The sequence below is a fragment of the Schistocerca piceifrons genome, chromosome 5, assembly GCF_021461385.2.
Source record: "Schistocerca piceifrons isolate TAMUIC-IGC-003096 chromosome 5, iqSchPice1.1, whole genome shotgun sequence".
Classification (NCBI taxonomy): Eukaryota; Metazoa; Arthropoda; class Insecta; order Orthoptera; family Acrididae; genus Schistocerca; species Schistocerca piceifrons.
Window position 1 is genome coordinate 421,127,159 of NC_060142.1, and position 72,089 is coordinate 421,199,247.

General features: G+C 41.3%; 1 protein-coding gene across 1 annotated transcript; it reads left to right on the forward strand.

Moving 5' to 3' along the window:
• The first annotated feature begins 16,245 nt into the window (after positions 1–16,245).
• LOC124799047 (trypsin alpha-like) lies at positions 16,246–40,932 on the forward strand. The gene is made up of 2 exons (XM_047262585.1): positions 16,246–16,421; positions 40,329–40,932. Exons 1-2 carry the CDS (start codon positions 16,246–16,248, stop codon positions 40,930–40,932), a joined length of 780 nt encoding a protein of 259 aa, XP_047118541.1.
• The last annotated feature ends 31,157 nt before the right edge of the window (positions 40,933–72,089 follow it).

The following is a 72,089-nucleotide window of genomic DNA, read 5'->3' on the forward strand; positions in this document are numbered from 1 at the left end:
TGTAATTGGATGTGGTACGAGATAGTGGGCGGGGGGGGGGGGGGGGGTGGTGCAGCGCACTACTCTCTCGGTTGTTGTCGGCTTTTTGAACTCAGAGCCGCTACTCGTGCAAGTACCTCTTCAGATGATGTCACTTCACTGAGTGCACCCCACTACACTCCTTCAACCAAGGAAAAATACCTGGCAGTACCGGGATTCGAGCTCGGGTTCTCTGCACAGTAGCCAGACAAGCTCACTTCTGAGCTGCGGAGATGGACGTTAATCTACGAGATGAACACGAACTCCACAGAAAAAAATTTCGGAGGTTTTACACGGATACTTTCTGAGTATTTTGGTATCTGGAACCTGTTGTCTTCGGTGACCACATTGGCCGACTCGCGTGCTGGTGATGAGGATGAAATGATGACGAGGAAAACCCAGTCCTCGAGGGGAGAAAATCTCCAAGCCGGCCGGGAATCGAAACCAGGCCCGCTGCGTGGTAGGCAAGCACGTAACCATTCAGCTAGGCAGGCGGACAGTTATAATGTAATACTTATTTATTCGGTTTGTTACGCCAGTTACCTCTCATTCTACGAAAATACCTTCACAGTAGTGAAAAGGACTATAATATGTGATGAGCAAAATGTATAACAGAAAAACACAGAGTAATGCAACAAGCCTCAGATGCAAAAATACTGTGATGTGCTTGCTGTTGCTGCGGGAATGCATAGGGTCGTAGTGTGATTCTTCCGTTACAGTGAGTGAAGCCGTACACACAGTGCACATTGGCCAACTACTCTTCATGTAACCTGTCCACATAACTGTCCCAACATCTGTGTGTCACTGTTAACGTTCAGCTAACACTGTCGGAAAAACAAACCAGAAACAGAACCAGCTTTAGAGCTAAGAGTAAAGTCAGTATTAATGTTTTCAACAGCGAGTTACGTGAGTTAAGTGGAACAAGGTTGTTTCCAAACAAGACACGAGGCGCATACTATGGAGATTTGCGCGGTTGTGCGGATAATTTCAGTGCAATAGAGATACAAAGGTAACCAAGCGAATGGAATCAAACCGCAAGCGGTTACTATGTAACGAGTTACTGTAGGCCATGGGACCTGGTATCAGCTGCAGAGAAGCGCTCAAAACACGGAAAGTTTTTGTGGCCGTAATATGGAAAACTGCAAAGCAAACACATATTTTATCGTTGGTATCGACAGTCGCTTCAACGCCCTTAGCGTATAATTTGTTTTGGCAATCAAGCAGTTGCGGTTGACGCGTAAAGAGTAAGAGCTAGAGAATTTACTGTTGTGTGGAAAAGTAATTATGGATGGCGCATCTGCATGTGTGTCGCGTAACTGTGCATACAAAAGCTCGCCCGAATCGTGCGTGACATAAACTTATAATCCATGTAAATTAGTCCCGCCGCGTGGACGAAAATGAGTAAGATTGTAAATTTGGTCTGGAATACATTGTCTCATCAAAGGTATCCGGACACCGCTATGTAAAACTATATTGACCACTAGCTGTCACGAGAGTCCCACCAGCAAGTAACAAATCCATCAAGGGCATTTCAAACCGTCTGATGCAGCCGACGTCAACTTTTGTAGATGTGTGCGTGAAGTGGAAATCACAGCTAAACGAGGACCACACAGATCTCGTGTGGTAACGGACAGGAACCGTCGAGCAGGATGGTTGTAAAATATCTTATGAAATCAGCGGAAGGAATCACTGGTGAGTTCCAAAGTGTTACCAGCAGTACAGCTAACACAGTGGCTGTGAGTAGGGAGTTAAAAAGAAGGGGATACAGTCATGGAGCAGATCTTCATACGCCACACACTTCTCTAGTCAGTACTTGAGGCGATGTAAGCAGCGACGCCGTGCACAGTGGATGATTGCATTACAGCGAGGGATCGCGTCACAACCTGTGGAAAACTGATAGAAGGGTTGGGTTTTGGCGAATGCCTGGAAAGCATGTAGTGCCAACAGTGAAGTACCAATGAGGAGGTGTTACTGTGTGGCGGGTGCTTTCTAGGGTAGCGTATGATCCCAATACTGCGCTTAAGAAACGCTAAATATGGAAGGATATCAACACATATTGAAGTACTGTGTTCTGCACACAACAGAGGAACAATTCGGAGACGGTGATTGTTTATTTCGGCGGCATTGTTTATATATCGGTGGCATAATGCATGCTGCCATAAAGCAGTAGTACACTATGTGATCAAAAGTATTCGGACACCCCCAAAAACATACGTTTTTCATATTAGGTGTATTATGCTGCCACCTACTGCCAGGTACTCGATATCAGCGACCTCAGTAGTCATTAGACATCGTGAGAGAGCAGAAAGGGGCGCTCTGCGAAACTAACGGACTTCGAAATTGGTCAGGTGATTGCGTGTCACTTGTATCATACGTCTGTACGTGAGAGTCCCACAGTCCTAAACATCGCTGTTTCCGATGTGATAGTGAAGAGGAAAGGTGAAGGGACACGTACAGCGTACAGGCCGACCTCGTCTGTTGACTGACAGAGACCGCCGACAGTTGAAGAGCGCCGTACTGTGTAATAGGCAGACATCTATCCAGACCATCACACGGGAATTCCAAACGGCATCAGGATCGACTGCGAGTACTATGACAGTTAGGCGGGAGGTGAGTGACTGCTCACAAGCCACACATCACGTCGTTAAATGCGAAACGCCGCCCGGCTTGGCGTAAGGAACGTAAACATTGGACGATTGAACAGTGGAACAACGTTGTATGGAGTGGCGGATCGCGGTACACGATATGTCCGATGGCAGGGTGTGGGTATGGCGAATGCCCGGTGAACTTCATCTGCCAGCATGTGTAGTGCCAAAGGCGGTGGTGTGATGGTGCGGTCGTGTTTTTCATGGAGGGAGCTTGCACCCCTTTTTGTTTTGCGCTGCAGTATCACAGCACAGGCCTACATTGATTTTTAAGCATTTTAAGCACCTTCTTCCTTCCTACTGTTGAAGAGCAATTCGGGAACGGCGACTGCATCTTTCAACACGATCGAGCACCTGTTCATAATGCGCTGCCTGTGGCGGAGTGGTTACACGACAACAACATTCATGTAATGGATTGGCCTGCACGGAGTCCTGACCTGAATCCTATAGAACACCTTTGGAACACCGACTTCGTGCCAGGCCTCACCGACCGACATCGATACCCCTCCTCAGTGCAACACTCCGTGAAAAATGGGCTGACATTCCCCAAGAAACCTTTCAGCACCTGATTGAACGTATGCCTGAGAGAGGGGAAGCTGTCATCAGTGCTAAGGGTGGGCCAAAACCATATTGAATTCCAGCACTACCGATGGAGGGCGCCAGGTGTCAGGATACTTTTGATCGCAAAGTGTATTTATTAATTCAATGGTTTGTGGACAATAAAATTTCTGAAATGGACAGGCCCTCCGAGAGCGTCGCCATGAATTCAATGCAGTACGTCTGGGATGAGTCAGGACGTCTACTTCGTTCCAGACCCCAGTATCCAAGATCGAAACCCTCTCTGGATTCGTCTGCTGAGGAAGAACGAGCTGCCATTTCTGCACAAATAGTGAGATATCTCACTGAAGGTGTTCCCACAAGATCTGAAGCCGTCATAAAGGCGTAGAGGCCGTACACTCCATGTAAATGTGCACTAAAAGGTGTCCAGATATCTTTGATAATATAGCGTAGACTATCAGTAGACTTCACTTGTTGACTAGATTGAAATATATGTGGAAAAGCACAAGTGCAACCCTGAGAAGGAAATATTCGAGAATATATCGAAAATTTCAATAGAACTAAGTCGCCTTAATTGGCAGTACAAGACACACGCATTCCCTCTGATCTTGCATTGTATATTGAATGAAACACTTCAGCACAGTAGCAGTCACGGTGCTACGGAGCCAGTGATGGATCTGACAGGTAGGTGGGTATGGCACGTTGTCGTAAAGTATAAACTCTCTTACCCAAATAGTATCGTCGTATGTACAAGCCAGGCCGCTTACAAGTACCTGATGTTAAAGCGTTAGTCTGGGATGACTGGAAAAATTTCAACTAAATGTGGTATACGTGTGAACTGCTGTTGGGTAATGATTACTGCAAGGTTGTGACAGCTATAGCAGATCTAGGGATGAGGAAGAAAATTGCGGGACTTGTAAAGCAATTTCCACCAAAGCTGTACACATAAAGGGTAAATACATCTCAACAAAAATAAAAAAAAAATAAAATCTGAAGGTGACACATCGTAGTAACCCAAGGAGTGTGGGTGTGAATAACAGGAAGAGGGGGGGGGGGGGGGGGAGTCGGAGGATGTGTAAAAGTATCGCAAAACCGGTGATATTAATTTTGAATGTATAGTTCTTAGGGATCACAGGACAGAGTGGAGACAGTTATGATAACATTTCATCTCTTTGAACAGAGGTGGGAGTGGGAAAGGTATGACACTTAAAAATAATTCTAAGTCACCTAAACGATTATCAAGTTTCTACTTTCCGTATTCGGTTGTAGACTGGTGAGGATCGCACTGACCTTTAATTTGAAATTTAGTCGAATAGAAATGTTTAGAAGCATATTCTCATATCCTTATTTTAAGAGAAATCATTTACCCATCTGTACACAATCATCATACACACTCACTAATAAATAAAACTTGGAGGGAGCAAGAAGACTTGCAGGTTATAGTTGCTTGAGGTGTACAAGGCCTATGCTGAAACATACACCCACCAGTACATTAACTTGCATTCATCTAAGAATTTAATTAATATTGCTCCTTGTGGAGAAACTAAAACGTTTATAATGAGGGTGGTGTCAAATCAATATTAGTGAGTTCATACAAATTTGACTTGATGGAACGTCTGCTGTCCTTACAATTTTGAAAAACAAGCAGATTAAATAATTTTTAAATTTTACACCATATGTAAGTATGTTTCCTTTTCTTGTCGAATAAAGAGTGCAACAACTAGGAAATATTGGACTGTCAGATAGGAACTGAGAATAGTACTATTTTTAGACTATTAGACCAAAATATAAAACGTTTAGCATCTAGTAAATTCTGAGCGTAAGGCCAGTGTGAGACAATTTCAAATTATGCTTGTGGTGGAGTACTTGTAGAGGTCGTCTGCAGTTACCTCCGTCAGAAAACTGCATAATTTGCAAATGCATAACTGCATGTCAGGGATGGCTGTGTTGAGTGCATGACGATTATACGACCACATCTGAAGAATAATTACGATCTATACCGATATTTTCTCCTTTCAATCTGTATATTGAGCAAGCAGTAAAGGAAACAAAAGAAAAATTCGGAGTAGGTATTAAAATTCATGGAGAAGAAGTAAAAACTTTGAGGTTCGCCGATGACATTGTAATTCTGTCAGAGACAGCAAAGGACTTAGAAGAGCAGTTGAACGGAATGGACAGTGTCTTGAAAGGAGAATATAAGATGAACATCAACAAAAGCAAAACGAGGATAATGGAATGTAGTCAAATTAAATCGGGTGATGCTGAGGGGATTAGATTAGGAAATGAGACACTTAAAGTAGTAAAGGAGTTTTGCTATTTAGGGAGTAAAATAACTGATGATGGTCGAAGTAGAGAGGATATAAAATGTAGACTGGCAATGGCAAGGAAATCGTTTCTGAAGAAGAGAAATTTGTTAACATCGAGTATAGATTTAAGTGTCAGGAAGTCGTTTCTGAAAGTATTTGTATGGAGTGTAGCCATGTATGGAAGTGAAACATGGACGGTAACCAGTTTGGACAAGAAGAGAATAGAAGCTTTCGAAATGTGGTGCTACAGAAGAATGCTGAAGATAAGGTGGGTAGATCACGTAACTAATGAGGAGGTATTGAATAGGATTGGGGAGAAGAGAAGTTTGTGGCCCAACTTGACTAGAAGAAGGGATCGGTTGGTAGGACATGTTTTGAGGCATCAAGGGATCACAAATTTAGCATTGGAGGGCAGGGTGGAGGGTAAAAATCGTAGAGGGAGACCAAGAGATCAATACACTAAGCAGATTCAGAAGGATGTAGGTTGCAGTAGGTACTGGGAGATGAAGAAGCTTGCACAGGATAGAGTAGCATGGAGAGCTGCATCAAACCAGTCTCAGGACTGAAGACCACAACAACAACAACCGAGTTTAAATACCCATCCGATGAGAATATCAATAAGCTTTTGTACCATAAATTCATATAACTCTACATCTATACTCTGAAAGGTATCATAGCATGAGTAGCGGAGGTTGCTTCTGGTAACGTTTTCTCGTTTGCTATTAGTTTCTTCAATGTTAAATGGAAAGGACGACTGTCAGCAAGCCTCCATATGAGCTGGAAAACTGTCCTGTTTTCCCGCCGTAGTCGATAGTAATGGGCTACCACCGTTTCAGTGCAGACAGTGCGGTTTCGTCAACGTTATTGTCGTGGATATCGACGTGAAGGTCAAGCTCAAGATCACTTCTCCCCCTTCCATACCTCTCCCCGTCCCCTTTTCTTCCACGTCTCCTCCTCTCACCTTCTAATCCAAGATGGTGCGTCTAACCCACTTGTCCTAAGTTTAAATGCCAGTGTAAGAAAATCCGAGCGGGAGATTCTAGTCTATTTTATTAATAAATAACCGCATGAGGCATGGACCTTTCCGTCGGTGGGGTGGCTTGCGTGCCTCAGTGATACAGATAGCCGTACTGTAGGTGCAACCATAATGGAGACGTATGTATTCAGAGGACAGACAAACGTTTGGTTCTTGAAGAGAGCAGCAGTCTTTTCAGTAGTTACAGAGGATTACTGACTGAACTGAGCTTGTAACATCTACCAAAACAGTCTTCCTCTGATGGTACAGCGAATGGCTGAAAGTAACGGGAAATTACAGCTGCAAGTTTTCCCTAGGGCATGCAGCTGTACCGTATGGTTAAATGATGATGGTGTCCTCTTGGGTAAAATGTCCCGGAGGTAAAATATTTCCCCATTCGGATCTCAGGACGGGGAGTGCTTAGAGGGATGTCGCCATCAGCAGCAACGAAACTGGCGTTCTTCGGATCGAAGTGTGGAATGTTAGATCCCTTAATCGGGCAGGTAGGCTACAAAATTTGAAAGGGAAGTGAAGTAAGACATAGTGGGAAGTAATGAAGTTTGGGGGGAGAAGGAACAGGATTCCTAGTCAGGTAAATACAGCGTTGTAAATCCAAAATCAAATAGGGGTAATGAAGGAGTGGATTTAATAATGAATAAGAAGCTACTATGAACGACATAGTGAACACGTTACCGTAGCCGAGATAGACACGAAGCCCACGCCTTCCACCATAGTAAAAGTTTATATGCCAACTAGCTCTGCAGCTGAAGAGATTGAAGAATACAGTAGTACACATTTATATGCCAACTAGCTCCGCAAATGAAGAGATTGAAGGAATACATGATGAGATAAAACAATTTATTCACATAGTTAAATTGTCATGGGGGTGGAATCTGATAGCAGAAAAACGAGGAGAAGGTAAAATAGTAGGTGAATATGGACACGGTAAAAGGAATGGAAGAGGAAGTTCCTACTAAAATTTTTCACAGAGCTCATTTAATCGTCACTAGGACTTAGTTTAAAAATAGTAAAAGAAGATTTATACGAGTAAGAGACCTGGAGAAACCGGAAGGTTGAAGAGTGATTACATAATTGTAAGACAGAGATTTACGAACCATATTTTAAATTGTAAGACATTTCCAGTGGCAGATGTGGACTCGACCACAATTTATTGGTCGAGAATTGTACATTAAAACTGAAGAAATTGGGAAAAACAGGGAATTAAGGAGATGGAACCTCGATAAGTTGAAAGAACCAGAGTTTGCTGAGAATTTCAGAAGGAACATTAGGCAACGATTGACTAGATTAGAGGAAAAGCATACAGTAGAAGGCAAATGAGTAGGTTTAAGAGATGAAACAGTGGAGGCAGCAGAGGGTCAAATAGGTAAAAAGACAAGGTCTGTTAGAAACTCTAGGGTAACACAAGAGATATTGAATTTAACTGATGAAAGGAGAAAATTTAGAAATGGAGCAAATGAAGCAGGCGTAAGGGAATAGAAACGTTTCGAAAATGGGATTGACAGGAAATGCAAATTGGCTAAGCAGGAATGGCTAGAGGTCAAATGTAAGGGTTTAGAATCATACATCGCTAGGGGAAAGATAGTTACCTCCTACAAGAAAGTTAAAGAGGCCTTTAGGGAAACAGAAGCAGCTATATGAACATCAAGAACTCAGTTGGAAAACCAGTTCTAAGCAAAGAATGGAAAGTTGAAGGTGGAAGGAGTACATAGAGGATCTATACAAAGGCGATTAACTTGAAAGCAATATTATAGAAAGGGAAGTTGACGTAGATGATTATAAGATGGGAGAGATGATACTGCGAGAAGATCTAAGTTGAAACACGGCCCAGGCAGTAGATGATATTCCGTCAGAACTAGTGATAACCTTCGGAGAGACAATCATGACAAAACTGTTCCACCTGTTGGGCAAGATGTATAGGACAGGGGCCATACCCTCAGATATCAAGGAGAATGTAATAGTTCCAATTCCACAGAAAGCAGTTACTGACTGGTGTGAAAATTACCGAACTATCAGATTAATGAGTCACGAGTGCAAAATGCTAACATGAATTATTTACAGAAGAACGGAAAAACTGGTAGAAGCCGGTCTCGGGGATGATCAGTTTCGATTCCGAAGAAATATAGGAACACTAGAGGTAATCAGACCCTCTGACTTGTCTTAGAAAATAGATTAATGAAAAGCAATTCTACATTTATAGTATTTGTAGACTTAGAGACAGCTTTTGACAGTGCTGACTGGAATACTCTGTTCGAAATTCTGAAGGTAGCAAGGGTAAAATTCAGGGAGCAAAAGGCTATTTAGGACATTTACAGAAACCAGAAGGCAGCTGTAAGAGTCGAGGGGTATGAAAGGAAAGCAGTGGTTGGGAAGGGAGTGAGAGAGGGTTGCTGCGTATCCTCAATGTTATTCAGTGTGTGCGTTGAACAAGTAATAAAGGAAACCAAAGAAATATTTGGAGTAGAAGTTACAGTTCAGGGGGACAGAAATAAATTTCTTTTAGGGTTCCCGATTACTTTGTAATTCTGTCAGAGAAAGCAAGGACTTGGACGAACAGTTGAACGGAATGGACATTGTCCTGAAAGTAGCATATAAGATGCACATCAACAAAAGCGAGACAATGATAATGGAATGTAGTCGAATTAAATAAGGTGATGCTAATAGAATTAGATTAGGATACAAGACACTTAAAGTAGTAGATGAGTTTTGCTATTTGGGCAGCAAGTAATTGATGATCGCGGAAGTAGAGAGGAAATAAAATGTAGACTGGCAATGGCAAGAAAAGCATTTCTGAAGAAGAGAAATTTGTTAACATCGAATAGAGATATATCTATTAGGAAGTCTTTTCTGAAAATATTTGTCGGGAGTGTAGCCATGTATGGGATTGACACATGGACGATAAACAGTTTAGACAAAAAGAGAATAGAAGCTTTCGAAATGTGATGCTGCAGAAGAATATTAAAGATCAGATGGGTAGATCATGTAACTAATGAGGATGTGCGATATAGAATCGAGGAGTCAAGAAATTTGTGGCAAGCTCGACCAAAAGTAGGTATGGGTTGACAAGCCACATTCTGAGACGTCAAAGGATCAACTATTTAATAATGGAGGTAAATGTGTGGAGTAAAAATCATGGAGGGAGATCAAGAGATGAATACAGTAAGCAGATTCAGAAGGATGTAGGTTGCAGTAGTTATTCGGAGAATAAGAGGATCGCACAGGGTAGAATAGTATGAAAAGCTGCATCAAACCAGTCTCCAGATTGAAGACAACAAGAACAACAACAATCTATAGATTTCAACACCGATTTCCGACATTTTGAAGGAGAAGTAGGCCAGATCTGTCATCTTGTATTTTTTATTTTGGTGCAACTTCAACTTAGAATAAGCGGTCTTGATCCATCATCTTAGACTGAGGGCAGGAGACGGGGAGAGAGTTACAGGGGTGAGAGGGGTAAGGGAGGGAGAGTCGTGTCGTCGACCTTGACCTTGTTCTCGACCCTCATTGAACTGATATACACCGAATGTTTTCGTCTGCACCCAGAATAACGGCATCCCGACAATATCATTTTGTGAGGAGTACGTGGGAGAGAGTAACATGTTTCTTGACTCTTTTCTTATAGTTTTAATGCCCAACTTCTCACTTGCAGCGTCTGCCAGTGAAGTATGGTGAACAGCTCCTTCATGCTCACGTGCTTACTAAATGAAACAATGATGAAACACACAGCCTTTGATTAGATCATCTCTACCTCTTGTACAAATCCTACCTGGTGAAGATCTTATTCCAACGAGTAGCAGCCACTGACTAGTCGAATAAGTGTTTTTGTAAGCTATCATATGATATGAAACAGTGACCCCATTCAATGAAACAAATTTGATAGTCTGAAAGTAAGCCAAATTTGAAACTGACGAAAGACAATTTGCAGCTTCAGCCGAATGGCTGTCTGCCCAGTGCCGGTGAAACCAGTGTTCGTCCTCTCCACCAAGTTTTACACAGCCACGTTAAATTAAGTCCGATCACTCAACTTGCAACAAATGAAGTTCAATTATTAGTACCAAGATGTACTTCACGATGTCAGTCATATTTGTTTCTATAATGAACGTCTCTACTCGCATCAAATGATATTAAATATCTATCTAAATGCACGACACTCGAGTGTCGAGAACACTGTAAGATACAAAATATCTAGCCACCTTACACAGTAATCACGAAAGGTTGTCCAAAAAAAAAAAAAAGAAATCTAATACATAAACTAGTAGTTTTAAGTGACGGCAGTAAACTATCAGGTCTAGCAAATGGAAAGTACACTGAAGGATAAAAATTGTAGTGAATGTTAATCAATGAAGTGGTAGAGGGGTTTACAGAGTAAAGTGCTAGCAGAAGCTATGTGTCAATGATGATTCTGATATATGGTAGCAGGAGCAGAGTAACATAAACTGGTTAAAATACCGCTAAAAAGTAGAAAAAAAGAAGCAATTACGGATTCGACTAATGTGTGAAGTAGCGCTGGAGGGAACTGACACCAAGAATCCTGCAGGGCTGCCCATAAATCCGTGAGTACGAGGGGGCGGAGACCTCTTCTGAACAGCACGTTGCGAGGTATCCCAGATATGGTCAATAATGGTCATCTCTGGGGAGTTTTGTGGCCAGCGGAAGTGTTTAAACGCAGAAGAGTGTTCTTGGAGACACTCTGTAGGAATTCTGGACGTATGGGTTGTGGCATTGTCCTACTGGAATTGCCCAAGTCCGTCGGAATATACAGTGGGCATGAATGGATGCAGGTGATCAGACTGGATGCTTACGTACGTGCCACCTGTCAGAGTCGTATCTAGACGTATCAGGGGTTCAAATGGTTCAAATGGCTCTGAGCACTATGCGACTTAACTTCTGAGGTCATCAGTTGCCTAGAACTTAGAACTAATTAAACCTAACTAACCTAAGGACATCACCATGCCCGAGGCAGGATTCTAACCTGCGACCGTAGCGGTCCCTCGGTTCCAGACTGCAGCGCCTAGAACCGCACGGCCACTCCGGCCGGCCATCAGGGGTTCCTTATCACTCCAACTGCACACGCCCCACACCGTTACAGAGCGTCCACCAGCTTCAATAGTCTCTTGTTGACATGCAGGGTCTATGGATTCATGAGGTTGTCTCCACACCTATACACATCCATCCGCTCGATACAATTTGAAATGAGACTCGTCCGACCAGGTAATATGTCTCCAGTTATCAACACTCCAATGTCGGTGTCAACGGGCACAGGCGAGTGGTAAAGCTTTGTATCGTGCAGACATCAAGGGTACACGAGTGAGCCTTCCGCTCCGAAAGCCCATATCAATGATGTTCCGTTGAATGGTTCGCACGCTGACACTTGTTGATGGTAAAGCATTAAAATCTGCAAAAATTTGTGGAAGGGTTGCACTTCTGTCACGCTGAAGGAGTCTCTTCAGTCGTTCTTGCAGAATTTTTTCCAGCCGCAGCGACATCGGAGATTTGATGTTTTACCGGAATCCTGACATTCACGGTACACTCGTGAATTGGTCGTACGGGAAAATTCCCCTTCATCGCTACCTCGGAGATTCTGTGTCCCATCGATCGTGCGCCAACTATGACACTAAGTTAAAACCCACTTAAATCTTGAAAATCTGCCACTGTACCAGCATTAACCTATCTCACAACAGCGCCAGACAACTGTTGTCTTATGTAGACGTGGCCGGAAGCAGCGCCGTATTTTGCCTGTTTACATTTCTCTGTATTTGAATACGCATACCTATGCCGTACCAGTTTAGCCTGCCGGTGTGGCCGTGCGGTTCTAGGCGCTTCAGTCTGGAACCGCGTGACAGCTACGGTTGCAGGTTCGAGTCCTGCCTCGGGCATGGATGTGTGTGATGTCCTTAGGTTAGTTAGGTTTAAGTAGTTCTAAGTTCTAGGGGACTGATGACCACAGATGTTAAGTCCCATAGTGCTCAGAGCCATTTGAACCATTTTGAACCGTACCAGTTTCTTTGGCGCTTCAGTGGATATGCGACTGCAGTAAACTGTATCATCACTATCACACATGTTCATGGTTACTTCCCAATTTACACTACTACACGAAACAACCGAGGTATCTTCTACAAGTACTCTGCTGCTCTAATGGAACTCTCACTATAGTTTTCCCCATAACGTAATTTCCACATTTATACTGCTATTTGTTGAAAATGTTATCTTCAAACGTAATATTAAACCTCCACATTTCCTCACCATATTTCGACCGCAGTGAAAGTATTCCGCTAAACAATTGTTATTAGATACGGTGAGCGCAAGACAAGAACAATATATAGAATGAGATTTTCACTCTGCAGCGGAGTGTGCGCTGATATGAAACTTCCTGGCAGATTAAAACGGTGTGCTGGACCGAGACTCGAACTCGGGACCTACCATCTGAGCTACCAAAGCACGACTTAGGCTCCGTCCTCACAGCTTTACTTCCGCCAGTACCTCGTCTCCTACTTTCCAAACTTCACAGAAGCTCTCCTGCGAACCTTGCACAACTAGCACTCCTGGAAGAAAGGATATTGCAGAGACATGGCTTACCCACAGCCTGGGGGGTGTTTCCAGAATGAGATTTTCACTCTGAAGTTTGGAAAGTAGGAGACGAGGTACTGGCGGAAGTAAAGCTGTGAGGACGGAGCCTAAGTCGTGCTTGGATAGCTCAGATGGTAGAGCACTTGCCCGCGAAAGCCGAGATTCCGAGTTCGAGTCTCGGTCCAGCACACAGTTTTAATCTACCAGCAAGTTTCAACAACAATAGCGATTTCTTTATCCAAATTGGTAGAACAGTATCAGCAACTAAAACTGCTACGACTCAGACACATCTAAATATTTCAGCTTTATATATCAACTTACGTTAGGACGGATTTTCGAAGTCCGAAGTGATAAGAGTCAGCCCAGACGTAGCATCTAGTACGAACAGACTACGTAAATTTTAAAACAGCTGTAATGACTTGATGGCTGGACAAGCTAAAGCGAAAATAATGATGCTCTGTATACTCGTATGTAGCTCACACTTTGCATCGATAAATGGAAATACTAAAGGAAGTAAGCTGCTTCCAAGTGATGATGGAAATAAAATATATCTTGAGTTGCCGAAGTCCACATTTCGAACTTTTGAAGCTAAACGTAAGCTCTTATTTTTAATAATTGTTACACTCATGTCAGATCACCAAATTGAAGTACATAACATCTGGGCTATCTCATAAGCAGACTTGTTCTGTTTCAAGCCGAAGCACGAAAGATTGTTTTGATGATGTCACTGGGACATTTGAATTACGTATCTAACATTGACCGTAGCAAAGGGTAAAAAGGGTGTAGCTGAGTTATTTTGAACAAATAAACGAAATAACCATGAATAAATACTATGATTATCACACGTAGAAATGTAGTGGAAGTAATACTAATGGACAAAAGCAACAATGTGAAATTATCTCGAGACAAAATTTTGGCGTCACACGAGACTGATAGCGAAAATATTTTAGAGCAACACAACTACTCACACACTGCTATCAAATCATGTATCATGAGACGACAAGACGCGGTGTAAAAAATTTTTCTTTGATTCACAGCGTAACATCAAAGAATGTTTTCTGTCTTTCTTAGGTGTCGCACGTCAGTTTATTTCAGTCTAAGTCCAAGGTTTCGAGTTATGAATCGTTGCAGAGCATATTTATGTAATTGGAATATGGTCTTGTTCCTTATTTCGCAGTCAGACATGTTAATCCAAGAAGCAAGGCCAGTCGTATGACACGATCTCCACATCCTCTTCATGATACAACATAAAAGATTCTTCTTTGATTTACTGGGAATCAAATACGTCTTTGATTTGATTTCGTGTTAGCTTCTAGACAACGTTGCACAAATCTGAAACTTCTACGAACATTATCCATTTGCGAAAGAAAATCCAAACTCTAACGGCAGATTTATTATGGTCTTCCAACTTTTCTGTCAAGCAATATCGCAAGATTATGTTCGTACGAAATGTGATAGATACGAAATAAAATTTTTTTTAGCTACACTGAGATAGAAATAATTTTACAACGATAGTAGTATTCGGTTATAACGCAAAATCCGACAAAGTCACTTTAAGTAATGTTTACGGATATCCTTGGGTTCGGTCTATTGCGGGTAAAAACTAAAAATGAAAAATATAAATTCAACAAAACAATAGCCACAAAAGACGTGCGGTATTTGTTGATCTCAGTGGAATGGCTTGAGGATAACCTCAAAACTGAGCGTGGCTGAAAATGATGAACTGGAAGCTAACGTTTCCAGGTAAAGCGACCATAAATAATTTGCGCGTATTTGTTGACAAGCAACTACAATAAGAACTGTCCGGTAAGAACAGAGGATTCAGATCCCGATTAGTGTTCCTATGTGCCTGAGAAAGTCCCTACATTTTCTCTGTATAGGTCATATACAGGGTGTTACAAAAAGGTACGGCCAAACTTTCAGGAAACATTCCTCACACACAAAGAAAGACAATATGTTATGTGGACATGTGTCCGGAAACGCTTACTTTCCATGTTACAGCTCATTTTATTACTTCTCTTCAAATCACATTAATCATGGAATGGAAACACACAGCAACATAACGTACCAGCGTGACTTCAAACACTTTGTTACAGGAAATGTTCAAAATGCCCTCCGTTAGCGAGGATACATGCATCCACCCTCCGTCGCACGGAATCCCTGATGCGCTGATGCAGCCCTGGAGAATGGCGTATTGTATCACAGCCGTCCACAATACGAGCACGAAGAGTCTCCACATTTAGTACCGGGGTTGCGTAGACAAGAGCTTTCAAATGCCCCCATAAATGAAAGTCTAGAGGGTTGAGGTCAGGAGAGCGTGGAGGCCATGGAATTGGTCCGCCTCTACCAATCCATCGGTCACCGAATCTGTTGTTGAGAAGCGTACGAACACTTCGACTGAAATGTGCAGGAGTTCCATCGCGCGTGAACCACATGTTGTGTCGTACTTGTAAAGGCACATGTTCTAGCATCACAGCTAGAGTATCACGTATGAAATCATGACAATGTGTTCCATTGAGCGTAGGTGGACGAAACTAAAATGAGCTCTAACGTGGAAATTAAGCGTTTCCGGACACATGTCCACATAACATCTTTTCTTTATTTGTGTGTGAGGAATGTTTCCTGAAAGTTTGGCCGTACCTTTTTGTAACACCCTGTAGGTCATAAGTTTAGATGGTTTCAAGAATACGAAAATCGAGTACTCACCATAATAAAATATATTTTTAGCAAAATTATTCGTTCTACACGCAGAATAACCTAATAATGAAAATCAACAAACAATGAATATTTTTCTTGCCAGCTTCTGACTGACTTCCCCGCTGCTGAAACTACATTTCCAAATTTCACTAGGTACAAAACACAAAAGCGAGTCGCAAGCTTCTGGAAGTGGTGATAATTCAGTGACGCAGTTAGGCGAAACAAATACACCACTTGTTCTTATCTAAAGATCATGTTTTGTTAGTGGCACGGCAGCTGGAAGCAACCAATCAGACTGGACGGAACAAGATTATGGACCCCTTTCCAGTTTCATACGCTTTATTGTCGACAAAATGTAACACATGTTTGGTACGTATTTAAGAGGCGGTACTTGATGGTGTCATCACGCTCACCTGCAGACATGTTGCGGACTGTTGTGGTGGTACTCCTGGCGGTGGCGCTGTGTGGCACCACTGCTTCTCCACTGGGGAGTCCCATTCCAGGGAGCAAGCTCTGGAGGTCTCGTCTGGATGGCCGGATCGTCGGCGGTTCCGCAGTCAGAATCTCGCAGTATCCCTGGCAGCTCTACTTCACAATGTGAGTTCTAGTGTAACATGAGAGAGGTATCATAAAATGTCATAACATATTTTTTCGTAATCATGTATTTCATTTTTCAGATCTCTTGAAATTCCAATCCAGTATGTAAGACATCAGATAGTAAAATCGTCAAAGAGAGAAAATCTGACACTCATTCTTCTTCTCCTTCTTCTTCTTGGAGTTGGTTTATTTCTCAATCTATCTCCAGAAATTGCGTTCATAAATTTTTCCAAATAGTTGTCTTGAAGTTTCACCTGTCACTGCTCTTTCACCATCTCATCCAACTATCTCTTTAGTGTCCTTCTATGTAAATATTCTGGAACATCCACCACTAGTGCCGGCTCGTAGGCACTGAGGCATTATATTCTCCCCATCGAAGTCCTGATGTCTTCATTTTCTGGCCAGTGATACACAGGTCATTCCCGTTTTTAAGAAGGCCCGCAGGACAGATGCACACAATTATAGGCCTATATCATTGACGTCAATCTGTTATAGAATTATGGCACATGTTTTATGCTCATGAATTATGACGGTTTTGGAAAATGCAAATCTCCTCTATAAAAGTTAACGTATATTCCGCAGAGACCTTGCGAAACTCAGATCGCTCTGTTCCTCCGTGAGATCTTTAGCGCTGTAGTCAACAGACCTCAGGTTGATGCCGTATGCCTTGACTTCAGGAAGGCATTTGACACCGTCACGCACTGCCGTTTAGTGAAAGAAAATACGAACTTACTGAGTATCCGATCAGATCTGTGACTGGATTCAATACTTCCTTGCAGAAAGAACTAAGCACGTCGCTCTTGACGGAACAAAATATATACATATATATATATATATATAATCTAGTAGAAAGCGTCGGATGCTACTTAAGATTGTTCGTAGATGATGCGGTTTTCTGTAACAAAGTGGCAACGCCATAAGACCGTATCGATTTTCAGAATGACCACCAGAGAATTGATGAATGTTACAGGCTCTGACAGTTGACCCTGAACGTAAATAAATGTAACACACTGCGCGTACGTAGGAAAACAAAGCGTCTATTGTACAAGTACACTATAGATGAGAAACAGGTGGCTCCTAACTGGCGTAAAATGTTTAGGAGTAACTACCCAGAGCGACCTTAAGTGAAATGAGCACACGGAACACAGTGGCAAAGGTAGAAAAGTAGATGCTAGACTGAGGTTCGTAGGAAGAATCTTAAGGAAATGTAACTCATCCAAGAAGGAAGTGGCGTATAAGGTGCTTGTTCGAACGAGTCTTGAGTACTGCTCAACAATATGGGTACCTTACCAGGTAGGACTGATACAAGAGATAGAGAAGATCCGACGAAGAGCTGCGCATTTCGTCACGGGGTCGTTTAGTCGTTTAGAATGATACCGAGATGCTGCACAAACTACAGCGACAGTCGTTACAAGAGAGGCGTTGTGCATCACATAGAGGTTTGCTATTGAAATTTCGAGAGAGCACTTTCGAGGAAGAGTCGGAAAACATGTTTTTGCTCCCGCATACATCTCGCACCCTGACCAGGACGAGAGAATCCGAGAAATTAGAGGCAATACAGAGCCTTATCGACAGTTATTCTTCTCACATGCCAGTTGCGACTGGAACAGGGTAGGCAGGTTCAGTTAGTGGTACCAGGAGTCCGCTGCGCTACACACCATTAAGTGGCTTGCGGAGTGTGATGTAATGTAGATGTTGCACAACTCTTCGTTAGTCGTCGGTCTCATGCTGCGTCACGAAACAAAAATTGATATTCTCATGTTATCTGTCTTCACGATATTTGAGATACGTTTTAAAAAATGACTTAGATTTATTGCGTAATTTTTGTGGGTGACAGAGCCTTTAAAGCGATACTACATTGCCATTGCCTTGGAGAGAGTACAGCTCTGGTGGCTGCCTGCAGAGACAGTGCGTGTAGCGCCTGTGTGGAAACTTTGGACCTTAAACGTCAGATGCCACCCGATTTAAGTCAGACTATAGTGTCTTTGCTTGTTTTATTGGTTGGCCTGCTAATGTATCACTATCTATGAGTCGTGTAAAGAAAAACAATGATGTATCTGGTCACATTTGTCCTCAGCTAATCTGGCGAGTATTACGATAAGGGTTATCTATTACATTTCTTCCGCCGGCCGCTGTGCCCGAGCGGTTCTAGGCGCTTCAGTCCGGAACCGCGCTGCTGCTGTTCGAATCCTGCCTCGGGGATGGATGTATGTGGTGTCTTTAGGTTGGTTAGGTTTAAGTAGTTCTAAGTCCAGGGAACTGATGACCTCAGATGTTAAGTCCCATAGTGCTTAGAGCATATGAATCATTTGAACATTTCTTCCGGTAAATGACGCCCCAGCCTTCCAGCTCTCTTCTCTCATCCATACCAACGTCAGTAATATTCCTATTGTGAAATGTGAGGCTGTCTGCTACGTACAGATGAAGCACATGAACAGCAACTATGCTGGATTGAATGTGGTACTTCTGGGTAGTACTACTGTATAGCTACTGTATTACTCTTTCGAGACAGTTGCTTTAAGTGTCTCGTTTATTTCGATTTTTGTGTTTTGTATCATATTTATGAAAATATTGGGAAAGAATATACAATACTGAGTCTATGTTTCACAAATTTTTATTTTGAACAACACAGATTTGGGTTTCTCCGTTTTTCAGTGTTGCTTTCTTTTTTTTCAAAGACGTTATTGTGCCTTCTTGTGCACTTTGATGCAAGGAATCTAACAGTCTCCTAAGTGGTAATTAGAAATACATCAAGATCCTACAGTGTAACTTACTCCACGTTCCGACCCTGACTGAGGATTTGATAACACCAGCCGCTGTGGCATCTTCTGCCAGTGATGACATTCGGATGCGATACGGAGGTATCGAGTCATCAAACTGCTCTCTCGGTCGCTAATCAGTTTCCCAGACCTTGGAGCCGCTACTTTTCGCTCAAGTAGCTCATCAATTGGCGTAGTAAGGCTCAGGGCACAACATTACACTCCTCTGACCATGAATGGTTCAAATCAAATGTCTCCAAGCACTATGGGACTTAACATCGGAGGTCATCAGTCTCCTAGACTTAGAACTACTTAAACCTGACTAACCTAAGGACATCACACACATCCATGCCCGAGGCAGGTTCGAACCTGCGACCGTAGCAGCAGCACGGTTCCGGACTGAAGCGCCTAGAACCGCTCGGTCACAGCGGCCGGCTCTGACCATGGAAAAATCTGTGGGAGTACAGTGAATCGAACCAGGGTCCTCCGCATGACAAACAGACGCGCTGAGCTCTCAGGTACGGAAGGAAAGAAATAACATGATGAGTTTTACGTCCATCCGTCGATTAAGTGAGTGGAGACTGCGTAATAGCTCATACTAGAGAAGGAAGGGTAGGAAAATCACCCATCGCTTAAATGGTACCACCGGAGCATTACCCTAAAGCGATTTAGCGAAATTACGGAAGATCTACATTTGGAGGGCCCGAGGATTTGAACCGTCGTCCTCCTGAACACGAGTTCTGTGTCTCATCGATGTGTCTCCTCGCTCGGCCACTGGTACTGTGGTGGACTTTCTACAGTATAAAAGAAAGAAATTGATGTACGATATGACATTGATGGTGTGACTTGAAAATTACATTGCCCAGAGGAATAGTCGATAGTCAGGGATATGACAAGACCAATCATTCGAAGGAAAAACGTCTAGTGAACATGGGCTCTAAAATGCAAAGGATGTGTTTGACAGTAACCAAGAAGAAAAATTTCTCATAGCTCGTAAACTATGTACTTTGGAGACTGGACGTTTGTTCTTGTTTTGGTCCATACTACCATTCCTCAAAATATGGAAAGCAAAGAGCTTGCAGTAGAAGAGATTTGTTTCATACAATCGAAGATGAAGAATTGTTCTTAGGTCTTAAGGTGTGCCGTTTGGAGCCCATGTCTATTAGACCCATTCGGATCGACCGATGATTCCTATCACATTCCTGAATATGCACCATTCCTCCTGGGACGCCACATACGTTTAGTTTCTGGCTACACCACTTCGACAACGAGGCACTCAAGAAGCTGCGTTGGCTATTCCAGTAATTCTGACAGTATTTAAAAAATATTCAAAATTATACACTGAAGCGCCAAAGAAACTGGCATAGGCATGTGTATATAAATACAGAGATATGTAAACAGGCAGAATACGGCGCTGCGATCGGATACGCCTGTATAAGACAACAAGTCTCAGGCAATTGTTAGATCGGTTATGTTGCTACAGTGGCAGATTTTCAAGGTTTAAGTGAGTTTTAACTTGGTGTTATAGATGGCGCACGATCGATGGGACACAGAATCTCCGAGGTAACGATGAAGAAGGGATTTTCCCGTACGACCATTTCACGAGTATACTGTGGATATCAGGAATCCGGTAAAACATCAAAATCTCCGACATCACTGCATCCGACAAAGATCCTGCAAGAAAGGGACCAACGATGACTGAAGAGACAGAAGTGCAACCCTTCCGGAAATTGCTGCAGATTTCAATGCTGGACCATCAACAAATACGAACCATTCAACGAAAAACCATCGATACGGGCTTGAATCCGAAGGCCCACTCGTGTACCCTTGATGATTGCACGACAGAAAGCTTTACGACTCGCCTGGGCCTGCCAACACCGACATTGACTGTTGATGACTGGAAACATGTTGCCTGGTCGGACGAGTCTCGTTTTAAATTTTATCGAGCGTATGGACATGTACGGGTATGGAGACAACCTCGTGAATCCATGGACTCCGCATGTTAGCAGAGGACAGTTCAAGCTGGTGGAGGCTCTGTAATGGTGTGGGGCGTGTGCAGTTGGAGTGATATGGGACCCCTGATAGGTATAGATACGACTCTGACAGGTGAGACTTACGTAAGCATCCTGTCTGATCACCTGCATCCATTCATGTCCTTTCTGCATTCCGACGGACGTGGACAATTCCAGAAGGATAATGCGACACTCCATATGTCCAAACTTGCTACAGAATGGCTTGAGGAACACTCTTCTGAGTTTAAATTTTTCTGCTGGCCACCAAACTCCCCAGACATGAACATCATTGAGCATATCTGGGATGCCTTGCAACTTGCTGTTGAGAAGAGATCTCCACTCACTCGTACTCTTACTGATTTATGGACAGCTCTACAGGATTTATGGTGTCAATTCCCTCCAGCACTACTTCAGACATTAGTCGAGTCCATGCTACGTCGTATTGCGGCTCTTGCACGTGCTCTCCGGGCTCTACACGATATTAGGCAGGTACCAGTTTTTTTGCTCTTCAGTGTATAACTGAACAATGCAGGATTGGTAAGAGATGGGGTTAAGACAGTGTACGGTTGTGGTGAGAGCAAAATGTATTTGGTGATTCGATGGCAATTTTTTCTAAAACGACTGATACTTTTCAGTTTCGTTAATTTCAAACCTTGAAAGTATCTGTTCTCTCTTTCCTTAATGCAGCATCTAAGGAATAATTTTGATTAATCTCTCAATAACACTGCGCCAATGTGGAGTACGATTCTTGCTATTTTCAGAATATATTATTTTCCTTCATTCGTGTATTAAGTGTGCATTTGTCATCCATGTAGTACTAGTTGCACTCGTACAAAGTGACATTATCGCTCTACTTTTATTCACTGAAAGTTCTACGTCGTAGTCGTTCAACATATTTTTTCATGTCATCTCTTTGGTGTGGTAGGTCACTGAATAATTTCTTTCTCTCTATGCTACCTATTCAGGTTGACAATATGTCGACGAACCACAGAGAACACTGTTTCTCAGCCAGATTTCAAAGAATTAGTGAGGGGTGTGTTATGGTGCGACTTAAAGTAGTTGGCATTTGACAGCCCAGTTCATAGTGTCTGCCAGCACTCAAGCAGTAAGTGACGCGAAAATGTCGATGCAACACTTAAATTCCATAGAACATTTGCTCCTCCATGTTGTACCCTGGATCATTTTTCATATTTGGAAAAACCTTACTTTCGCGGAGAAAGTTTTGCAATGTTTGTAATTAAAAAAATGTGGACAGTGCACAAGAAGAGAACGATTTCATTTACGAATGGAATAAGAGTACTTATTAAACAGTTATAAGAGTCGAGGGGCATGAAAGGGAAGCAGTGGTTGGGAAGGGAATGAGACAGGGTTGTAGCCTATCCCCGATGTTATTCAATCTGTATATTGAGCAAGCAGTAAAGGAAACAAAAGAAAAATTCGGAGTAGGAATTAAAATCCATGGAGAAGAAATAAAAGTTTTGAGGTTCGCCGATGACATTGTAATTCTGTCAGAGACAGCAAAGGACCTGGAAGAGCAGCTGAATGGAATGGACAGTGTCTTGAAAGGAAGACAGAAGATGAACATCAACAAAAGCAAAACGAGGATAATGGAATGTAGTCGAATTAAATCAGGTGATTCTGCGGGAATTAGATTAGGAAATGAAACGCTTAAAGTAGTAAATGAGTTTTGCTATTTGGGGAGCAAAATAACTGATGATGGTCGAAGTAGAGAGGATATAAAATGTAGGCTGGCAATGGCAAGGAAAGTGTTTCTGAAGAAGAGAAATTTGTTAACATCGAGTTTAGATTTAAGTGTCAGGAAGTCGTTTCTGAAAGTATTTGTATGGAGTGTAGCCGTGTATGGAAGTGAAACGTAGACGATAAATAGTTTAGACAAGAAGAGAATAGAAGCTTTCGAAATGTGGTGCTACAGAAGAATACTAAATATTAGATGGGTAGATCACATAACTAATGAGGAGATATTGAATAGAATTGGGGAGAAGAGGAGTTTGTGGCACAACTTGACTAGAAGAAGGGATCGGTTGGTAGGACATGTTCTGAGGCATCAAGGGATCACCAATTTAGTATTGGAGGGCAGCGTGGAGGGTAAAAATCGTAGAGGGAAACCAAGAGATGAATACACTAAGCAGATTGAGAAGGATGTAGGCTGCAGTAGGTACTGGGAGATGAAAAAGTTTTGCACAGGATAGAGTAGCATGGTGAGCTGCATAAAACCAGTCTCTGGACTGAAGACCACAACAACAACAATAACAACAACATTAAACTTCTATTACAGGGCTGGCGACAGGGGAGAATCTGAAAAAAGTTCCATGGTATAACACTCTTCCCTACTTGACGCACCAGTTTTACAACTTCGGGCCTTGAAGGTCAGCTAATTTAAATCAGACTACAGAGCCTTTGCATGTTTTATTTTCTTCGACCAAAGAACGCTTTCAATGACTGTGGACCGGTAACCACTGCTTGGAACTACTTTTCTAGTCTAATATCACGAAAAACTGGCAGTTAAGACAGTAAGACAATAAGAGAGTAGGATTTCGCAGCTAGAGTTCATTCAAAAAGAACTGATGTAATGTAGAATTGACCACCAGATGTCACGAGAGGCGGAGCCCTCAATATAATAGGAGGCGGGGTTCATTGTGCTGTCAGTGGATAAACAGCAACAGCAGAATGGGTCAGTCAGGATATCTCGGCGACTTCGAAAGTGAACTACTCGTGGATATCACCTGAGTAACAAATCCATCAGGGACGTTTCAACCCTTTCGACGCTGCCCATGTCAACTTTGGTTCAAAAATGGTTCAAATGGCTCTGAGCACTATGGGACTTGACATCTATGGTCATCAGTCCCCTAGAACTTAGAACTAGTTAAACCTAACTAACCTAAGGACATCACACAACACCCAGTCATCACGAGGCAGAGAAAATCCCTGACCCCGCCGGGAATCGATCCAGGGAACCCGGGCGCTGGAAGCGAGAACGCTACCGCACGACCACGTGCTGCGGACTGTCGACTTTGGTGACGTCATCGTGAGGTGGAAACACGAAGGAACAACCAGAGCTAAATCAACACCTGGCAGACCTCCTGTATCGACTGACAGTGGCCGTCGACTATTGCAGAGGGTGGTTGTTAAAATTCACATAAAATTCCCAGAAGCAATTACTCTTGAGTTCCAAAATGCTACCAGCATTCCAATTAGTACAACACCTGTGTGTAAGGATTTAAAAAAAAAGTAGGGTGCGATGGTCGAGGAGTATCTGAAAAGCCATACATTTCCGTAGTCAGAGGTAAGTGAAAAGTGACGCCGTTGAACAGTGTACGACTGGAAACGAGTGATTTGGAGTGATGAATCACTGTACACCCTGTGGAAATCCGGTGGAAGGGTTTTGGTTTGGCAAATACCTGGCAAACGTTTCCTACCATCATATGTGGCACTAACAGTGAAGTACGGCGGAAGTGGTATTACGGTAGTGGGTGTTTTTCGCGGTTAGGTTGTGGTCCCCTCATTCCAACTAAGAAAACGCTAAATGCGGAATGATATGAACACATTTCACAGCGTTACGTACTGCGTACATTAGAGGAACAGGTGGTAAACGATGATTATTTGTACCACCATGACAACACACTCTGCCATAAAGCCGCATCTGAGGGGCAATGGTTTCTGGACAGTAATATTCCTGTAGACTGGCCTCGCCAGAGTACAGACCTGAACCAATGGAAGACCTATGGGATGAGCTAGAAAGTCGACATTGGTTCTGACCTTAGCATCAACATCACCACCATCTATGATTTCGGCTCTTGAGGGCTAGTAGGCTGCCATTTTGGCACAGATGTTCAGACATCTCATTGATAAGAGTCCGTAGCAGAGTCAAACCGTCACAAAGACGAAGAGTATACAAATCCCATACCAATATCCACTAATAAGTGTTCTGATAGTTTTGAACAAATATGTGATTTTATTTGGTGACAAAATGTTAACATGTTATTTCTGCAAAATTTGAGGAGAAACACTATACAGCAGACAACAGAAAGCACTCACAGGCCTCAGGAATCACCAGCTACTGCGTAAGTGGTACTATATCACGACTGTAGCTTTCGCCCCTTTCACCAACAGCAACGAATCAAAAATTCACACTACATTTGCCATCAATAGCATTATACCACCACACAATCCATTGATACTGTCACCAAATAAAATGCATTATGCCATAACAGCCAGCCATTACCAAATAATTAATGTAAAGAAAAAAAAACTACAAGCCACAGTAGTCACCCAGATGAAAACTACCTTGCAATAGCAGCCGAAACTTTATTAGTTTTATCACGTAGGGGAAGGTCAGGTTACATCGGAAAGCGCATTATATCGGAAGAAAAGTTGATTCGGAACTCTGACACTTGCGAAAACAATAGTAGCTCCACTGTTGTGCAGTACGGCAGAACAAGATCGCTCAAGGGATTTTGAATGGAAACATCTGGGCATTCAAAGTGGTGGCCAGTTATCTAATTCGAGTCAGTATTTCGGTGCACGAACTTAAATTTGAAGTGCTACGTTTTGCTATAAAGTAGGTAATCTTGGATTTTTATTGAATATTTGGGGGTAAGTGGTATTTTATTCTCTATAGTGTTGGCTGTGACGATGCCTACCCCATATTAAACTATCACGGCGATTTGTTTGAGACGTATCGGAGAACGCTATTTACGGTTCCTGACAGCATAGAAACGATGTTCTGTAACAAGCAAAAGTCCCGATTTAAATGGAGTAGAAATAACATAGGGGAAGAAGATACTAGAGTTTTTGAAATAACTTTCAATCAACCGAGTGAGAAACATTCACATTAGGTGATAGTCTTAAAACTTTACGGGAAAACAAAGAGGTGCCCATAAAATAGGAAATAATAAGTTATTCTTTTTTAGACTGAAGTCAGCTGGTAGTTATACCTGCTTAAAGGAAGTGCCTCTAACTAAGGGCTCACCTCCAGAGGATGTAATGTTTCTAAGTAGAGAAGGAATTAGCATATTTCATCAAAATATAAGAGGTATTAGAGATAAAGTTAGTGAACTGCTAATAGATGTTAACTCTGAAATTATTGGTATATCAGAGCCCCACTTAAATAATTTGATAATTCAGAGGCTTCCTTTACCAGGCTACAGATTAGCTGGCTGTTTCTCAAGGAGTTCCTTGCAGAGTGGGGGCGTGGCTCTGTACGTAAAAAGCCGTATTTCATTTGAGTATCACGACACTGCACTGAACAGATATTTGAAAGTTGTGCAGCATTAGTTGAATTTAGTGAAACTAAACTTCTAATTACTGTTGTTTATAGGTCCCCTAACTCCGGCTTCAGAGCATTTTTGCTTAAGCTAGGGAGGGTTCTTGATTCACTTTGTAGGAAGTACCAGAAAGTAGTTATATGTGGTGACTTCAATATTAATTTTGTACATGATTGTGCAAGAAAAAGAATGTTGGTAGATCTCCTAAATTCACATGATCTGATGCAAACTGTGTTTTTTCCAACTAGGGTGCAGGGGAACAGTAGCACAGTCATAGACAATATTTTTATTCATTCTTCATTACTAGATGGGCATTCTGTTAGTAAAAGGGTCAATGGCCTTTCAGACCATGATGCACAAATTTTAACATTAAAAGGTTTTTGTTCTCAAACCAACGTCGTATTTAATTACAAACTACGTAGGAAAGTTAATCCAACAGCAACAGAGAGCTTTTCAAAACTTGTCAAGGAACAAGAGTGGCAAGATGTTTATAGTGCCGATAATATAGATGATAAATACAATGCTTTCCATAACACATTTCTCATGCTCTTTGAGAGTTGCTTTCTATTAGAACATTCTAAACGGGGTACTAGCAGTAATGGACAGCCCAGTTGGCTGACCAGTGGGATAAGGATATCATGTCGAACAAAGCGGGAATTACATCAAAATGTTAGTAGTCACAATCAAGCTACGGTAGCCCATTACAAATAGTATTGTAAGGTGCTTAAAAATGTTATTAGCAAGGCAAAAAGTATGTGGTATGCAAATAGAATAGCTAATTCACAGGATGAAATTAAAGCCATATGGTCAGTTGTGAAGGAAGTGTCTGGTCAGCAGCACAAGGTTGATGATATAAAGTCAGTTCGCAGTAATAATATTTCTGGTACTGATAAATCAGATATATGCACAGTATTTAACAACCATTTTCTGAGCATTGCTGGTGAATTAAATAAAAATTAGGTTTCTACAGGAAATCATACAAATTTCTTAGCAAATGCCTTTCCGAGATTGACGTCTGAAATACTCCTCTGTGATACAGACAAAAGGGAGATTGAGTCAATAATTAAATCACTGAAGACTAAGGCTCTCATTGTTATGATGGAGTGTCTAGTAGAATATTAAAGTACTGTTCTGGACATGTTAGCCCTGTATTTAGCCATATTTGTAATTTTTCCTTTAGGAATGGTCAGTTTCCTGAGCAATTAAAGTACGCAGTAGTAAAGCCGCTTTATAAAAAGGGAGAAAGGGATAATGTAGATAATTTTAGACCTATTTCTATGCCATCAGAGTTTGCAAAAGTTATCGAAAAGACTGTGTATTTAAGGTTAATTGATCATTTTATATCATACGATTTGCTATCAAATGTACAGTTCGGCTTTAGAAGTCGTTTGACAACTGAAAATGCTACATTCTCTTTTCTCTGTGAGATACTGGATGGGCTACACAAAAAGTTTCGAACGCTTGGCATATTTTTTGATTTAACAAAGGCATTTGACTGTGTTGATCTCACAATATTGCTCCAGAAGTTGGACCATTACGGAATAAGGGGTTCTTGTTGTTGTGGTCTTCAGTCCTGAGACTGGTTTGATGCAGCTCTCCATGCTACTCTATCCCATGCAAGCTTCTTCATTTCCCAGTACCTACTGCAACCTACATCCTTCTGAATCTGTTTAGTGTATTCATCTCTTGGTCTCCCTCTACGATTTTTACCCTCCACGCTGCCGTCCAATACTAAATTGGTGATCCCTTGATGCCTCAGAACATGTCCTACCAACCGATCCCTTCTTCTGGTCAAGTTGTGCCACAAACTTCTCTTCTCCCCAATCCTATTCAATACTTCCTCATTAGTTACGTGATCTACCCATCTAATCTTCAGCATTCTTCTGTAGCACCACATTTCAAAAGCTTCTATTCTCTTCTTGTCCAAACTATTTATCGTACATGTTTCACTTCCATACATGGCTACACTCCATACAAATACTTTCAAAAAATGATTTCCTGACACTTAAATCTATACTCGATGTTAACAAATTTCTCTTCTTCAGAAACGCTTTCCTTGCCATTGCCAGTCTACATTTTATATCCTCCCTACTTCGACCATCATCAGTTATTTTGCTCCCCAAATAGCTAAACTCCTTTCTACTTTAAGTGACTCATTTCCTAATATAATTCCCTCAGCATCACCCGATTTAATTCTACTACATTCCATTATCCTCGTTTTGCTTTTGTTGATGTTCATCTTATATACTCCTTTCAAGACACTATCCATTCCGTTCAACTGCTCTTCCAAGTCCTTTGCTGTCTCTGACAGAATTACAATGTCATCGGCGAACCTCAAAGTTTTTATTTCTTTTCCATGGATTTTAATACCTACTCCGAATTTATCTTTTGTTACCTTCACTGCTTGCTCAATATACAGATTGAATAGCATTGGGGAGAGACTACAACCCTGTCTCACTCCCTTCCCAACCACTGCTTCCCTTTCATGTCCTTCGACTCTTGTAACTGCCATCTGGTTTCTGTACAAATTGTAAATAGCCTTTCGCTCCCTGTATTTTACCCCTGCCACCTTCAGAATTTGAAAGAGATTATTCCAGTCAACATTGTCAAAAGCTTTCTCTAAGTCTACAAATGCTAGAAACGTAGGTTTGCCCTTCCTTAATCTAGCTTCTAAGATAAGTCGTAGCGTCAGTATTGCCTCATGTGTTCTAACATTTCTACTGAATCCAAACTGATCTTCCCCTAGGTCGGCTTCTACTAGTTTTTCCATTCGTCTGTAAAGAATTCGCGTTAGTATTTTGCAGCTGTGACTTATTAAACTGATAGTTCGGTAATTTTCACATCTGTCAACACGTGCTTTCTTTCGGATTGGAATTATTATATTCTTCTTGAAGTCTGAGGGTATTTCGCCTGTTTCATACATCTTGCTCAACAGATGGTAGAGTTTTGTCAGGCCTGGCTGTCCCAAGGCCGTCAGTAGTTCTAATGGAATGTTGTCTACTCCGGGGGCCTTGTTTCGACTCAGGTCTTTCAGTGCTCTGTCAAACTCTTCACGCAGTATCGTATCTCCCATTTCATCTTCAATAAAGGGAGTAGCTCACAATTGGTTCACCTCTTACTTTAGCAACAGGCAGCAAAAGGTCATTATACACAATGTTGATAACAGCTGTGATGTGGGATCTGAGTGGGGTACTGTCAAGTAGGGGGTGCCCCAGGGATCAGTGTTGGGGCCACTCCTGTTCCTTATTTATATAAATGATATGCCATCTATTATTATGGGTAACTCTAAAATATTTCTGTTTGCTGATGGCACTAGCTTGGTAGTAAAGGATGTTGTGTGCAACATTGACTCGGTTTCAAGTAGTGCAGTACATGACCTCAGTTCATGGCTTGTAGAAAATAAACTAACGTTAAATCACAGTAAGACTCAGTTTTTACAGTTTCTAACACACAATTCAACAAAACCTGACGTTTTAATCTCACAGAATGGTCATATGATTAGTGAAACAGAACAGTTAAAATTCCTAGGTGTTCAGATAGATAGTAATCTGTCGTGGGAAGCCCACGTTCAGGATCTTGTTCAAAGACTTAATGCTGCCATTTTCACTATTCGAACGGTATCGAAAGTGAGTGATACTTCGACACGTAAATTAGTCTACTTTGCTTATTTTCATTCACTTATGTCGTATGGTATTATGTTTTGGGGTAACTCTTCCCATTCTAGAAGGATATTTTTGGCAAAGAAACGGACGGTTTGGGCAATAAGTGGTGAGAGTTCACGAACCTCTTGTTGACCTCTGTTCACGAGTCTGGGTATTTTGACATTGGCCTCTCAATATGTATATTCCTTATTGTCGTTTCTTGTTACCAATATTAGTTTATTTACAACAATAAGCAGCTTTCACTCGGTTAATACTCGGCAGAAATCAAACCTCTATTTGGATCGGACTTCCTTAACTCTTGTGCAAAAAGGTGTGCAGTATACTGCTGCATCCGTTTTCAATAAGCTGCCTCTCGAATTCAAAAATCTTAGCAGTAATCCACGCGCTTTCAAATCGAAACTGAAGAGTTTCCTCATGGGCCACTCCTTCTATTCTGTCTAGGAGTTCCTTGAAAAATTAAACTGATTCTCATTGTAATGCTGATAGCATTTGCTTAAACTTATGGACTGATTTTCTTTCAGGTTCATGAACATTTATTTTTATCTTTTATTACTTTTATGTTGTAAGTTCATGTACTGACACGTTCCATGACCTTGGAGATTTGCTCCTCAATTTGGTCCTATGGAACTTGACTTGTAAATAAATAAAATAAATAAATGAACAGGAAACCATATTGTACAATCACGTTGAAATTTTTAGTTAGTTAACTTACGCCTTTGAGTAAATAGGAGTTGTTAAATGTAGTGTACAACTATACAGAGTAGCTCAATATAAATCGTCAGTTGAATAAGGCAAAAATAAAGTGGGTAAAGACTTTTGCTATAGTTTTTTGAAAAGGCATGAAGACACATGAAGACATAAGGTTGAGGAGAGATGAATCTATGAGATTGTAGCGAGCAGCAGGTTTCAGAAAGAAACACGTTGATAGCTTCTTTGACAGACTAAGGTGAGCTGATGGGCGAGTTCATGTTAAAATCCACTTAAGATCCAATTATAACTGTTTTCAGCGAAAACAATTACAGTTTTACGTCCGATGCAATCCTCCAAAAAATTAAATCATCGATACGAAAAGGTGGAAAAAACGAATTTGTGTTCTTATGACATTAGAGTTTTAAAATTCTGTTAAGTAATATATCATAGTACAGGTTAGTCTCAAGAATATTTAAATACATCCTTCAGATAATACTATAATTTCGAAAAAGCTCACGTGTCCGATACGATCCGAGCGTCCCCTAGTGCCTTACATAGACTTACGTTCCTTGGATAACTTTTGAGATTAATCATAATGAAGAGGAAGGAGTGGCTTTACATTGGTATTACACATCAATATATAAATGTGGCTATTGCTGAACATTTACAACTGTTTTCTACATTTATCTTACATAAAAAGAAGTTCTTCTTCAGGACAAAAGGTGCCGTCAAGGATAAAATTTTATAGTTTGTTTTCAGATTTAACTTTCTTATCATTGGTTGCCTTATGCTAAAGGCAACCTTAATATGGAAAAACGGATTTAGTTTTTCTTTTGTTATTGTAACTGTGTGCATCATTGGTCCTTTTGAACTACACGAGGGAATAAATATACTGTGAAGCAGCAGTCAGAATGCCAAATTCCTTAAGCAGATGTCCACAACACTTTGTTTCAGCAATGAAAACTTTAAACTTTCTTGTTACAGATGAGTTTCCCCAGTACATAATTCCATATGAAAGTACATGTGGATACCTAAAAATTTTGAAGTTACCATCCTATGTATTTATTATTTCCGCACCATATGTTACGTTTGTTATTAGTGTAATACCTTTCTGTGCGTAAATTAAATACATTGTATTTTTTATGTTTAAAGTGAGAATATTTGGAGAAAACTACGCAATAATTTCCTTAATAACGTGGTTTATCTTTTCTCCTGTTACTGTACCTATGTCCAGCCTGACTACAAAGCTAGTCACATTTGCAAAAAGAATTGATTCTGTTTATTGTATATTAGACGCAAAATTATTTATATGTATAAGAAATAATAGAGGGCCTAAGACTGAGCCTTGTCGAACATTTTAAGTGATTCCTCCACAGTCAGAAGGATCTTCCCTGCTTATATAGGTCGAATTGTGTTCGTTTGGTTAGATATGACGTTATCCATTGATTGGCTGTACCATCAGTTCCAAAATATCTCAGTTTTCCTAAGAGGATATTCTGACTTGCACTGTAAAATCCCTTAGATAGGTCACAGGAAACAGCAGTTGGTGCTATTTTGTTATTTAATGCTTACCAAACTTGATACGTGGAAGTGTAAAAGGGATTCTCAATTGAAGAAATCTTCTAAAACCCAAACTGCGACTTACTAAGGACATTATTGCGAAGCAGGTAGATAGTTATTCTGTAGTACATTATCTTCTAAAAATTTTGAGAAAATGCTGTTAGTACTGAAACGGGTAGGTAGCTGTTGCCATCTCTCCTGTCATCTTTCTCACAGAGGGATTTAACAATGATATATTGAGATCTCTCCGGAAAAATGCCGTTAGTGATACTTTACACATTTTAGGAAAAGCAGTACTTACTATATAGTAACAACTCTTTAGTACTTGAGAAAAATTGGACGTAAAATGGCCATCTGAAAATTATCATATGCTTTACATATCTTTTTATTTAACTGCCTTGGTTGCAATTTTTTCGTACAAAAGTACTGGCTTCGGGAATGCAGCACCCATCTTCATAACCTACAACAGAAGTAAAACAAGAAAGCATTTTTGTCTACTGCAGTAGATGTTAAAAAACAAAAAAGAAATTGTAATATAATCACAATGTACCTCTCATTCTGCTGCACTGCAAGAATTCATAAACATGTACGGTGGGCGTTCAAAAAGTGATTTGTGTGTTTTTTTACTTTATTTTATTTTTTGCCAGTTTCGGTTGAGAAAATGCGAAACTTGCAGTGGGCCATCGTGGAGAATGACCGCTTCATGCCTTACAGTTCCACGAAGTTCCGATACGAGGCGGTGCTACTCGTAGCCTTCAAAATGTCGTCTGTGACGCAGGAGCGTTCTAAACAGAGAGTTTCTTTTGGCGGAAAACCATAGACTAGCAGATATTCATAAGCGCTTGCCGAATGTCTGCGTAGACCTGGCAGGAAACAAAAGCGCGTTGAGTCGTTTGGCGAGGAGTCTTTCATCGCAACAAGTCGCGCAAAAGCCGTCTCATCTCCTCCTGCATGCCGGTCGGCCTCACACAGCTGTGACTCCTGCAATGTTGGAACGTACAGACCCTCTCATTTGAGATGATCGACAGATCACAATCAAACACCTTTCTGCTCAATTGGACGTCTCTGTAGTGTTAACACAGTCGTCCACCAGTGAGGGTATTCAAAATGAGTACCTCCTGGTCCTCGCCACCTAAGAGAAAACCGTAAAGAGCAACCAAGGACCCTGTGTGGGGAATTGCTTGCCCATTGAGAGACTGTCAGACATTGTCAAAGGCGATGAAACATGGGTTCATCGCACCGAACCGGAATCAAACGGCAATCCACACTTACTAGGGACATCGCATAATCTCAGTCAAGGGTAAAGAAGATAATAAACAACGATTTACCGATAGAAAACTAGGGAAATACCGAACACCATCTCTCCTCCGAATAAAAGGTACAAAGCCGCACCCTCAGCCTCATCCTTTGGACTTCCATCTGTTTGGTCAATGAAGAACGCACTCTGTGCGAAGCAGTACATGGTTGATGGGAGGTTGCTGATGCAGCAAGACGCTGCGTCTGATGTCGAGTAATAGCGTGGTACCATGCGAATGTACAAGCCCTCCCAGTAAGGAGGCGTAATGCTATCTCACTGAACAGTGATTATGTTGAAAAATAGCGTTTTGTAGCCAAAAGAGAGTGGAATGATGTAGTGTACTGGAGTCCTGAATAAAAACAACCCGCTTTCAGAAAAAATGTGTTACATTACTTATTGAATGCCCCTCTTAAAACTAACATGGGTCAGAGTTCATGTTGTGCATTAATGACGTCAGTGACCTTGCAGACAATATTGCTAGTAGTCTCAGATTTGTCACAGGTGATACAGGTATCTACAATGAAGTACAGTCTGAAGCTGCACTAAAATTTGTTTAGACCTAGTTGAGCTTTCAAACTTGTGGAAAGATTGGCAACTTGCTTTGTAAGTTCAGAAATTGAAAACTATGCACTTCATAAAATGAAAAAAAAACCTAGTGTCATATGAACATAATATCAGTCAATAACAGGTGGAATCGGTTAAGTCATACACTTAGTAGGAACATGATATGAAACTATCACGTAATCTCGTTCGTGGGTAAAGAAGGTAGCAAACTTCGGTTTTATGGTAAAATACTAGGGAAATGCAATCAATCTACAAAAGAAATTGCTTACAAGTCACTCGTGCGAACCATCCTAGAATATTGCTGAAGTGTGTGGTTGGTTGGTTGATTTTGGGGAGGGAACCAAACAGCGAGGTCATCGATCCCATCGGATTAGGGAAGGAAGTCGGTCGTGCCCTTTGAAAGGAACCATCCCGGCATTTGCCTAAAGCGATTTAGGGAAATCACGGAAAATCGAAATCAGGATGGCCGGACGCGGGTTTGAACCGTCTTCCTCCTGAATGCGAGTCCATTGTGCTAACCATTTCGCCACCGCGCTCGGTTAAGTGTGTAGTATCCGCTCCAAGTAGGACTGTAGAGGATAGAGAAGGGCGACACAAAAGGTCACAGGTTTGTCTGACCCGTGGGAGCGCGTGACTGAGATGTTGAAAGAAAGAAATGAACTGGTAGACTTTTGAATGCAGATGGAAACTGTCCTAAGAATGTCTACTAAAAAAGTTTCAAGAACCGGTTTTAAATGATGACTAGCAATGTACTACAACCTCCTACATACACTTAGTAGGAACATGATATGAAACTATCACGTAATCTCGTTCGTGGGTAAAGAAGGTAGCAAACTTCGGTTTATTGGTAAAATAAGGGAAATGCAATCAATCTACAAAAGAAATTGCTTACAAGTCACTCGTGCGAACCATCCTAGAATATTGCTGAAGTGTGTGGTTAGTTGGTATTAACGGTGAGGATAAGATTAGATTAATTACAGCAGGCTTAGTGGTATTTAAATAGAATTTTTCGCCCGCTCCATGCGTTAATGGAAGGGGAAAAAGCCCTAGTAACTTTAATAGTGGCATCTACCCTCTGCCACCCAGTTCACTGCGTTTTGCAGTGTAAGACGTAGATGAAGTAAATAGTCTCCTAACGAGGACTTTATGATATTTGTTTTCTCCAATGAGTTATCTAAATCTTTACATTTAGTTACGTGCCACTCAATGTATTTCTTGTAACTACACCAGCTAGTGTTGTAGTATTTAGGATCAAATAATTCTAGTGTCAATTTATCCTTTGTACCAGGTGACTAATATTTCTTTTGAATTTTTTCTGACTTTAGTCCCAAGATCCAAACACTTTTGAATGAGTGGTTACCTATTCCGCCACACCACCAATCAGGTAACTAAGTGTAAAATCTATTTTCTTAGATCTTTCCACCTCATCAATAAAGATCTAGAGAATACTTAAAAAATAGCTCGGATGTACGAAGGTGTGGATGAAGCATTACATTCGAATCCCTTGTCTGCTCTAATACGATCCGTACTGATACTTGCTCATTAATATTGTTAAATTCCTGCTCAGTTAGTTATTTTAATTGCTTCAGCATCTTGTTCACATTTTTAAACTGCCTGGGTTAAATTTAAGAAACCCTTTGATAAATTCGCCCCACTTCCCAGGTGAGGTTTCTCTTCTAAGTATCCTGAAAATTCTTTATTATATTTAACCTACCTTTTGCTTGTTTCTTCTTTTGTTTCCTTCAGTTATGTCTGGAGGTTTTGAAATTCCCCTTCATTTTTAAGCAAATCTCCTGAAGGGCTTACAGGTACGTCAGTTCTCTCTTGTACATTCTGCTCGACTAGGTCATTTATTTGTTCCCTCAAACTAGTAAAAATAGGTTGTGGACGAAGCATTACATTCGAATCCCTTGTCTGCTCTAATACGATCCGTACTGATACTTGCTCATTAATATTGTTAAATTCCTGCTCAGTTAGTTATTTTAATTGCTTCAGCATCTTGTTCACATTTTTAAACTGCTCATTCGCTTCATTTCGTACTAGATTACACTGACTGCTCACATCTGTACCTAACTCCCTTTTTAAAGCAGTAGTAACTATCTACAATACCGAAAACTTCGAATTATTGTTATCTATCTAATTACTTGATTCATTTTTTAAATTCTTCACTAGAGGATTTCACGTCACTTATTAATTAATTTTTTAATTCATCACTATAGTTTTTCAACTATATTTTTTAAATATTTCTTTTAAATTGCCCTCCTTGGTACGGGTAATGGCATGTGTACAATAAATTCTAATAAGTCTTCTTGCAACGCCAAATCACGAACTTATACTATCAATTAAAAAAAAGAAGAGCCACTCGTCGTTGAAGTGCTCCATGTTGAGTTACTCAAAAACCTACAGTCAACATAATAGAAAAACAAATCGTCTATCACATATACGGCTCAACCGAGTAGTGTAGGAGAGCATAACCTTGTGGTGAACTGCTGGTGTGAGAGTTGCTGTTTATGTCTCACTGGATGACTCGAAAGCGTCGCCGAAGCTCGAACGACGGTGGGTTGTAGTGAGGAGGTGTAGTAGGCCGCTACCGCTGCGTCGTAGCGAAACAGTCGGAGATCGTACCAACAGCCATCGTTGACTCTGCGTTGTAGTAAAAAATAACTTAATTTTCGACTCCACATAATTTCTTCTCTTTATTCACGAGCAAAGCTTTTCTAATAGCAGTTACACTGCGAATTGTCGCGCGGGATTAGCCGAGCGATCCAGGGCATTGCAGTCGTGCGGCTGGCCCCGGCGGAAGTTCGAGTCCTCCCTCTGGCATGGGTGTGTGTGTGTGTTTGTCCTTACGATAACTTAGGTTAATTAGTGTGTAAGCTTAGGGACTGATGACCTTAGCAGTTAAGTCCCATAAGATTTCACACACATTTGGACATTTTTGAACACTGCGAATTATTGACGGCTGTGACACTCGGTTTCAAGGACAACAGCCTATTATTGTAATTTCTTTTCGATCAGATTCTTGAAAATCTTCTTACTACTAGTCTCTAGTATTCGCGTCCTTCACTAGGGCGCCAAAACGGAGCGTTTAATAAATTTTTGTGTTTACTCCGCCTCGTTGTATTACATTCTCCGTGGGTGCCTATTTCATGAAACTAACTACTAATCGGACCACCTAGTAAAATCCGGGTTACCGTGCTTCTGCTCCTGCTAGCGGACTTCTTCTCCTTTGCAGTGTCTTTAGTGCTAGAGGCTGAAAGAAGGCTGGAATCCTTCTTGCTTTTACGTATTGACGAACAATGTTTCTTCTTTAAACACGTTCCTATTTAAGTCATTTTATACAGTGCGCTGTCATGATTTTATATATATATATATATATATATATATATATATATATATATATATGTTGGTCCACCGATCGTGACCGGGCCAAATATCTCACGAAATAAGCGTCAAACGAAAAAACTACAAAGAACGAAACTCGTCTAGCTTGAAGAGGGATACCAGATGGCGCTATGCTTGGCCCGCTAGAGGGTGCTGGCATAGATCAAACGGATATCAACTGCGTTTTTTAAATACGATCCAATTTTTCGTCTAGTACGTAAAGAAATATGAATGTTTTAATTGGACCACTTTTTTCGCTTTGTGAGAGATGGCGCTGTAATGGTCACAAACATATGGCTCACAATTTTACACGAACAGTTGGTAACAGGTAAGTTTTTTTAAATTAAAATACAGAACGTAGGTACGTTTGAATATTTTATTTCGGTCGTTCCAATGTGATACATGCACCTTTGTGAACTTATCATTTCTGAGAATGCATGCTGTTACAGCGTGATTACCTGTAAATACCACATTAATGCAATAAATGCTCAAAATGATGTCCGTCAATCTCAATGCATTTGGCAATATGTGTAACGACATTCTTCTCAACAGCGAGTAGTTCGACTTTCGTAATGTTCGCACGTGCATTGACAATGCACTGACGCATGTTGTCAGGCGTTGTCGGTGGATCACGATAGTAAATATCCTTCAACATTCCGCGCAGAAAGAAATCCGGGGACATCAGATCCGGTGAACGTGCGGGCTTCGACGACCAATCCACCTGTCATGAAATATGCTATTCAATACCGCTTCAACCGCACGCGAGCTATGTGTCGGACATCCATCATGCTGGAAGTACATCGCCATTCTCTCATGCAGTGAAACATCTTATAGTAATATTGGTAGAACATAATACAGCATACATTGCACCATTTAGATTGTCATCGATAAAATGGGGGCCAATTATCCTTCCTCCCATAATGCTGCACCATACATTAACCCACCAAGGTCGCTGGTGTTCCACTTGTCGCAGCCGTCGTGGATTTTCCGTTGCCCAATAGTGCATATTATGCCGGTTTACGTTATCACTGTTGGTGAACGACGCGTCGTCGCTAAATAGAACGCGTACATGAAATATGTCATCGTCCCGTAATTTCTCCTGTGCCCAGTGGAAGGCTGTACACGACTTTCAAAGCCGTCCCAATGCAATTCCTGGTGCATAGAAATATGGTACGGGTGCAATCGATGTTAAATGTAGCATTCTCAACACCGACGTTACTGAGATTCCCGATTCTCACGCAATTTGTCTGCTACTTATGTGCGGATTAGCCGCGACAGCAGCTAAAACACCTACTTGGGTATCATCATTTGTTGCAGGTCGTGGTTGACGCTTCACACGTGGCTGAACGCTTCCTATTTCCTTAAATAACGTAACTACCCGTCGAAAGGTCCGAACACTTGAATGATGTTGTCCAAGATACCGAGCAGCATACGTAGCACACGCCCGTTGGGCATTTTGATCACAATAGCCATACGTCAACACGATATCGACCTTTTCCGCAATTGATAAACGGCCCATTTTAACAAGGGTAATGTATCACGAAGCAAATACCGTCCGCACTGGCGGAATGTTGCGTGATACCACGTACTTACACGTTTGTGACTATTACAGCGCCATCTATCACAAAGAGAAAAAAGTAGTCCAACTAAAACATTCATATTTCTTTACGTACTACACATCTAGTTTCCCCCTTAAAGCTAGACGAGTTTCGTTGTTTCTAGTTTTTTCGTTTGATGCTTATTTCGTGAGATATTTGACCCGGTCACTATCAATGGACCACCCTATATATATATTACAATCGTATAATAAACGTTTGCATATACTTATATTGTGCAACGAGAATACATTTTGGCAAATAAAAGGACCAAGAACATAAAACAGAATGACGGGTTGTAAAACTTCTTCTGTTTTTGCTTCTATGACATCACTGTTGTTATTGTGAGCGCGTTTTTACGCGGGCGCAACATATCTCCAAGCCGCTACGTCGAAGAAGCCACACACAGCAGGTAGACATGCTAAACTCGTCGACCCGTCTTGCAGATATGGTGCGCCCATGCTCTTTCCGTTACGTGTAAAAAAAATTTTCTCAGATAATGTGCTGTCGGAAATATAACTACAAACAAAATTGTTCATTAAATGTCACGTCCATCTTTCGTCGTTTACGCTAAAATTAAAAGTGATGTTATCTTATTCTGTGACTCGTCCTCCTGTCTCTCATATCACTGCATATCATATAGACTTAAATGTTGGCCGGAAATACTGATTCGTGACGTAATGTGCATGTTTTTGGCTTCTAATAAGATGTGTTTTCTATATCATACAAGATTACAGTAGACTGGTTTTCATTGCGTAATAGTTTCAGCTCACAAAACCTTGTCAATGAATGAAGAACATGGAACTAAATAGTCTGCTTGCTGGTTTAGAGTTGTCACGAGTCTATCTTCCTCCGGATTTGTCTTCGCATTGGCCGCATCCAAGGCTGTCCTTTGCGGGGTGGGACTGCCTGAGTGATTTTGAACAGTCTTTGTAGTGTGCAACCACTGTACGATCTGTACTTGGTCCTGCCAAAAGATACACTTCCGTTTTCACTAGCACGCTGTCACACATTCAGAAGGATTTTACTGAAACAATAAAAACAGTTCACGAAGTTTTTTATAAGCTGTGTAATACTATGACTTGTCTTTCCTCTCCAGAAGCAGCTACTGGTGCGGCGCCTCCATCATCAGCAGCAACTGGGCCCTCTCGGCAGCCCACTGCGTGAAAGGCGCCTCGATAAACAGCATGCAGCTGCGGGCCGGCTCTTCCGTCAGGGGTAGTGGCGGCACCGTGCACAGTATTGCCAACTCTCACATGCACGAGAGTTACGGCGACAACGACGACTACGACATCGCCGTCTTGCAAGTGTCCAACGCCTTCAGCTTCGGGCCCAACGTACAAGCCGTGGCCCTAGCCTCGTCAGAGCCCGCTGCCGGCACCTCCGCGACAGTGAGCGGTTGGGGCGCGACGTCATCTGGGGACAACGGCGCCTCTATACTGCGGGCTGTCACCGTCCAGATCATAGACCGCGACGCGTGCGACCGCTCGCTCGGCGGCATCACCAGCCGCATGATCTGTGCAGGAGTGAGCGGAGGCGGCAAGGACGCCTGCCAGGGAGACAGCGGCGGTCCTCTGGTGTCCGGCTCCACCCAGGTGGGCATCGTCTCCTTTGGCATCGGCTGCGGTCTGGGGAACTTCCCGGGCGTCTACGCCAATGTCGCCAACCTTCGGTCCTGGATCAGATCCACTTCTGGAGTCTAGGAGACTGGCCATTTGTATCGCTCATTCCATTGTCTGACACGTCAGTTTGGATCTCAAGTCCTGGAAATCTCTTCAGGGGACATATTTTACCCTACACAATAAGCAACAATATTCATTGGTTGAAACCATGACTTATCATTTATTTGTAAGTGAAAAGTATGAGTGATGTGAAATGTCACGAAAAAAAACTGGATCTACATTAAGGACTATTGCTTGTCCCAATCTGTTTGATGTTTTACCTTCGAAATCTTTTTAGTCACTACGTTCGACTGTTCGTGTGCATTAATAAAACAGGTTTTTTTTTCTTTTTAAAGACAAATTTCATCCTTGAAGACCGGGGAACGGCGAAGGAGCTAAAAGTACACTACTGACCCTTAAAATTGCTACACCACGAAGATGATGTGCTACAGAAGAGAAATTTAACCGACAGGAAGAAGATGCTGTGATATGCAAATGATTAGCTTTTCAGAGCATTCACACAAGGTTGGGGCCGGTGGCGACACGTACAACGTGCTGACATGAGGAACGTTTCCAACCGATTTCTCACACACAAACAGCAGTTAACCGGCGTTGCTTGGTGAAACGTTGTTGTGATGAATCGTGTAAGGAGGAGAAATGCGTACCATCACGTTTCCGACTTTGATAAAAGTCGGATTGTAGCATATCGCGATTGCGGTTTATCGTATCGCGACAGTGCTGCTCGCGTCGGTCGAGATCTAATGACTGTTAGCAGAATATTGAATCGGTGGGTTCAGGAGGGCAATACGGAACGCCGTGCTGGATCACAACGGCCTCGTATCACTAGCAGTCGAGATGACAGGCACCTTATCCGCATGGCTATAAGGGATCGTGCAGCCACATCTCGATCCCTGAGTCAACACATGGGGACGTTTGCAAGACAACAACCGTCTGCACGAACAGTTCGACAACGTTTGTAGCAGCATGGACTATCAGCTCGGAGACCATGGCTGCGGTTACCCTTGACGCTGCATCACAGACAGGAGCGCCTGCAATGGTGTACTCAACGACGAACCTGGGTGCACGAATGGCAAAACGTCATTTTTTCGGATGAATCCACGTTCTGTTTACAGCATGATGATGGTCGCATCCGTGTTTGGCGACATCGCGGTGAACGCACATTGGAAGCGTGTATTCGTCATCGCCATACTGCCGTATCACCTGGTGTGATGGTATGGGGGGCCATTGGTTACACGTCTCGGTCACCTCTTGTTGGCATTGACGGCTCTTTGAACAGTGGACGTTATATTTCAGATGTGTTATGACCCGTGGCTCTACCCTTTATTCGATCCCTGCGAAACCCTACATTTCAAAAATGTTCGTCTGCTGCCCTGGCCAGCACATTCTCCAGATCTCTCACCAACTGAAAAGTCTGGTCAGTGGTGGCCGAGCAACTGGCTCGTCACAATTCGCCAATCACTACTCATGATGAACTGTGGTATCGTGTTGAATCTGCATGGGCAGCTGTACCTGTACATGCCATCCAAGCTCTGTTTGACTCAATGCTCAGGCGTATGAAGGCCGTTATTGCAGCCAGAAGTGGTTGTTCTGGGTGCTGATATCTCAGGATCTATGCACCCAAATTGCGTGAAAACGTAATCACATGTCAGTTCTAGTATAATATATTTGTCCAATGAATACTCGTTTATCATCTGCATTTCTTCTTGCTGTAGCAAGTTTAATGGCCAGTAGTGTATTTGCAGGTTGTATGTATCTATTGTTCAGCTTAAAGTAACTGAAAACTTAAACGGAGATATTTTTTGTTAAAATCACTGAAGCAGTATGATTAAAATAGAGCGAAATGATTAATAAGGTGAAATTACTTAATAACGCTTGTACTGACGATGCAGGGTCCGTGCTACTGGAACCACCAAGAGTGGTGAATGAATCATGATGTCTCTGGTGATCATATTGGTTTCAGGCAACTCAACGTTATGGTAAAAAACTCGAGTCGTATGGCACTGTTGGTTGGGAGACTTCGAAGGGCAGCTGCCTAGGTGGAATGCTTTTTCAAAAATGGCTCTGAGCACTATGGGACTTAACATCTGAGGTCATCAGTCCCCTAGAACTTAGAACTACTTAAACACAACTAACCTAAGGACATCACACACATCCATGCCCGAGGCAGGATTAGAACCTGCGACCGTAGAGGTTGCGCTGTTCCAGAATGAAGCGCCTAGAACCGCTTGGCCACAGCGGCCGGCGGAATGCTTTTTCCTGTCCTTCGCATACACCTGCAACTTTGTTCGTTGCGAATATGGGCAACCTCAGCTGTGTAATGGAATGACCACAACGAAAATTTGTGCCGGACAGGACTCGAACCAGGATTTCCCGCTTGTTGCGAGCGGTCGCCTTAACAATAGGCTATTCGAGCACGACACTCGACCAGACCCAATCTTCCACATATCGTCAACTACATGCCTACAACCTATACTCGTACATCCGCTATGTATATTTCCGTACAGGGGAATATTTCAATTGAAAGTCGCTTGAACGGTGTTGTCTGATAGATACGATAATGTAGTGACTGTGAGTGCGATGCAGTATCTCTTCGGACATGCTCTGCAATATAATATTGCACCTTCCTCCCGCGAACTGTGAAGGCCGCCTGTTGTAAGTTTATCTTCGAAGTGTAGGTGACTGTAATGGGTGTACGTAATGCGATCGGTGCCGGAATAAGTAAGCGCGGGGCCTGTAGCAAATTCTGACAAGGGGACCTTGGTTTGTTTAGGTCGTATGGTTTAGGATATAAAATAAAACAAGATTGTTACAAACAAACTTTGTCGCGAGAAGATGTGTTTTCTATATCATACAAGATTACAGTAGATTGGTTTTCATTCCGTAATAGTTTCAGCTCACAAAACCTTGTCAATGAATGAAGAACATGGAACTAAATAGTCTGCCGTTTCCGGAAGAAGATTCCTTGCTGGTTTAGAGTTGTCACAAGTCTAGCTTCCTCCGGATTTGTCTTCGCATTGGCCGCATCCAAGGCTGTCCTTTGCGGGGTGGGACTGTCTGAGATAAGCCCGGACTTGTTTCTGTTGTCGGAGAAATTAGAATGATTGAAAGCAACACATTAATAAACATTCTTTGCTAAAAATTTACTAAATGGTGACAGTTGTGTGCGTAGTTTCGTTCAACAGCCAGTGCGACGCACACTTAACCCTGCGGTGGTCGCGTTCTAAAAAGAAACGTAAGTGGTCGTATGGATTACATATGTATGCCATTTTATCAACTAAAAAAAAGAGGCCATTGAATTTTCAGATATTTTTATTGAGTGTGTTATGCGCTGCCCATAGTAATGTTTATTAAAAACTATCAGCAAAAACTATACATATGGCCTCACATTTGAAAAAACAACCAACTTTTCACAGCGAGTCACAATTTTAAGAAAGATAGCATCATTGGCTTTGATTTACTTTCAAAAACACATATTTGTGTAAAACAAATCTAATCATGATTTTCTGTACAAGAAATACAGACGATATTGGAACGATGGGGGCAAACAAATTTTTTACACGCGTTACACACTTTTCTTGTACTTCTATTTCCTGATTTTCCGCAGTCGTAGCAGCGACCCACGGAACTATTCTATGTCATTCCAAAGTCTTTGGCTTACTTTCCGAGAGAGAAATGCTAAGAATGTCCTTTATTTTGAAGGACAGACATCTTGGCAACATTTTCTTGTCTAATATCCGCTGAGCGAGAGGTTTAATCGCAGACAAAGACGGGTTAATAAGAAAATCTCGACGTCGAATAACAGTGTAGTTTTGGTTCGCTGTATAAATGCAAAGTGCAGTGAGGTCACTAAGGTTCAGCAAATCATACAATACAGTAAGAGGCCATCATCTTGAATTTCTGGATACATCCTAAAGCATTCACATCTTATCAACTAGATCCATACCATACTTTGCACTGTTGTAGTGCGTTATTATTCCTGGTTTCTGTTTAGATCCTGTATCCCAGTAAATTTTTGTGTCATTGTGCATTGTTAACATCAAAATCACTAATTTGTTAGGTTTTTGCACTTAAGAAACCAATGTTCAAGGGGCGTGGAAGCCAAATTTTGATGAATTTATTGGATTTCCTTCCGCCACAGGAAATTCCCTGGGCATTTCTCTTTTGTCCTCCTGTACAGTGGCAACCATGGTTGTTCTATTTTCAAACAGCTGCTTGGCAACATGGAGCGAATAGAACAAAGTAGCCATTGTTATATTGATGTTTCTGCCGAAGGCAGGACGTACGACTCTTATCACCACATCACTTCTTTTCTTACTCAAGTAATATGGCCCTTCCGGTTGTTTGCCTACATATATTTCGAAGTTGAAAGTATAGGGGTAGTGAGCATCCATAAGCGCAAATACCTTCACTCCATATTTTACGAGCTTGCTGTGAATGTATTGCCTAAATGGACAGCGTACAATGAATGCCAAAAGTTGTTGATCCGAAGTCATTTCAGCACTCGGAACAAAATACTGTTGAAAGTTTGTAAGGAACAGATCAAATATTTCGCGTATTGAGGCCAGTTTATCAATTTGTGCACGTACTTCATTAATATCATCAAATCGCAAATCCTGATAAGAAATTTAAATTTTTTTCTCATACATAGTAAAATAAATTGCATCAATTCAAGTATGTTTTATGTGGTCAAAGATTTGGATTGTGCTCTATCGGCTTATTTTCAGCACTCCATTCATCAACAGAATCCCGTAAGTCTCTTTATTTCAGTTGGCTCTGTATGTTTAACATCTCTCTCCCTAGAAAAATTATTCTTGATGTGGTCAATTTTTGTGTTTTGGTTATGAGATAATGATATTATCACCCAAAGGACATGCAATCTTCGATAGTAGTTTTCTGTCGTGTGATTCCTTTAGGACCAGAAGGAACATATACAATGCTATGAACTCTAGTTCTTCATGTATTGAGAGGAGTCTTTGACCACATTGTGTCACCTCCACGATTATAAAAATCAACCCGTCTGCTTCTCCGGGATGGTTCATCACATGAAAATTCAGGACTGTTCTCAGTTGCCTCACCAGGTATTTCTCCCTCTTGCTCTGACTCAGACTGATGGTCTTGCACTTCCAGAACGTCATTTTCACCGTTAGAACTTGAGTCGGGAATATCTTTCTCATCCTCTGTCTCCTTCAGCCCTGCCAGAATCCGAGCTTCTTGCCTCTGATCCGCAATTTAACTAAAATTCAATTAAATTCTACTATTATTTCAAATACTTATACATTAAAAAACAGCCATGAATTGATGTAATACGTATTCCAACAAATAAGTTGAAAAATGGACGAAGGAAAAAAACTGTTTTTCGAAAATACGTAACAGGTCACGCGGACTACAGTGGTAGACGAAGTCCTGTGAAGCAACCACACTTGACTGTCGCTTGCACAACACTGAGGGGGTCCGACAGCAATCCATCATAAAGTACACAAAAGCTCGAAGCAATGTCGATTCTGGACTTCCAAATTTATTTGAATCTCCACACGTGGATTACATATGTAATCCACGCGATCACTGCAGGGTTAACCACTCTCCTGTACACATATTTTTTTCAGCACTTCCCAAAAAATATAGTTTTCAGATTGCTAACGTGCGTTATTACTCTGACTTGACTGTCGCTTGCACAACACTGAGAGGGTCCGACAGCAATCCATCATAAAGTACACAAAAGCACGAAGCAATGTCGATTCTGGACTTCCAAATTTATTTGAATCTCCACACGTGGATTACATATGTAATCCACGCGATCACTGCAGGGTTAACCACTCTCCTGTACACATATTTTTTTCAGCACTTCCCAAAAAATATAGTTTTCAGATTGCTAACGTGCGTTATTACTCTGTAACTGGTGCCAGAGACATCTTTTCCTTGTATAATTTTATACTGCGACTAACTTTTACCTGAGACTTCATCCCTGCACAAAAGACGCCGACGCGGGCGGCGGCTCAAAAAGCTTTGCCATCCTGCCGGCACATTTGATTGTTTGCAGCAAGCGACAATGTCCTATGGTTTGTAACAGCACCTGCTTTTAGGGCAAAACTGCGTTAACTTTGATTTTACCCGGCGTGTCAAAATGAAAGCTGCGTAACATTTTAAGTTAGACATGCAAAAATACAACTGAGAATCGCATCCAATTCTGTGCATTAGTTTTTGCGTGGCGCACGTACTGACATACATACAAAAATTATAAAAAAAATTTAAAAAGGGAAATGGATAGGTTACAGTTAGATGTAGTGGGAATTAATGAAGTTCGGTGGCAGGAGGAACAAGACTTACGGTCAGGCGGATACAGTGTTATAAATACAAAATCAAATAGGGGTAATGAAGGAGTAGGTTTAATAATAAATAAAAAAATAGGAATGCGGGTAAGCTACTACAAACAGCATAGTGAACGCATTATTGTGGCCAAGATAGATACGAAGCGCACGCCTACCACAGTAGTACAAGTATATATGACAACTAGCACCGCAGATGACGAAGAGATTGATGAAATGTATGATGAGATAAAAGAAATTATTCAGATAGTGAAGGGAGACGAAAATTTAATAGTCATGGATGACTGGAGTTCGATAGTAGGAAAAGGAAGGCAAGGAAACGTAGTAGGTGAATATGGAATGGGGGTAAGGAATGAACGAGGGAGCCACCTGGTAGAATTTTGCACAGAGCATAACTTAATCATGGACAACACTTGGTTCAAGAATCATGAAAGAAGGTTGTATAGATGGAAGAAGCCTGGAGATACGGGAAGGTTTCAGATAGATTATATAATGAGAACAAGAAAATGGGAAAGAAATACAGTAGAAGAAGAATGGGTATCTTTGAGAGATGAAATAGTGAAGGCAGCAGAGGATCAAGTAGGTAAAAAGACAAGGGCTAATAAAAATCCTTGGGTAACAAAAGAGATATTGGATTTAATTGATGAAAGTAGAAAATACAAAAATGCAGTAAATGAAGCAGGCAAAAAGTAATACAAACGTCTCAAAAATGATATTGACAGGAAGTGCAAAAGTATCTAAGCAGGGGTGGCTACAGGACAAATGTAAGGACGTAGAGGCGTATATCGCTAGGGGTAAGATAGATACGGCGTACAGGAAAATTAAAGAGACCTTTGGAGAAAAGAGAACCACTTGTATGAATATCAAGAGCTCAGATGGAAACCCAGTTCTAAGCAAAGAAGGGAAAGCAGGAAGGTGGAAGGAGTATACAGAGGATTTATAGAAGGGCGATGTACTTGAGGACAATATTATGGAAATGGAAGAGGATGCAGATGAAGATGAAATGGGAGACATGATACTGGGTGAAGAGAGCCAGCCCTGACAAAACTCTACCATCTGGTGAGCAAGATGTATGAGATAGGCGAAATACCCTCAGACTTCAAGAAGAATATGATAATTCCAATCCAAAAGAAAGCAGGTATTGACAGACGTGAAAATTACCGAATTATCAGCTTAATAAATCACAGCTGCAAAATATTAACGCGAATTCTCTGCAGACCAATGGAAAAACTGGTAGAAGCCGACCTTGGGGAAGATCAGTTTGGATTCAGTAGAAATTTTGGAACACGTGAGGCAATACTAATCTTAAGACTTATATTAGAAGAAAGATTAAGGAAAGGCAAACCTACGTTTCTAGCATTTGTAGACTTAGAGAAAGCTTTTGACAATGTTATTGGAATACTCTCTTTCAAATTTTGAAGATGGCAGGGGTAAAATACAGGGAGGGAAAGGCTATTTACAATTTGTACAGAAACCAGATGGCAGTTATAAGAGTGGAGGGACATGAAAGGGAAGCAGTGGTCGGGAAGGGAGTGAGACAGGGTTGTTGCCTCTCCCCGATGTTATTCAGTCTGTATATTGAGCAAGCAGTAAAGGAAACAAAAGAAAAATTCGGAGTAGGAATTAAAATCCATGGAGAAGAAATAAAAACTTTCAGGTTCGCCGATGACATTGTAATTCTGTCAGAGACAGCAAAGGACCTGGAAGAGCAGCTGAACGGAATGGACAGTGTCATGAAAGGAGGATATAAGATGAACATCAATGAAAGCAAAACGAGGATAATGGAATGTAGTCGAATTGAATCGGGTGATGCTGAGGGAATTAGATAGGAAATGAGACGCTTAAAGTAGTAAATGCGATTTGCTATTTGGGGAGCAAAATAACTGATGATAGTCGAAGTAGAGAGGATATACAATATAGACTGGCAATGGCAAGGAAAGCGTTTCTGAAGAAGAGAAATTTGTTAACATCGAGTATAGTTTTAAGTGTCAGGAAGTCGTTTCTGAAAGTACTTGTATGGCGTGTAGCCATGTATGGAAGTGAAACGTGGAAGATAAATAGTTTAGACAAGAAGAGAATAGAAGCTTTCGAAATGTGGTGCTACAGAAGAATGCTGAAAATTAGATGGGTAGATCACATAACTAATGAGGATGTACTGAATAGAATTGGGGGGAAGAGAAATTTGTGGCACAAAATGACTAGAAGAAGGGATCGGTGGGTAGGGAATATTCTGAATCATCAAGGGGTCCCCAGTTTAGTATTGGAGGGCAGCGTGGAGGGTAAAAATCGTAGAGGGAGACCAAGAGATGAATACATTAAACAGATTCGGACGGATGTAGGTTTCAGTAGGTACTGGGAGATGAAGAAGCTTGCACAGGATAGAGCGGCATGGAGAACTGCATCAAAACAGTCTCTGGACTGAAGACCACAATAAAACCAACCATTTTTTTCTCTTCGATGGCTCTTATAGGAAACACCCCCATATTCAGTTCTCTTAAGTATCTAATGCGTATAGAGGTCTTCAAGTAAGAATTTTATTACATGGGTAAATTCACAATGCAGTGGAAACCACTGAGTGAAGCATTCAAAGAGTTCCGGCTTACATGCAGTAAAGCTACATCCAATACTGAATGATTTTAGCTGCCAATGTCTTGAGTAGCTGGGTGGACGTCACTCCAGATCACCATCCTTTGAAAAATTGTTAGAGGTGCCGTTGAAGGAACACTTTCTTTGAATTGTAAAGCTGACAATACTAATGTGAAGTACAGATTCAAGAGCTACAGCATTCTGCAAAGTTACGAATTTGTAAATTGGAAATTATTAACCTGTTATTAAAATGATTGTTTAACCAATTAGCTGTGTTCGTTTCAAGCTTTACCATCAAAAGGATACAGTCGGGTGGGGTACTGCCACGTGCTAATGCTTGAAATGTACATCACAGATGGTCAAAGCTGCGCATTATCAAAATTATTGCTCACATTTTGAAGCAAAATCGATTGCAAGGTCGATATTTCACCAGTTTTCTGTTTTCCTCTTTAAAATGTGACTTCAGGTCGATGTGTTCCATTGTGGTATTAAAAACTCTCAACTATGTACCAGTAGTAAGGGTGAACAAATTCTGTGCGCTAAATAGCTGTCTACTGTATTCGAAATCATCCAAATGAAAATACAGCGTTTTATGATGATATGAAACACAAATAGCTGATTCCTGCATAGTTACATACCGAGAACCAACATACTATTTTATTGTTTAAGCTCCAGGGTATATATGAACAAACAAGGACCTTATTTATCCTTCAGTGGTTCCCTCTTTTCAGTTCAAATGGCTCTGAGCACTATGGGACTTAACTTCTATGGTCATCAGTCCCCTAGAACTTAGAACTACTTAAACCTAACTAACCTAAGGACAGCACACACCACCTCTTTTCAGTCAGTAACTTTGGAATCACTATATAAAATCGATGTCACCCACTTAATAATCTTCTACGTTGTAAAAGAAGTTGACGATTGGCCTCCAAGCACCGACTGTTAGATGTCTGTAGCTCTCGGGACTTGTGTCGATTGACCATTTTGAATCGCTGTTGCCAACGTCGACACTCCCGCGGTTTACATTTCTAATTGTTGTGCTGTGTGGCGTTGGTTGCATGCAAAGAGTTTGTTGCATGAACTAAATGTCACTAAGAAGCTATTGCTGGCTATCGAGGCTAGCTCCGACGCACCGATTACCCTGTACTTTATCGCGACGACAGAAACATTATTAATCAGTTGGCAGAATGTTGCGAATGTAACCAAATGGTGAGATAATTCACCTTTATCACTAGTCTACTTGCAATAAATAAATGCTATACTTGAAATGACTGTCAAACAAAAAATCAACAAAGAAAAAAGGTGATAGTCGATGCTAGCATGTAGCCAACTCCTCCCCTCCTTTTCAATGTAGCACGAGGCGGGGTGGGGGTGGGGGGGGGGGCAAAAATTAACGTCTACATCCGACGGACGGGTCTCTCCGCCAACAGTGTCACATGCCCTCACTTGATAAGACCAAGCGGAAAGATTTGGAATTGAATCCAGGCTATTGGTGCAAAGACTGGTGCTCAGGGACTTTACGCCACCCCTCCCCCCCATCTCCTTTGCCGTAATGTAGGGTGCCCAAATTATTTTCGGTGAAAACCGGGACACATTCACCCGGGTGCCAATGCCAATGGACACCTCATTCCACATGTGCCCAGGTTTCTTAATTTTAAATATTAATGTTTTGTTGATACATTTTGTTAACCTGATGATTATAACTAATAAGAGAATACAAAAGATTGATATAATCTAGATTATCTGTATAATTAATGACATTTAATAAACGTATACAGTAATAAAGAATTGTATTACGATTTTACAAAATTTTACAGCCTTTCAACTTTCAATCAATTAATGTTAACATGAGCTTTAATATTACTGAGCACTTGTAGATAGAATTGACTGTCCTTGGAGAAAAGGGTATTTTTTACTGCCTCCAGCCTTCTTGATCATGTCTTTGTTCTTTGATACACAGTGATAAAAGTCGGCACAATCCATTTTGTAGTTGTACAGGATCTGCACGATTGCTTCAAGAGAGTCCACCTCCAATCTGTTTCTTTCATCAGTCCACTGGATATTCATAAACGAAAATATTCTTTCCACATTGGCATTTTGGGCTGGGATTGCAAATAAATACCTTGCAATTATTACCAACTCAGAGTAATGCTGAAGACAGTCACAGCTTTTAAAAAAGACTCACCTACTTCTCATGACATTCCAATGGTGTTTTTTTTTCATCATTCCACTTGTGAAGACTTTCTTCAACAAAATTTGTCATATGCCGAACTGATCAAAGAGAATGGAATCATCGATTTCAATCTCTTTCCTCTTCAAATAAGAAACTATCTCCTCAACACTTTCCCATTTTGGCACTCTCTTCAGTAACATCCAACCAAACACCGGCGATGAGGGGTAAATATGAGGCGCTTCACTTGCTGAGATATTCTACACAAGTGTCATAAAACTCGTTAACTTCTTCTCTAAAACTCCGTTCCGCTGCTTCTGATACTTCTGCTCTTTTAAGGACAGATTTAACATTAAAAGAAATGAACTGCTGTTCTCTCCTCTTAGTAACAGTTTCCAGAGTATTTTTCAAAACATCGTTTACCTCTATTACACTTTCCGTGCTTCCCTCAATTTCCTTTATCCCATGCTGCAAAGTGCTAAGCTGACTGTGAATGAACCATAAGTAGGCTTCACTTAAAGGGTTACTGAAAAGCTGAACCAATATTTTTGGGGCTTTGTCTTCATTTAACGATTCAAACAGGCGGATTACTCTTTCAACTGCTGGAATCGGTGATAACCAGCGAGTTTTCGAGTGATGCGTTACATTCATATATTCAGGTCCCACATAATCACAGAACTCCTTAAGCCTCTCTGTTCTAACAGTATATATGTAAAAGTGTGAGTATATCTTCATGGCGATAGTTTCAACATCACAGCTTAAACTGTCAGCAGATGTCTGCACGCTATTGTGTAAAACATGTGCAGGGCACCCTATGCCTTCAATGTTTTCATGCAATGTTGCCTTTAATTTGGTAAATACGTTGCATTTGCCTTGTATTTTTAAAGCACCAAAGTTTGTGTTGGTGTTGTCTCCACAAAATGCCACACATTTATTTTTCTCAAGATCAAACATTTCGGTAGTATTCATGCAAAATCTTGAAATTTCGTCAGATTTTTCATTAAGTAGGGAACTCTCCTTCAAAAGTTTGGTCTGAATTCCCTGATTAATGTCGAAAAACTGAACAACAAACGGAAATATTTTAGTGGCCTTATGATTGCTGGCGTCAGTGGATATCCCGTAGAAAGAAGACTTTTTGATGTATTCAAGGCTTTCCTTTGCACTCTGGGGAGCAATAACGCCTTTCACTAAGGCTGACACTTTAGTTCTTGCTGAACTAAACTTTTTTGCAATGGAAGAATCATCAAACATAATGCTGTTAAGCTTATTAGTACAATCGCTAGATCTATAAGTTTGGTGATGTTTTACCGTGTGGTAGGCTAGTGTAAGCTCGGCTGCTCGAACTTTCGTCTCTTCACTTGACTGATGTTTCACAAAATAATTTTGTGGAGTTTCACTGCAGCTCGGTGCACTGTATCTGTTAATGTGTTTCTTTGACCTGATGTGATCAATTATGTCGGAACGTCCACCATGAGTTACACTAATAAAACAGTTACATACGCAACACTCTGCTTCGTAATCAAAACGACCTTTCTTAATGAAGTTCCATTCCTTGGAGTAACAGTCACTGAACTTGCAGGTACATTTCGGCATTGCGTTTCACAGTACTGCAGCAATAATACCACTAATATGAGAAAAAACTATTGCAGTTTGTCTGACAAAACATCAACTACTACACTGTTCTGACAATGAGTGTGTGAGTAAGTCGCGCGACAATCGAACGGTTTCATAGCTCTGTTATAATAATATAACTTACTACTTGTTGGCCAAAGTACCGCTCAAAGTAAATTATTGCCTGAGTGTTTCAACACTGATACTGTGATTACTAGTATGGGACAATGGAGGTTTTAGACAAATAAGCTAAAGTATATTAATTTCTTGTGTTGTATTTCCTTTAATATAGCGAAAACTCAAAAACTTGAGTAAGTTTCACGAAATGTATTTAAAAACTGAATTCCGGGACTTTTGAGTGTCCCGAAACAAATTTTCGGGACACAAGAACACAGGGATGAAATCCGGGACGTTTGGTCACCCTACCGTAATGCCAAAGGAAAAGCATCAAACAGTACGTGGTGTACGCAGGCGATTATCCGTCCACGTGCGCACCACGGCCGACGTTGCTTGACTTTGATGATCCGACGAGAACTGGAGTGCTCAACGAGGCAAGTCCGTTCGCAACGGTACGGTTATCAACGTCCTTGCATAGTATGAACTAAACTCTTCCTGACAACAGTTTCTTTTTCCTAGGAAATCGTCTTGGGACAATGGCCCGTCGGCACATTAGGGACCTGAAAGACTGTGGTTGCTTATCAATAAAGAAGTATTACAATGGATAATAAAAATCACTCATGGGGACGTGAAGTCTACATGCCCTTTTTTCATGCTAAGAAAAAACTGTACATTCAAGACAAAAAGTACTAATTTAAACGAAAATTAGCTCAAAACATTCCTAGAAGTTTTTTCCTGGTACGTGTGGCTGATCAGAAATGAAAGCAGCTATAGAGGCAGACTGTGCGACAACAAATAAATGTTGAGTGACAGTTCCATATATTGACGTTAAAAGTGCTGAAACAAAAACCTGAGGTTCATTTAAAAATGCATTTTAAATGAGAAATGGATGCGATGTCAAAATTGTGAAAATGATTCAGATGATCTTGGCTGGCTTGATTAAGGACTAAAAACGGAGAACCATCCACTCTGTGCTGAGGTGTATTATAATAATCTAACAAATAATTACGGATGGGGCTTTGACAATACACGTGGTAGTATTAGTTGCTAGTAAAGTTGAGAAGGGAACATGGAGAGATAAGGACAATGTTGTGTATCTGAATGTCTATTGGCTGGACATGAGCGCTACGCTTGGAGCGTGCAGGGGTTGGACTATTGAAACAAAAAGTGATTTGGGATATTGGAGCCGTTGTCCAGGCAGAAGATGTAATGTTGGCTCAGAGTTTTGTGTCATTCAGGAGGTGTTGTATTAGCACATATAACGTATTGGGATGAATGGAGAGGAGGAGACGTTGGTATATGGGCGACAGGGACCAACCATTTCTTCTTCGTTGCATTCACTGATTTTGTTCCAGCAGTGAATTCAATAACGTTGGCGTCAGTTTGGAAGAGCTACATGCTCTGAAGGAAAAGTGTCAGCACGACCACATACGCAGAAACCAATTCCAGCTCCGTGGTCACGGTTCCTAATGCTATTTGTTTGTTTGATTCGTCACAAAGTTAGCATCAGAGTCAGTCTAACATGCGTCAGTCTTTTCGCTTCCTTGGCGATGGAAACAGCAGTAACGCAAAACTAAATAATTTTCAATTTTTTAAAATTTGTTTTGTGATTTCTTCCATCATCTTTTATGTTGACGTCCAGAAAAAAAATAATATAGACGCCAGCGTATAGGTTTTGGAAGCGACAAAATATGCCTTTTGGGTAAGTGTGTTTTGCACTTTTCCATCAATCAAATATATGGATGACTAACGTGTGGCAGAGATGTGCTATTAACTCTTATCTCAAGTGCGACACACCTGGAGCTGCTTCTTCCGCAATAGCAGCCGTAATCACGCAAGTACTTTTCCAAGTAGATGTAGCCTTCACTTTATCAAGAACAATAAATTCAAAATTATTTGGCTCGTTGTTCACATGTGTTCCACTCCTTGCCAGAATCTACCAAACAAATTCCGTGGTTTGTCCATATACTACCAATTCATGATAGAGAGATATAATCGAAAGAAGATTCTTTTACGTGTGTCATCTAAGACGGCCAATAACATTAGTTTTATAGTTAGGATGTGACAGTATGGTGTTTCCTATATTCGTTGCTTTTCTGACACCACCGAATTTATAGTTTCCTCTGTCGGTTCTTCTTTAGTTTTACAAATGTAGCACGTGTAAAATTTCATAACCCTTAACTAAAAAGTCTAAACATAAGTGACATACTGTAAAATTTCTTCAACTCTTAAACTGCTGAAGCCAATCCAACAAGCCTGAAACTTGTTACTTTGCTTTAATTTCTTAGTTTAGAGGGACTCAATAAAGTCAAATTAAGACATAACACTTATTTGGGGCTCAGAAGAAACGGGGTGTATTTATTAAATACAGTTAGAGACATACTGCATGAAACACATATCTCTGAGCTTTTGATGTTCTGACATCTTCGATAAAACAGTCCAAAATCCGATGAGTATATAAATATTGGATGGTTCCAGTTATGTAATAAACTATTTACGTCCATTTTATAATCCGATGCAATGAGGTATGTGAATAAGTGCCGCACAAAATACTTTTCAATACGTTATTAGACAACGTACGGCAAGAGCACCTTGAGCCACACACAAATAAAAAAGAAGTGAGTGAACAGTTCACATAGTTTGATCAGTAGTTGAATGCTGTTATAATTTGCCATCTTGGAAGCATCATATTTTACGTACCTGTTACTTGTGAGTAATCTTCGCTGCAATATCCGCACACACTGGTCGATTTTTCGTATTTTTTCTCCTGCTCCTGCTGCGTGATTAGTCCTAAGATCTCAGAGACGAGTGCAGGCTCAGTCAATGAGAATTGAAGGGGGTTGTAATGAGCGCATGGCTTGCAAGTTCGAATGGAACAAAGCTTCTTCGTTCTAATCTATTCTGTCCTGGCTCTGGTGCTGCGTTTTCCTTGTCTGTGTTACGAAGTGGAAATAAATGTGGCTACTCGAAATTGTATTGAGAAGGAAGGAGAGTAATTTATGAACACAGCCTTGGCCGCGTGTGTATGAGGTTACGCTGAGAATCCTGTACAACATTTCTCCATGTGTCTGCACTGGAAGACAAGGTAATAATTTTCTAGAATTGTGAACTTGGCTAGCTGTAGAGGAAAAGGAGGTTTCTTTTGTACAGAAGCAGTATGAACAGAAAAGTTTGACTCGTGGTTACGATTCATGCGGCGCAGTTTCCACTCTCTATGTACGGTATTTTTGATTCGTAATCTAGTTGAGCAAACAGGTTTCCCATGAACCAAAGGTTTTTTTTTCATTTTTTTAGTTTCACGGATACTCTGTAGGGGAAGTTCCTATGTTATTGTGGCCATATGTACCACGTGCATTTGTGATGTCAGTTATGATGTTACTTTTAAAAGTATTTGTATCTTATGGATTTCAGTGAACATCAGATATAACAAAATATCTTTCATGTATTTACACATCAATTCCTCATCAAATAAAATACAAAAGTTTACTTTTGTACATTTTTTACAAATTCCATTATTTCAAATACACGGTTAAAAGTACACTTATATCATGCAGTAAAGGAATTTATTTACAACTTTGCGCCATCAGCGTCAGCATTATTTCCATAAGAATTATTTTCACAACATAAATGTTTTTCAAAATGAAGAGTGACTGCAGTATTCCAGCAATTTGCTTCGGGTTCCAGAAGGTAACTTTGCGTCGAGAATTCTATATTAGCAGTGGAGGCTGTAACACCTATATCGATTAGAGGTCGGTTTATACTATGTTACTGTGTATCTCCGATTATGAAGTGTTTGTTCTTAGTTACTGTAGGTCATTGATTTGTGACAGGAAATTTAAACTTTGTAATGTATGTATGGAAAAAACTAAGTAATGTTTAAAATAATAAAATTTTATAATATATGTATGTTTATAAAGAAAACATTGTATACTGGAAGCTGGTTCATGCTTAGGACACTTGTATAACGTAAAATATGTAAGGAAGTCCCTCTCCAGCGGAAGTGGCTTGGAGCGATGTAAAAGGTGGTTTTGGCTGTCGAACTGGACGGCTCCTTGGTGGGAACGGTACGCAGTCAGTGGCTAGCCGTTGCGCAGTACACATAGAGGGTGCCAAGGGAGGCAATTGGAAGCCATTTGCAAGGAATTTTGCCTCGGATGTGGATTTGGCTGTTGCATGGTACCTTCGGCAATAAGGAATGACTCTAACACATTAAACATCCGTCGCCAAGAAGAAATTGTAAAGAGCATTCAAACATCAAGAGCCGTGAGTACAGTTAGCCGCCACGTCCCTTGCCACCACTACGTCACCACTGCTCCACCAGCTTCATGCAGACAGACATGTATCAGAGCATGAACCAGTTAATTTGTGTGAGCGATTTAATAATGATCTGTAAAAAGGCTGTTACTGTGTTGGCAGCGCAGTGTAGCGCTTTCCATTGGATATCTGACTGCGCTTTCTTTGTAAGAGAGTCTGGCTTGTTGGACTCCTTGTTGGAAGTTAATCGCCAGTAGTGTTGGGCAGTTGGAAATTAGTCGCTAGCAATGATGGAAGTACTGTTGGGCAGTTGGAGGTGAACAGCCAGTAGTGATGGATGTTAGATGTGAGAAGTTAGCATTGATGGAGGGTAGAGGTCTGAAGTGTTACCGTAGGCTAACGATCTGTACACGTTCGACGTGGAGATTGAATATTATTCATGATTATATACCTTTGTACTAGATGTCAATGACGATTTATATTCGTGTCTGAACTGGACGTCACATTATTAAGGTAAAAAATACATTATTTGGTTTGCAACAAAATCTTTCCTTTTCTAACCACATGCCTATTATTAGTTAGTGGCTTTAGTAGTTAGAGTCTTTTATTTAGCTGGCAGTATTGACGCTCGTTGTATTGCAGTAGTTCGCGTAATGAAGATTTTTGTGAGGCAAGAGCTTAATGAAATGTATAGGTTATTGTCAGGATTTCTTTTTCGTCAGGGCCATTCTTTTAAATTAATTATTTGAAGTCAGGTTATCTTTTTTTGAGCAGTCAGATTGCGCTGCGCTAGAATATTGTGGGCCAGTGTTGACAAGAATAAGTAAAGAGAAAGTAAGCTGAGTACGTTCAATTTTACTCAGCTGTTTCAGAATCAAATAACGTAGAAGTTTCTTCTTCTCAGTCATTCTGCAATTTAAGTACAGACACACGCATTTAAATAAAGAAGTTTCAAATCCAAGTGCTATAAAACTGTCTTTAGAATCGTATCTTTAACCTAATCATGAACCTATGCAGTATCCCCTACTAAGCGTTCAGAAAACCAAGTATCCTGTTTCAAACAAACTCTAATTTATTTCTGTGTACTAAATGTGCAAAAATACAGTGCCAGACTGTGTAGGCGTTGTCTAAAATACCTGCTTCACAGGTGATGAAAAAGGCACATACGCTAAACTTATTTGTAATATAATTTAGCCTTGATTGCAATCATGAACGATTTTTTGAGATCAGTCGAGATCAGTTTTGGGTAATATGCTTTGGACGATGAAAACATAAGCTATTCCAAGTGAGGCTAAGAATTAAACATAATTGAACTGAATCTTACTACTGAAATAATCATAGAGTTTTACTAGTGATACAGTATCAGTTTATGGGTCCCCATCATATTCGTCTCATATTAGAAAGATAATTGGATATTATTGCTACTAAAAACTCTGATACATTGCTATAAATGGAAGTATAAACGGTGTAACTGTAGTACTGTTTAATTTTACTTGTGGTATTTATATGTCAGTTAAGTCAAAAGCCACTCCATGTACAATTTTAGTTCGGTGCTTCCTGCAGTAACATCTCAATACTGAGTCACATAACGATCTGATTGTAACTGTTATTATTATGAGTTGGGTATAATTTTGCTTTCTATGACTACTGGTTTGTGCATTAATGGTAACTACTGCTACCCACAACTTAGATAGCCCTGTATTCGGGTGTATACAGTGTGCTATTCAAAGGGAATTTCATTGAAAATCACTTCAATAACTAATATTCAATTTTCTGAAACCTAATATTTCAAATCAATTTGCCTGATTGGGCTGGCGACCGGTTATCGTTTTATTCGTATGAGCTTCTCTACTTTCATGAAACCCCAAAGTTTAAGCCTGTTTTGTTTTCTGTTAAATTAAAATATAGTCAAAATTACAGTCCGATACCTTCATCCATTAGACACACGCACGGTCAAAATTATGAATCCTCTCAGAGGTTAACATTAGTCTTTGTCACGACAAGCATGTTAGTGACGTATAGCAAACTAGTGTTATAAGGTGCCATGTTCCACGCAATGTTCTGTAAAATTCTTGTGTTCTCAGCTTCTCTATTTAAAAGTGTGCGGGGTTATAAGCAAGAGCTAAGCATTCTCTTTCTACTTGCTTTGCCTACAACGCATAACATAGGACATGTTTGTAGGAGCAGATGTTACGTTCAGTGATAGGAAGTTTACGAAATTTACTAACTAGAAAATAGTAAATAATTCTGAGCCCTGATTTTACCATTGGGCTTAGTATGTATATCTTTGTTGAGTTATTCCTGAGTAGTAGTCAGATTACGTGGTAACAATATTTTCTTACGTGAATATTCAAGATTAAAAGAGGGTATTTTCATCAAGAAAATTTCCTATGATACTTTAACAACCTCTAATCTAAAACTAAACGTCGACAGGGTACATACACAGTTAAGGGAAAGCTTCAATTTTTCTGTAGTTATATCACTTGATTCCCCAACTCGTGGCCTCGCTGTAGCGTTCTCGCTTCCCGAGCGCGAGGTCCCGGTTCAAAATGGTTCAAATGGCTCTGAGCACTATGGGACTTAACATCTGAGGTCATCAGTCCCCTAGAACTTAGAACTACTTAAACCTAACTAACCTAAGGACATCACACACATCCATGCCCGAGGCAGGATTCGAACCTGCGACCGTAGCGGTCCCGCGAGGTCCCGGTTTCGATTCCCGGCGGGGTAAGGGAGTTTCACCTGTCACAGTATAACTTGGTGTTGTTGTGTCGTCACCATCATCATCATTCATCCTCATTACGGACGGAAGAAGGCAACAGCAGACCACCTCCATTAGGACCTTGCCTAGTAAGGCGGTGCGGGTCTCCTACATCGTTCCCCTACTATCTGTCAAGAAGTATGGGACTTCATTTGCATATTACTTGCAGCTTACTAGTTTTATTGGCTTCTTTAACTACTCTGTAGATGTTAATTAATATTACCATCATTTATTTCCATCTTACAGGCCTTCTACTAACACCAGTAGCGCTTTTGCAATTGTGCCTTTTGTCTGTGCTTGCAACCACCGATTGTCTCTACGAACAAGACTGATACTACGGCTATCGTATCACCACCAGATCCTTTCTGAAGCATCAGAAGAACAGCCATTGCCATCTGTTCAGATTAAAACAGCTAGAACGCACAATCATGATGTTATGCCAAAAGTTGTGTTATGCCAAAAGGTAAACTTAAATTTTCGAGCTACGTAATGATGATACGGTGAAGACTAGGCAGCTAGAAAAAGTAATAGGATGGTAGGCAGTTTTCACCACTAACTGGGAACAATAAAGACTGAAATCGGCGTGGGATGGTGAAAAGGAAACAATTTTAGATCGATGAAAATTCTTATTTTGGACTGCAGAAAAACTGAAAATAGGAATTTATAGTTTCATTGGCTGAAACTTGAGCAAAAAATAAATATTTGCGTGTGCCTATAGGGGCAAAGTGTGTTTCCTGTCTATATGAGTTTCTGGTGTATACAGTGTGTCCGAGAAATGTTGCGACAAATATCGAAGGTTTGCAGAGGGTGTCTTGATGACGTGCCTGTCACTAAGGAACCCCTGTGACAGCAAATGTGACTATTTACGCTGACGTACTGTAGTCAGAAGGTGTCTCAGTGTTGTTTGTTATCCAGTGATAGCGACTGATCGCCATGATCACCAGTGGAGGCAGTTGTTGTGTAGAAAGGACTTGCCTCCCATCAATGTGATGCTCTGTTACCTCAGTGGATGATGGTTTCAGACACATGTTTCCATCCGCAGTTTATTTTAGCCCTGGAATCTACTAAAAATGAAGGGAAGATAGAGAGATGTGGATCTATTCGTAGATAAAGAGATAAGGACATTGTTGTGTATCGAAATGTGTACTGACTGGACAAGGGAGCTACGCTTGGGGAGTGCAGGGGGTGGACTATTGAAACATAAAGTGATTTGGTATACTGGAGTCGTTGTCCAGCAGAATATGTAATGTTGTCTCAGAGTTTGTGTCATTAATCAGATGTCGTATTAACCTTGAATTAGCACATATAACGTATGGGGAAGAATTGCTAGGAGGAGACGCTGGTATATGAGCGACAGGGACTATCCATTTCTTCTTCCTTGCATGCACTAACGTTGTTCCAGGAGTGAATTCGATAACGTTGTAGTCAGTTTGGAAGAGCTACATGCTCTGAAGGAAAAGTGTCAGTATCGGCTACATACGAAAATGCAAATTGAGGGTCTGTGGTTACGGTTCCTAATACTATTTGTCTGTTTCATTCGTCGCAAAATTAGTATCAGAGTCAGTGTAGCATGCGTCAGTCCTTTCGTTTTCTTGGCGGTGAAAGTAGCTGTAAAGCAAAACTCAATTATTTTAACATTCTTTTCATTTGTTTTGTAATTTCTTACACCATCTTTCATATTTGCGTCCAGAAACAAGTAATATTAAGGTCAATGTATAGGTTTTGGAAGCAAAAAATATGCCTTTTGCGTAAGTGTGTTTTGCACTTTTCCCATAAATCAAGTAGATGGATGACAAACGTGTGCCAGAGATGTGTTTTTAACTCTTATCTCATTGCGACACACCTGGAGCTATTTCTTCCGCAATAGCAGCCGTAATCACGCAAGTACTTTTTCCTAGTTGATGTATTCTTCACTTTAGCAAGAACAGTAAATTTAAAATTGTTTGACTCGTTGTTCACAGGTGTTCCACTTCTTGACAGAAACCACCAAAAAATCATATGTTCTGTCCATTACACTATCAATGCATCATAAAGAGATATAATCGAAAGAAGATAGTTTTACGTATGTTATTTAAGACAACCTAGTAAATTTAAAATTGTTTGACTCGTTGTTCACAGGTGTTCCACTTCTTGACAGAAATCACCAAAGAAATCACATGTTCTGTCCATTACAGTATCAATGCATCATAAAGAGATATAATCGAAAGAAGATTCTTTCACGCATGTTATTTAAGACGACCTATAACATTACATTTATAGTTAAGATATGACACTATGGTGTTCGACATATTCGTTGTTATTCTGACACCACCGAATTTATAATTATCTCTGTCAGTTCTTCTTTAGTTTTACAAACGTAGCACTTGTAAAATTTCATAGTCCTAAACAAAAAATTAAATTTAAGTGACATACTGTAAAATGTCTTCAACTCTTAAATTGTTGCAGCCAGTCTAAAAAGCCTGAAACTTGTTACTTTGTTTTAATTTATCAGTTTACAGGGACACACTGAAATCAAATTAAGACATGACACTTACTTGGGCCTCAGGAAAAACAGGATGTATGTATTAAATACAATTCGAGACGTGCCATATGAACCGCATATCTCTGACCGTTTGATGTTGTGATACCATCGACAAAACAGTTCAATATCAGATGAGTATACAAATTTTGTAAGGTTCCAGTTACGAAATAATAAATTATTTAGGTGAAATGAGATATGTGAACAATTGGCACACAAAGCTCTTTTCAATATGTTATTAGTAAACGTACGGCAAGACCATCCTGAGCCACACAAAAACTCAAAAAGAAGTGAGCGAACAGTACACATAGTTTGACTCAATAGTTGAAAGCTGTTATAATTTGCCATCTTTCAAGTATCACATTTTATGCGCCCGTTACTCGTGGATAATCCTTGCTGTAATATATGCACCCACTTGTCAATCATTCGCGTAGTTTCTCCTGCTCTTGCTGCGTTGGTTTGTCCTAGATTCTTTGAGACGAATGCGGGCTCGGTCAGTGAAAACTGAAGGGGGCTGTACTAACCACATGGCTTGCAAATTCGAAGGGAACAAACCTTCTCCGTTCTAATCCACTCTTTTGTCGTTCAGGTGTCGTGTACTTGCTTGCATGTGTTACGATGTGGGAATAAGTATAGCTACTCGAAACTTTATTGAGAAGGAAGGAGAGTAATGTACGAACGCAGCCTTGGGTTCGTACATATGAGATTACGCTATACAACATTTCTCCATGTGTTGCACTGGAAGACAAAGTAATAGTTTTCTAGAATTGTGAGCTTAGCTAGCTATATGTAAAGAGGCTTCCTTTGTGCAGAAGCAGTATGAACTGCATAGTTGGACTAGTGGTTATGATTCATGCGGGGTAGTATCCACTCTGTATGTGTAGTGTATTTGATTCGCAATCTAGTTGAGCAATCAGTTTTCCATTAACCAAAGTCACCGCAAAAATATAGGAAGCATTACTTTCGGAAGGACTCTTGTATTTATGTCATGTTATCTGTAATTTTCATTATACAGGTTTTTTCAAAGTCTTCGCGTCAAATGTCTAGGGATGATAGGTCACGTTAACGGGAACAACTATTTTAGAGACAAAATTTTCATAGACACCTCCCGGCGACGTTAGGCGTCTTTTAATATCGGTTACGTAACTGAGAGGCGGCATGGATTTGGCCACTCTGCGGCGTTTATATGCAACGTGTATTGCCCATTTTCAGTAATCCGCTCCGCGTGAAAAAGCTATGCTTAGAGACATCCATTCTTAAATTTGTCTACTTGAAAATAACTCTCTCTATTCACTGGGATACGCAGATGCAAATGCACACACCGGGTTAGAAGACTCTGCTGCTCCACTGAAAGCTCGTATTTAAGATAAATTGGCGATCGATTTTCAAACTCGGGAACTATTTCAGCATTAAATAAAGAAACCAAGTCGACACAGTCTTAGTTTGGGTTTCACTTATACATTTACCACTTAACAGATGGAATTCACATCTGCGAGGCTTGAAAATGCTAACAGCGAAAATTGACGAAACGAAGTGTTTACTTCAAAAATGAAAAAAAGCTTTCGAAGGATAATGACTTCCTCCGAAGAAATTTACAGTTCCACTGGATAAATCTTTGCTTAACGTTTAAGGTGAAACAATTGCTGACAGTCGTTCTATAATGTGACTGTTGGGTGCTCACTGCAAGCTTTAAACAACAGCAATTTGTGTACCTTAACATTGTACTTGCAACAGCTCTATGTCACAGTCCCATCACGGAAAAATGATAATAAATCTGTGTCCAGTTTGCTTGCTAGTAATAATTGCGGTATTAAAATAACAGTATTGAACTGATTCGTATGACAAATATAATTAGTCCGTTTACTCCTGCTCCTCTTCTTATGTCCCATGATGAATATACATTGTCGCCGAGATAATTATAACTTTTCCACAATCACAAACTCTCTATATTGCCGCTTTTCGTAACAGCACGTTATTCATTACCTTCGTGAGACTTCAGCTGTAACTGGATGCCATGTAAGTACTCCTTCCACATATAAAAATGTACGTGTATTAAATATCTATTTTTATCCTCTCTCAGTTCAAAGAACGAAACTGAATATACTCTTTTTTCTGTTAGGAACATGTCATTCTCTCCATTTACTAACTGCCCATAAGATAACGAAATTCTGTTAATCAGATCAAAGTGCCCCTTTAATAGTAGTAAAATAATTACGTACTATGGCCGTCGTCAGATTACAGGAAGATATTCGCAGTACATTTTCGTTGTGGAGAAATAACTACTCTCTAAACTGCATTTGAGGTTTCCGCTTTCAAAATCTTAAGTGATACGTTGACTCAGAGGTGCTGCCCTCTCGTTGCTGATTACATCCATCACGCTTGGTTCAATTACTTCGTAACGTTCGCAGGCAGCACTTCACTGACATGTGGCACCACTCCACGGCTCTTGCTTTCGTGTTGCCATACAACAAATGAAACGGAAATTTCAGTTTGTTCCTTTTAAATACTCTCTTATCCTTATTTTAACAAATTACTGCTGGTGTCACTATATTGTTCCACTTATAATCTTTCTGTACATCCGGTCGTAACATAGCACCACCTATGACGAAATACCCTGAAGAATTACATTACCTCTAATGATATAAAGTACTGTATGAGGTCAGAACAAACCACTCGTGATATCTTTCAGTTATTAATAATTATTATGAATTTATATAAAGAATGAGGTTTTGTGCAAGTTCAATACTTACATGACTCCAAAGTGCCTGTTATACTGCACATTTTATGTCTAATCACACAGACTAAGCTTGTAACGCTAATATTGGGCTACTGGCTATAAGTCATATAGGTAATGAATTTGATGGTTTGAACGATGAACAATAGTAATAATAATCATAGAATTTAACTAACATTTAATTTATTAATATCTACTATTTATTTATATTACAAAAAACTATTTGACCATATGCAAGAATGTTTTATGCTACAAGTAGCCTTACCATAAAATATTAATTTTATAGTTATAAGCCATCTCATAGCTAAATACGCAACAGACTTAACGTATCTGTTCTGAGTCGTGACGATTGGAAATTTAGCTTCTGCTATAAAACAATGACGACTGCACGTTATTTAGTCTCTTAACAGCAGCGTGCAGCTTTAACTGAAATATACCTTTAAATAACAACAATATTTGCATATACACTACCGGCCATTAAAATTGCTACATCAAGAAGAAATGCAGATAATAAACGGGTATTCATTTGACAAATATATTATACTAGAACTGACAAGTGATTACATTTTCACGCAATTTGGGTGCATAGATCCTGAGAAATCAGTACCGAGGACAACCGCCTCTGGCCGTAATAACGGCCTTGATACGCCCGGGCATTGAGTCAAACAGCGCTTGGATGGCGTGTACACGCACAGCTGTCCATGCAGCTTCAACATGATACCACAGTTCATCAAGAGTAGTGACTGGCGTATTGTGACGAGCAAGTTGCTCGGCCACCATTGACCAGACGTTTTCAGTTGGTGAGAGATCCGGAAAATGTGCTGGCCAGGGCAGCAGTCGAACATTTTCTGTATCCAGAAAGTCCCGTACAGGACCTGCAACATGCGGTCGTGCATTATCGTGCTGAAATGTAGGGTTTCGCAGGTATCGAATGAAGGGTAGAGCCACGGGTCGTAACACATCTGAAATGTAACGTCCACTGTTCAAAGTGCCGTCAATGCGAACAAGAGGTGACCGAGACGTGTAACCAATGGCACCCCATACCATCAAGCCGAGTGATACGCCAGTATGGCGATGACGAATACACGCTTCCAATTTACGTTCACAGCGATGCTCTAGGCGCTACAGTCTGGATCCGCGTGACCGCTGCGGTCGCAGGTTCGAATCCTGCCTCGGGCATGGATGTGTGTGATGTCCTTAGGTTAGTTAGGTTTAAGTAGTTCTAAGTTCGAGGGGATGATGACCTCAGAAGTTAAGTCCCATAGTGCTCAGAGCCATTTGAACCATTTTTTAATCCTGAAAATGAACAGCTCCATTGTCGGAATATGTTTTCAGAGACAGTCCTGGAAGTTTCGACAGAAGATTTCTGTGAACAGTACAGTATGGAGATATATTGCTAACACTCATGGCTGTGGCCCCATCTCTGTAGCTGAATGGTCAACGCGGATGACTGCCATGTGGCAGAACCCGATTCCATTCCCGGTACTGGCTGGAACTATTCCTCCGTAGGAGAAAGGGAACGTGATGCACTCAGCCGCGTGATGCCAGTTGAGGAGCTATTTGACCGAGCAGTAATGGTTACAGCTCATGAACACTGACAATGGTCAGGAGAATAGTGTGCTGACCCCATACCGCTCCACACAGTATGCAAAGGCGCCTTTGGCAGAAGATGACACGACAGTCGTTCTGTACCGATGGGCCCGCCAGAGATTGTGGATAGAGTTTACTTTTATCCATTGATAGCTTTTACAACGGTACGTGATACTACACTCATGCTCATAAATGCTGATACATGGTGAAATAGCGCTCTGGTGGGCGGTTTGTGGGTTTAAATTACTTCGGGGTATGACAATGCGGTTCATTTGACCTGCGGTCGTGTTACGGTGGCGCTGGCAGCAGTCCACATACGCAGAGGTGTTTTGGTCCATGTCAGAGTACGGTGCATCGAGTAAGTGTGCAGTCGTTATCAGATGTGCTAATGGTGATTATGTGTTGAAAATGGCTCAAAGAACACGTATTGATGACTTTATGAGGGGTAGAATACCAGGGTGACTGGAGGCTGGTCAAACACAGCAGATCGTAGCACGGGCCCTCCGTGTGCCACAAAGTGTGATCTCAAGATTATGGAAACGATTCCAGCAGACAGGAAACGGGTCCAGGCGCTACAGTACGGGAAGTCCACAGTGTACAACACCACAAGAAGACCGATATCTCACCATCAGTGCCCGAAGACGGCCACGGAGTACTGCAGGTAACCTTGCTCGGGACCTTACCGCAGCCACTGGAACAGTTGTCTCCAGACACACAGTCTACAGACGACTGAACAGACATAGTTTATTCGCCCAGAGACCTGCAAGGTGCATTCCACTGACCCCTGGTCACAGGAGAGCCCGTAAAGCCTGGTCTCAAGAACAAAGTACATGGTCGTTGGAACAGTGGTCCCAGGTTATGTTCACTGACGAGTCTAGGTATTGTCTGAACAGTGATTCTCGCCGGATTTTCATCTGGCGTGAACCCGGAACCAGATACCAACCCCTTAGTGTACTTGAAAGGGACCTGTGTGGAGGTCGTGGTTTGATGGTGTGGGGTGGGTTTATGATTAGTGCACGTACACCCCTGCATGTCTTTGACAGAGGAACTGTAACAGGTCAGGTGTATCGGGACGTCATTTTGCATCAGTGTGTCCGCCTATTCAGCGGTGTAGTGGGTCCTGATGGAGGGCAACGCACGGCCCCACCGAGCTGCCATCGTGGAGGAGTACCTTGAAACAGAAGATGTCAAGCGAATGGAGTGGCCTGCCTGTTCTACAGACCTAAAGCACATCGAGAACGTCTGGGATGCTCGGTCGACGTATCTCTGCACGTCTTCAAACCCATAGGACACTTCATGAGCTCCGACAGGCACTGGTGCAAGAATGGGAGACTATACCACAGCAGCTGATCCAGAGTATGCCAACCCATTGTGCAGCCTGAGCACGTGTGCATGGTGATCATATCCCTTATTGATGTCAGGATACATGCGCAGTAAACAGTGGCGTTTTGTAGCACATGTGTTTCGGGACGGTTTTCTCAACTTATCACCAATACCGTAGACTTACAGATCTGTGTCGTGTGTGTTCCCTATGTGCCTATGCTATTAGCGCCGTTTTGTGTAGTGCATCGTTGTGTGGCACCACATTCTGCAATTATCCTTAATTTATGAGAATGCGCGTAGAATGTGAAGAGAGAGGTTCTATGCGTGTATTATCGACTAAAACTCAAATACATGTAGGTACACTGACTGTAAATGTTTGAATACCCTGCCCAGAATGCTTCAAATTTTCTCAACTGGGGAAAGACCCAGTGACCTTGCTGGCCGATGTAGGGTTTGGGAAGCACGAAGACAAGCAGTATGAACTCTCGTCATGTGCAGCCATCCATTTCTGAAATATATGTCCAGGATGGCCTGGTATGAAGGACAAAAAAACAGGGCATAGAATACCGTCGACTACACCTGTGCTGTAAGGATGAAAACCAAAGGTGTGCTGCTACGAAATGAAATGGCAGCCCAGACCCTCAATCTTGGTTGGGGTGATGGCGGGTGACGGCCAGGTTGGTATCCCATCACTGAGAGTAGAGTCTTCCGGGGTTTCTCCAGACACATCATCGTTGGTCATCAGGGTTCACTTCGAAGCTGGACTCTTCCCTGAAGACGATTCTACCGCTCTCAGTGAAATTTCAGGCCGCCGAAGACGGATCTGGAGACGCCCCAGACAGCGTTGGGATACCAGCCTAAATGTCGCCCGCTTGCCAAATCCTAACCTGGCCAGTAAGATCGCTAGATCTCTCTCCAATTGAGAACGTTTGGAGCATTATAGGCAGGGCTCTCTAGCTGCATGGGAATTTTGACGCTCTAAAGCGCCAATTGGACAGAATCTATGACGATATCCCTCAGGCGGACATCTTACAACTCTGTCAATCACTGCTAAGGCGAATAGCTGCTTGCTTAAACCCCTGAGGTGGAGCAAAGCATTACTGACTTGCTCAGTTTCTGAACCTCTTTCTCTTGAATAAATCGTGAAATTTTCCTGAAATGGTGATACTTTATTTCTCTACGCATACGCTTCACATATACTGATTTCCGCCTTTATTTTCTTCGAGTGTACACGAGTGTTTTAGTTGATCTGTTTACTTTAACTGGTTTTATCTCTGTTATTTCACTTGGAGGGTGGCGTATAAAAAAGTATGAAATTCAAATTACAATATATTGGTCACATATAAAATGTATTTACACCAATACAACCTGTAAGTTACCTAATTTAAGAATTGCGGTTATTTCTTAAAGATAAAATTCCTCAATGTGGACACACTAAAGCACACGGCTACTTTAGTACTGTACAGTGGTTTATATGCAATTCTTTTTTATTGTTCGCTGCCCAGTCGCGAGAGTTTTACATACACTATTGGCCAAGAAGAAATGCAGATGATAAACGGGTATTCATTGGACAAATATAATATACTAGAACTGACACGTGATTACATTTCCACGCAATTTGGGTGCATAGATTCTGAGAAATCAGTACCCAGAACCACCACCTCTGGCTGTAATAACGGCCTTGATAAGCCTGGGCATTGAGTCAGACAGAGCTTGGGTGGCGTGTACAGGTACAGCTGTCCATGCAGCTTCAACACGATACCACAGTTCATCAAGAGTAGTGACTGGCGTATTGCGACGAGCCAGTTGCTCGGTCACCATTGACCACACGCTTTCAGTTGGTGAGAGATCTGGAGAATGTACTGGTCAGGGCAGCAGTCGAATATTTTCTGTATCCAGAAAGGCCCGTATAGGACCTACAACATGCGGTCGTGCATTATCGTGCTGAAATGTAGGGTTTCGCAGGGATCGAATGAAGGGTAGAACCACGGGTCGTAACACATCTGAAATGTAACGTCTACTGTTCAAACTGCCGTCAATGCGAACAAGAGGTGACCGAGACGTGTAACCAATGGCACCCCATACCATCACGCCGAGTGATACGCCAGTATAGCGATGACGAATACACGCTTCCAATGTACGTTCACCGCGATGTCGCCAAACACGGATGCGACCATCATGATGCTGTAAACAGAACCTGGATTCATCCGAAAAAATGACGTTTTGCCATTCGTGCACCCAGGTTCTTCGTTGAGTATATCATCGCAGGCGCTCCTGTCTGTGATGCAGCGTCAAGGGTAACCGTAGCCATGGTCTTCGAGCTGATAGTCCATGCTGCTGCAAACGTCGTCGAACTGTTCGTGCAGATGGTCGTTGTCTTGCAAACGTCCCCATATGTCGACTCAAGGGTAAGATGCCTGTCATCTCGACCGCTAGTGATACGAGGCCGCTGGGATCCAGCACGGCGTTCCGTATTACCCTTCTGAGCCCACCGATTCCATATTCTGCTAACAGTCATTGGATCTCGACTAACGAGAGCAACAATGTCGCCATACGATAAACCGCAATCGTGATAGCCTACAATCCGACCTTTATCAAAGTCGGAAACCTGATGGTACGCATTTCTCCTCCTTACACGAGGCTTCACAACAAAGTTTCACCAGGCAACGCCGATCAAATGCTGTTTGTGTATGAGAAATCGGTTGGACACTTTCCTCATGTCAGCACGTTGTAGGTGTCGCTACCGGCGCCAACCTTGTGTGAATGCTCTGAGAAGCTAGTCATTTGCATATCACAGCATCTTCTTCCTGTCGGTTAAATTTCGCGCCCGTAGCACGCCATCTTCGTGGTGTAGCAATTTTAATGGCCATTAGTGTATTTACAAAACGATCCAAGTGAAAGAAAGCTTCATCGCTCGTCATTAGCAAAACATCATCAGTAGCAAAAACATCAATCATTCTCTCATAAAACAGTCCCTGTTCGTCAAAATCAAATTGTTGAAGCTTCTGTACGATCATAATTTTGTAAGAATGGAATTGTAACTCGCAGTTCAGGATGGACTGTATCGAGAGACGATAGCCTACATGCCTAAACTCGGAGCACGCCGCCTAGTGGAGCAACGATTACTTTCAGAGCGGATTCTCTCACTCGGTCGAAATTTTAGGAGTTCGCACCGTGAGAGGGCGACACCT

Bases quoted from the DNA above. Each gene is read 5' to 3' on its own strand.
- LOC124799047 (XM_047262585.1), top strand. From the start codon at position 16,246: ATGTTGCGGACTGTTGTGGTGGTACTCCTGGCGGTGGCGCTGTGTGGC. The intron at 16,422-40,328 runs GTGAGTTCTAGT...TTTCCTCTCCAG, and splicing joins TGGCAGCTCTACTTCACAAT to AAGCAGCTACTGGTGCGGCG.